At 51.8% G+C, this 51,842-nt stretch overlaps 3 protein-coding genes and 1 pseudogene across 3 annotated transcripts; 2 read left to right on the top strand and 2 right to left on the bottom strand.

Annotated features, from left to right (window-relative positions):
- Positions 1–734: 734 nt before the first annotated feature.
- On the bottom strand, positions 735–9,543 carry LOC103173017 (antigen peptide transporter 2-like). The gene is made up of 5 exons (XM_042345935.1): positions 8,929–9,543; positions 7,681–7,795; positions 4,257–4,387; positions 1,558–1,763; positions 735–1,064 (listed from the first exon to the last, which is right to left on the bottom strand). The coding sequence occupies exons 1-5, from the start codon at positions 9,479–9,481 to the stop codon at positions 813–815; spliced, it is 1,257 nt and encodes a 418-aa protein (XP_042201869.1). The 5' UTR covers positions 9,482–9,543; the 3' UTR covers positions 735–812.
- Positions 9,544–15,843: 6,300 nt separating this feature from the next.
- LOC121851846 lies at positions 15,844–26,570 on the top strand (annotated as a pseudogene).
- Positions 26,571–30,415: 3,845 nt separating this feature from the next.
- LOC103171674 (proteasome subunit beta type-8) lies at positions 30,416–41,845 on the top strand. Its single transcript, XM_042345936.1, has 6 exons — positions 30,416–30,580; positions 33,950–34,094; positions 36,554–36,665; positions 37,000–37,129; positions 40,058–40,262; positions 41,614–41,845. The coding sequence occupies exons 1-6, from the start codon at positions 30,446–30,448 to the stop codon at positions 41,694–41,696; spliced, it is 810 nt and encodes a 269-aa protein (XP_042201870.1). The 5' UTR covers positions 30,416–30,445; the 3' UTR covers positions 41,697–41,845.
- Positions 41,846–46,971: 5,126 nt separating this feature from the next.
- On the bottom strand, positions 46,972–50,932 carry LOC103174266 (proteasome subunit beta type-7-like; the record flags this gene model as incomplete). Its single annotated transcript, XM_042345930.1, is given in 6 exon segments — positions 46,972–47,689; positions 48,775–48,926; positions 49,851–49,909; positions 50,001–50,116; positions 50,504–50,644; positions 50,835–50,932. Coding segments are annotated over 6 exon segments (678 nt in total), but the record flags the coding sequence as incomplete, so codon positions are not given.
- Positions 50,933–51,842: the final 910 nt, after the last annotated feature.

The raw sequence follows: 51,842 nt of genomic DNA, 5'->3' as shown, positions 1-51,842 counted from the left end.
GGCTCAGGAACCGGACTAGAGACCGTCACAGAGGTTGGGCTCGATTCCACATTCCATTGCCAAGTATGTCACTTTGGGGCCAGTTCAGATCCAAGGAGACCCCATTTACCGGCCCCCTTCCACCCGGAGGATGTCACTGTGGAGCTGGACGGATCCCGGCAACATCTTGAGTGTTCAGTGATTCCCATCACAGATCTGTAGCCTCTCATTCCTACAGCCATCAATACAGCACAGAAAGCCGTTCAGCCATCGTGCCTCGAGTGATTCCATTCAGTCACATTTACCTGTCTTTACCTCTGAAATGACTCCTTTAGATATCTATCTACTTCACTCTTCAACGGATTATGGATTACAACAACAACAGCAAAATTACATTTGTAAAGCGCCTTTCACGTCGGGAGGACGTCCCAATTATGCCTTAACCACTACTCCTAGCAGGGCATTCCATATCTAACGGCAAAGTACTCCAGATGTTAGAAATCTGGTATAAACACAGAAGTCGCTGGGAACACACAGATGTCTGGCAGTATCGATGGAAAGAGGAAAATGAGTTAACGTTTCAGGTCAATTAGCTTTTGTCAGAACTGACGTAAGGTTCCCAGCGACTTCTATGTTATCCCATATCTTAAAACTTCTTTTAATCAATGTCAACCAGTCACTAACTGACTAAACTGTGGAAACAATGTCTCACTATCTATTCTATCAAAATCCCTTTGAATTTTAAAAATCTTCATCAGGTCTCACATCAGACTTCTCTATTCCAATGACAACAAGCTCTGTTCCTCCAGTCTCTCCTCATCCCTCATATCATCCTAGTAAACCTCTGCACCCTGAGTGTGACATTGATATTCTACCCAGGAACATACTTTTAGACACAGTAGATAAACGGCCCGGATCAAATCTCTCTTGTTTTTCAGCTTCTGTGTGTCCATGAGCCGATCTTGATACAGACCAAACTCCTCGTCCTCCATCGCAAAGCTCCGTACCGTCCGGATCCCAGAGACGGTCTCGGCAGCAAGCTCGCTGGAATAGGCGATGGAATCCTGCACCTGTGTCAGCAGTTTCTAATGTGGAAACATACACTGCAATGAGCCAGCCCTGAATAATCCCAGCCCTGAAGTCTCATCCCAAAAACATTCCTATACTTGGAATCCCAAACACTTCAGGTGCTGGATTTTATCCCAATCATACCCTGAGTCGAAACCCAAAATATTCATTTCTTTTGCCTCATCCCAAACACTGTCATCCCTGGATTCCCTCCCAAAACACTATCATCCCTGGATTCCCTCCCAAACACTCTCATCTCTAGATTCTCTTCAAAACACTCTCATCACTGGATTCCCATCCCAAACACTATCATCCCTGGATTCCCTCCCAAGCACTCTCATCCCTGGATTCCCATCCCAAATACTCTCATCCCTGGATTCTCATCCAAAACACGGTCATTCCTGAGTTTCCTAGTTGACTTGACTGATGGACTGAGCTATTGGGGTTGATGATGATTGGGAGATGGTTTACACACTGGTTACCTAGCAGTAACTGGGACCTGCTGGTTACCTGGTGATATTGACTGTACAGTTTCTGGATTATGGTTGTCAGTGGTATCTCGATCAAGGTGAGGAGGGTGAGCTGCCAGGACAACGAGAACATGAAGGAAAGAATTCCAATCGTCTTAACTAGGCTCCTCAGGAGGATGTTGATGTTTAAGGTAATGGAGTCGCTCATGAGGGTGGTGTCCATGGAGAGACGAGAGGTTATGTCACCTGATAAACAAGCAAGAGGTGAGGTCACAGTCACAAGTTCACAAGATTAGGTTTTAATGAAAATGTTCCGTGGCCCATGTGATCAGAGGATCAGCTGTTTATTAAGAAGCCCCATGAGTCGGCCTCAACCACCCGTCCATCCTGCCAACCTGTTCATTACTGATAATGTAACGTACAATACATAGGATCCAAGAATAGGAAAATCCTTGTACTTATCCTGAAATTGTCCGTTACAGCTCTAAACCTGTGTCCTCTTGTTCTACTCTCATAACACACATTAAAGTATTGATCTGTGTTGAGATCTGTATTTTCATTCATATTTATACTTTTATCCACATCTGAGTCCCCTTTGACTCGTCTTCTCTCAAGACTGAAGAGACTTTGTCCTTCAATGGGTTTTTCCTATCACTGTGTAGCAGAATTCATCAAGTTTCACCAGATTGTTCACTAACTATCGCTCACTCACAGGGAATGTGATCTGCGTTTAGACCATCATAATACAGGTTATATTTAACCTATTGATGATAGTAATAGTTGTTGTAATAATAATCCAATGTCCTCTTTCACTACTGATCTAGTTGTTGTTCACAGCTCATTCCTCTAACACTGGGGACCAGCCTCTCTGCTCTTACTGTCTCTAGGGCTTGGTCAGCCCCTCTGTCATGGTGACCAGAACTGTTTGCAGTTCAAGGTGTGGTCTGAGCCGACACTGAACAGCCTGGGAATAGCGTCTGAGGATATAAACTGTAACTGATTTAGGAATATAGTCCAGCTTCCTTTTGCCTTGTTTACTGCTCTTCACATAGTTTTTCAGCTTAGGTCTTGGCAAGTTCAGTGCCATTCAGGTACTCCTTGTATTTCCTATTCTTGGATCCTATATAAAGTACCAGCATTTATCAGTATTAAACTTAATTTGCCACTGAGCAGTCCATGTGCTTACTCTATCAAACTCTTTAACAAACCTTTGCTGCCTCCTCTGATTCCACGATTCCCCCAATATTGATGTCATCTGCAAATTTATCTTACATTTGACTGTGTCTGCAAATCCAGGTCATTAACACATCAGACCCCAGAGACGTAGTACCACTAGTTCCCAGGTGCAAAACATAATCAAAAAGGCAATGGCATGTTGGCCTTTATCTCAGAGGCCTGGGATACAAAGGGGAAGAAATGATGCTTCAGCGTATAGAGCGTTAGTCAGACCCCACCTGGAGACTGCATTCAGTATTCGGCACCACACCTCAGGAAAGATATCTTGGCCTCGGAGGGGCTGCAGCTCAGGTTCACCAGAACGTTACCAGGCCAAAAAGGGTTAAGTTACGAGGAAAGGCTGCGTAAACTTGGATTGTATTCCCTCGAGTTTAGAAGATTGAGGGGTGATTGGATAGAGGTTTTTAGGATGATAAAGGGATGTGATAGGGTAGATGCACAAAAGCTATTTCCTATGTTGGGGGAATGCAAAACAAGGGGCATAGTCTTAACATTAGAACCAGACCATCTATGAGTAAAATTAAGAGCATTTTTTCACTCAAAGGGTGGTAGAAATCTGGATCTCTCTCCCCCAAAAGGTCATGGATGCTCCTTCAAGAAAGAGTTTGACAGATGTTCGGTCGGTCGGTCAGTCGGGGATTAATGGATACGGGAGAAAGCGGGAAATTGGATTTGAAATTCTTGTAAAGATATAGATCAGCTGTGATCTGATTAAATGGCGGAACAGGCTCGACAGGCTGAATGGTCTACTCCTGTTCCTATGTTCCTACCACTTAGTACCACTCAAAATTTGACTGAGGTCTCCAAACAGCGACCCACTGCTTCCTTGCCCTGTTTGTTTTAAACATTTTGTACCATTTTACCAAATAAATCAAATCGAGACTCAAACTCAATAACACCAAATACTTTGAGGACTGATTACAGCAGGGAATGGGATCAGTGATCTCAGCAGGGGAAGGGGGCACAGTGAAGTGGACGGGATAGAGAAAAATTGAGGAGGAATGAGCACAATGAGAAGGAATTATCAACAACATCAACAACAAAATTACATTTCCATCGTGCCTTTCCCGTTGGAAGGATGTCGCAAAGCCCTGGACAATCAGAGCAAATAGCTCCAGCGAAGGCACCCCCGGACTTCCCTGCCTCCAACCCTCACCCCCTCTTGCTCATCTTCAGATCACACCTGAAGACTTCCCTCGTGAACTCAGCCTCCAGTCACCTCCCCCCCCCTCCAGCTCAGCGTCAAACTCTGTCACTGCAAAATGCTCCAAGATATTACCTTGTGTGAAGGGTACAAGTTGTTGTTTAAGGTGAATTGTCTCTCCTGCACCTTCGGACATCCCCCTGACATGAAAGGCAGTCAATAAATGTAATGTGTTGTTGCTGTTGTTCCTATGAGGGCCTGAGACACTGAGGCTTATCCTGTGACAGGTACTAAGATGCTTTTCCTCACAGAGCCTGGGTGGTAGTAGGTGACGGAGATACTCTGTGCAGAAGCCTCACCTGTTCGTGTCGATTCGAAGAAGGCGATTTCCTGATGAACGATGGAACCAAAGAGCTGCCCCCGGAGACGCTTGACAAACCTGGACGATGCTAACGTGAAGAGCCCTCCCCGCAGGCCGGCAGCGATGGAACTACAACAGCAACGTCATGTGGATATTCAGTCACTGATTTTAACAGCAACAACAACAACTTACATTTATACAGTGCTCTCCACACTGGGCAGCGTCCCACACACTGCCCCCCCATACACTGCACCCCCACACACTTCCCCCTAACACACACTACCACCTCCACACATAGCCACCCCACACACACAACCACCCCACACACACTGACCCCCACACACAGCCACCATACACACAGCCTTCACACACACTGCCACACCCACACACTGCCCCACCACACACTGCTCCTCACCACACAATACCCCCACCACACACTGCCTCCCCACACATAGCCCCCCGATACCCAATGCCCTCCCCCAACAAACTGCCACGCCCACACACTACCCCCCCACGAACTGCTCCCCACACACTGCCCCCCACACACCACCCTCAGCGCACACACACTGCCCCAGCGACACACTGTCCCTCCATACGCATTGGCCCCCACACAACAACAACAAGATTCCATTTATAGAGCGCCTTTCATGTTGGGAGGACGTCTCAAGGCTCTGTACAGTTGGGTCAGGACCCGAGCAAGGGGGAAATAGTCAGGGGGAGGGGAGGGAGGGAGCGAGGAGGGGGGAAATTGTCAGGGTGAGGGGAGGGAAGGGAGGGAGCGAGGAAGGGGGAAATGGTCAGGGTGAGGGGAGGGAAGGGAGGGAGCGAGGAGGGGGTAGAGAGTCGAGAGGGAACTGAAGGCTTGGTCAAAGAGAAAGGTCTTGAGACCGGCCTTGAAGGAGGAAAGGGAGGAGGCGGCGAAGGCACTGGGGATAGAGTTCCAAAGCCTCGGGGCTGAGAGGCTGAAGGCCCGGCCACCGATGTTAGGGCAGTTGGGGCGGGGGATGTGGAGCAGACCGGAGCCAGAGGAACGGAGTGTACGGGCAGGTAGGTAGGGGGATAGTAGGTCAGAGAGGTAGGAGGGAGCAAGGCCGTGAATGGACTTGTAGGTGAGGATGAGGATCTTGAAATCGATCCTCTGGGGGATGGGGAGCCAGTGGAGGCGAGCGAGGGCGAGGGTGGGAGTGATGTGGTGCGGGACAGTACACGAGCTACAGAGTTCTGAATGACCTGCAGTGTGGAGGGAGGGCCGGGAAGACCGGCGAGGAGAGAGTTCCCATAGTCCGGCCTTGAGGTAATAAAGACGTGGACCAGAGTTTCAGCCGCGTGAGGGGTGAGGTAATGCCGTAGTCTGGTGACATTCCGGAGGTGATGGAAGGCGGTGCCAGTTGTGGCGCAGATATGAGGGAGAAAGGACAACTCAGGGTCGAACAGAACCCCGAGGTTCCTGATGGCTTTGAGAGGTGGAGAGTACGGCCTTGGAGCTGATGCTGGTAGGAGTCGGAGTGTGGGAGGGAGGGGGTGGGGGGTGGGTGAATGTTGGAGGGGAAGTGACCGCGGAGCGAATTCCCCCACCCACTGCCGCTCCACACACCACCCTCCTCCCACACACTGCCACCCCCACACACTGCCCCCCCAGACACTGCCCCCCACAACCCTGCCCCCTCCACACACTGCCCCCTCCACACACTGACCCCCCACACACTGCCCCCCCCACACACTGCCACCCCCACACTGCCCCCCCACACACTGCCCCCACCAAAGCACTGCCCCTCCACACACTAACATCCCCACACACTGCTGCCCCCTACGCACTGCCCCTTCCACTCACTGCTCCCTCACACACTCTCCCCCACACACTGCTCCCCACATACTAAACCCCACACACTGCCTCCCACATACAGCTCTCTCACAAACCGCCCCCCCACACACTAAACCCCATACATTGAGCCCCCCAACACCAGACTCCAAACACACTGCCCCTCCACACACTGGACCCCACATACACTTAGGGTTAGGGTTAACACCCCACAGTTGCAGTGTGTGTGGAGATGCAGTGTGTGTGTGGGGTGGGGGGGGTTCAGTGTGTGAGGGGGAGGCAGTGTGGGGGGTGGGGGGCAGTGTGTGGGGGGACGGTGTGTCGTCCGGGAGCGGTGTGTGTGTGGGGGGGGCGGTATGTGTGTGGGGGCGGTGTATGGAAGCAGTGTGTGGGAGGACAGTGTGTGGCCTTCAGCCTCTCAGCCCCCAGGCTCTGGAACTCCATCCCCCAGTGCCTTCGCCGCTTCCTCCCTTTCCTCCTTCAAGGCCGGTCTCAAAACCTTTCTCTTTGACCGTGCCTTCAGCTCCCCTCTCGACTCTCTTCCCCCTCCTCGCTCCCTCCCTTCCCTCCCCTCACCCTGACCATTTCCCCCTCCTTGCTCCCTCCCTTCCCTCACCCTGACCATTTCCCCCTGCTCGGGTCATGACCCAACTGTACAGCGCCTTGGGACGTCCTCCTGACGTGAAAGGCGCTTTATAAATGGAATCTTGTTGTTGTTGTTGTTGTTGTGGGGGGCAGTGTGTATGGGGGTGCAATGTGTGGGGGGGTAGTGTGAAGGGGAACAGTGTGTGGGAGGGGCAGTGTATGCAGCGGTAGTGTGTGGGGGTAGTGTGTGAGGGCAGTGTGTGAGGTGGGCAGTGTTTGCGGGGGGCAGCATTTGTGGGGGACGACAGTGTGTGAGGGGGCAGCATGTGGGGGCACTTTTTTGGAAGGCAGTGTGTGAGTGGGAGGCAGTGTGGAGGGAGCAGTGTGTGGGGGCAGTGTGTGGGGAGCAGTAAGTTGGGCGGCAGTAAATGGGGGCGCAGTGTGTGAGGAGGAGGAAATATGTATGGGGGAGCATTGTTTGAGGGGGCGCGGTGTGAGGGTGACAGTGTGTGGTGTGGGGGGGGTGAGAGGAGGAAATGATAATAATAATCCTTGCATTTGATATGGCGCCTTATCACGTCTTTGAGACGTCTCAAAGTGCTTCACAAAATATTCTGTAAAGTGTAGTGACTGTATACTTTGTGGATGAAACGCAGCAGCCAATTGCGCATAGCAGCATCTGTCCCACAAACAGTCGTGGATTGAGTAACTAGATTATTATTATTTTTTGTTGAGGGATTATTATCAGGCGTGTGGAGTAAGGAAACTTTCCCAAAGTTTCATTCCTAACCAGGAATCGAAACCAGGTCTCGTTTGTGAGGCGAGTGCTCTAACCACTGAGCTACAGGACACAGAGAGTCACTAGATGGGGGGCGCGGGGGTGGGGGGGGGAGCGGAGATATAGAGAGTCACTGTGGGGGCGGGTGGGGGGGCGCGGACACAGAGAGTCACGGGGTGGTGGGGAGACATACAGAGAGTCACTTGGTGGGGAAACACTGAGAGACACATCCATGATCACCTTCCTATGGATGTCAGGAACATGCAGGAAATCGCCGTCATGAAGATCTGCTGATCATAGTGAGCGGAGAGGACATCGATCACCCGCCCCGTGTAATAGGGCCCAAACATCTCACCTGTAAATACAGAGAGAGATCGTTCACCAGGGTGAGGGGGGGAAACTGAGAGTCACGGGGGGGAGACACAGAGAGTCACCGGGGAGGGGGAGACACGATAGTCACTGGGGGGGAGGGGGCGGGGGGGAAACACAGGGAGTCACTGGGCGGGGAGACAAAGAAACTCACTGGGTGGGGGGTGGGTGGGAAGAGACACTGAGCGTCACTGGGGGGAGAAAGACCAAGAGTCAAGGCGGGGCAAATGCTGGGCGTCAATGGGGGTGGTGACACACTGCTATTCACAGGGGTGAATACACTCACTGAGGGAGAGAAAGAGAGTCAGGGACACAGCCAGTGAGCATGCAAGAGACAGAGACAGTGAGACATGATACCACTTTACAACAACAACAACTTGCACTTATACAGTGTCCTCCACACAGGGCAGATGGTGGAGCCTGACTCCGTGCCGGGGGTGGATGGGGGAGGTGGCCGTAAGCACGGTCGAAGAGGAAGGTTATCAGGTGGGATTTGAAAGAGGGGAGAGAGGGGGCAAGAACGGAGGGATTGAGGGAGAATGTTCCAGAGTTTCAGGGCGCAGTGTCTGAAAGCGATGGTGGGGCAGAGGGTGCGAGGGACAAGCAGGAGCCGGTGTCAGTCAAGTGAAGGCGCTGACCGTGTGGTGGATTGGGGAATGAGGAGGGAGGGAGGTGCTAGAAAGTGAAGGGATTTGAACACGAATGAGAGGATCTTGAAGTCGATCTGTTTGGTGATGAGGAGCAAGTGGAGCCTTGGCCAGACCTGGTGAGATGTGGGGACGGAGTTTGGTTCGGATCAGTGGAGGAGTGGAAGAGTCTGAATAAGCCGGATTTTGTGAATGGTGGAGCTGGGGATACGGGCGAGGAGAGAACTGCAGTAATCCAGGCGGGAGGTGGCAAACGCATTCACGAGGGTTTCGGCTGCATTTGAGGTAAGGTACGGTCGGAGGCGGGCAATGTGGCGAAGGTCACTTTACTCCTACTTAGCACTTTGAGACGTCTCCACAACATGGTGAGACGCTCTATCAAATACCAGCATTATTATTATTATTATTATTTGTCTCATTTGAATTTGATCCATGAACAGGAGACGTTATTGGAAGAGATGAAGCTACTCACCAATAACTGCCAGTGTGAGGAAGATGAACGCTCCACTGAGAGGGATGGCGTCCGGCCGGGAGTAAGAGAGAAGACGGCCGAGGGTGGCTTTGGCCGTGTCCTTGTCCCTGGTCTGTCCGGGAGCCGAGGGCCGTTCAGGGTGGAGCTGCTCGAGATCAGTGGGGAACAGTGTCTCCCCAGCAATAACAGCGAAGGCTGAGAGAGCGTGAAGCAGTGCCCAGCAGCCGGGGATGGAGATCAGAGCCTGTGTGTCTGACAGCAACAGCCGGACACTGCCATAGAGAGGGACGAGGAGACACACACACACAACAAACAGCAGCCGCTGCCAGCCCCGGCCTCTCCCTCCCGAGCTAGACACGAGATCCAGAGACAGCACCAGGCTGCTCAGTAAGGCCAGTCTGAGGAGACCTCCCAGCCAGCAGCCCAGCAAACTGCCCCAACCCAGAGACAGGAACCAGGCCGAGCGCTGCAGCAAAGCTCCTAACACCAGGTCACAGGCTGACACAGGCAGCAGCCACCCACACCAGCTCACAGCCATCCTGCCACAGGTCATAGACAACCACAGAGACACACACAGACACACACACACACACACACACAGACACACACCGAGCCACACACAGACACACAGAGCCACACACAGAGCCACACACAGACACTGGGTTGCGCTGTTTAATTCAAGCTCAGGCTGGTGTCTTGCTCAGGATCTGATCAATCTTCTCACTTCAGATGAAAAACTTCTGAGAAAAGAGGAAAAAAATCAATAAACAAGAGTCTTGTTGACCCCTCCCACCTGTCCCTCTCCTCATGCTTGTCCCAGTGGGTGGGGGGAAGGTGGGGTATGGGTAAGGTGGGGAAGGTGTGTGGTGTGGGGGGAAGGTGGGAAGGGTGTGGCAAGGTTGGGGGGAGGATGGGTTGGGAGGATGGGTGTTGAGGCGGGGATGGGTGAGTGGGGAGGATTGGGGGGGGGTGTGAGGTGGGGGTGGGTGGGGATGGGAGGGTGGAGTGGGTGGGGACGTTGCAGGGAGGTTGTGGGGATGGTTGTGGGAGGTTGGAGGGAGGTTGGGAGGAGGTTGGGAGGAGTTTGGGGGCGGTTGGAAGGAAAGTCTTTCATTTGAACATCTTGGATTTGGATTTTTGGAAAAGCTCATCACACGCTGTCTGACACTTGGGAAACCAGACACCGGGATCATCAGACACCCGACTGGTCACGGTGATGGGTTTCTGTGTGTCAGATACTCAGCTAATCACGGTGACGGGTTTCTGTGTGTGTCAGACACCCGGCTGATCACGGTGATGTGTTTCTGTGTGTCAGACACTCATCTGGTCACCGTGATGGGTTTCTGTGTGTGTCAGACACCCGGCCGGTCACGGTGATGGGTTTCCGTGCGGATCAGACAGCCGGCTGATCACGGTGACCGGTTTCCGTGTGTCAGACACCCGGCTGATCACGGTGACAGATTTCCGTGTACCCGGCTGATCACGGTGACCGGTTTCCGTGTGTCAGACACTCGGCTGATCACGGTGACGGGTTTCCGTGTGTCAGACACCACCCCGGTCCGCAGACCTGATGCCCATTCAGTGTGTGAAGCGCTTTGAGACATCGTCCCGATGTGAAATGCGTTACACAATGTAAATGTAAATTACTGTTATATTTTTTGGGAGTGAGTAGTTAAACCTCTTGTCACTGGAGGGAGTGAGTAGCTCACTATATGCAGTGGTTCAGGTCTTTGGGTGTCAAATACAGGCTGAAGTTAGCAAACTGGGTTTGCAGTTAATAATTACAATAATTACAATAAAACTGAATAATGTGCAGAGATCGCTGAAGGTGGCAACGCAGCAGATACACTGAGAAAAGGTAAACAGAGCCTTTGGTTTGTGAGTGGAGGCTCCTGTATAAAGTGAGGGCAGAAATGAACTGGTGAGAGAGGGCACTGTGTGGGGCTGAGCTGAGAGAGTGAAGGAGACCTGGATCGAGACCTGGCCTGATCGGGTGATTAATTCAGTAGATTATCTCTCTGTGTCACTAGAACTTTATATTTTCACACTGAGTCAGTGAGAATAAAATAATAACCATTATTCGGCTTATGGTCTTTCTGGTCAGGAGGATGTTTCAATTTGTGCACAGAGACATCCCACAAAGTTGAATGAGTGATTTTTATTTTCTGGCACAAACTGAAGTTCATACAGAATCCATCAATTCTTTTAAAGGGAATACAATACAGAATGACACTTACACAGCGCCTCTCACATCGGGGGTAGGAGGGTGGCCAAAGGCTTGGTAAAGCAGGCGAGGGATTGGGGGGGGGGGGGGTGGTGGGGGGGGGGGCAAGGAAATGTGGGATGGAGTTCCAGAGGGTGGGGGCAAAGAGACTGAAGGCCTGACTGACAATGTGGGGGGGAAACGGGGGGCACGAGGCTGTCAAAGGTAAATGTGGGTCTGCTACAGATAGAGACGGGGGGAATTATAGTAGGGGACAAAGACATATCAGAGACATTAAACAAGTACTTTGCTAGTGTCTTCACCTTAGAAGACACTGAAAACCTACCAAGAATAGAGGGGAACCAAGAAGAAAATGTTAGCGAGCAACTTGGAGGAATTAATATTAGTAAAGAAATGGTTTTAGGTAAATTATCAAGGTTGTAAAACTGATAAATCTCCTGGACCTGATGGCCTACATCCTCGGGTTTTAAAAGAGGTGGCTATTGAGATAGTGGACGGCTTGTCTTTGATCTTCCAAAATTCTCTGGATTCTGGAACGGTTCCCATTGATTGGAAGATTGCAAACGTAATTTAAGAAGGATGGGAGAGAAAAGATGGGGAACTATAGACCAGTCAGTCTGACATCAGTGGAAGGGAAAATTCTTGAGTCCTTAATTAAAGATGTTGTTATGGGATTCCTGGAAGACTATAACAAGATTAGGCAGAGCCAACACGGCTTTACAAAAGGGAAGTCATGCTTCACTAATCTTTTGGAGTGTTTTGAAGATGTATTGAGCAGGTTAAATAGGGGGGAACCAATAGATGTAGATTTTAAAAAGGCATTTGACAAAATGCCACACAAAAGGCTATTGCACAAGGTTAAGACCCACGGGATTAACGGGAACATATTAGCATGGATTGAAGAGTGGCTAACGGGTAGACAACAGAGAGTAGGAATAAACGGGTCATTCTCAAATTGGCAGGAGGTGACTAGTGGAGTGCCACAAGGATCAGTGCTGGGCCTCAGCTATTTACAATTTACATCAATGATCTAGACGAGGACATTGAATGTAACATATTTAAATTCGCGGATGACACTAAACTAAACCAGGTGGGAGAGTGAGCTCTGAGGATGATGCAAAAAAATGGCAACAGGATATAGATAGGCTAGGGGAGTGGGCGAGTAGTGGCAGATGGAATTTAATGTGGGGAAGTGTGAAGTTATTCTCCAAGGTGGCAAAAATAGAAAAACAGATTATTTTCTAGAGGGAGAGAGATTAGATAGTGTTAGTGTTCAGAGGGATTTGGGTGTCCTCGTACACCAGTCTCACAAAGTTAGTTTGCAGGTACAGCAGCAACTAAGAAGGCGAATGGCAGTTAGCGTTCATTGCAAAAGGTTTAGAGTACAAGAGTAGGGAAGTCTTGCTGCAACTGTATAGGGCTTTGGTGAGACCGCACCGAGAGTATTGTGTGCAGTTTTGGTCTCCTTATTTAAAAAAGGACATACTTGCCCTCGAGGGGGTGCAGCGTAGATTCACTCGGTTAGTTCCTGGGATGAGGGGACTGACCTATGAGGATAGGCTGAATAAACTGGGGCTGTATTCTCTAGAGTACAGAAGAATTAGGGGAGATCTTATTGAAACAGATAAGATTCTTAAAGGGCTGATAAAGTAGACACTGAGGGACTGTTTCCCCGGTGGGAGAATCTATAACCAGGGGTCACAGTCTTAAAATTAAGGGTCAGCCTTTTAGAACAGAGTTGAGGAAACATTTCTTCACTCAGAGGGCAGTGACTTTATGGAATTCACTCCCCCAGAAGGCTGCAGATGTCAGTCAGTAATTGAACATCTTCAAGGCTGAGACTGATAGATTTTTTAATAGAGGAATTAGGGGATATGGGGATAGGGCAGGTAATCAGAGTTAGGTCTGAAGATCAGCCATGATCTTATCGAATGGCGGGGCACAGACTCGAGGGGCCGAATGGCCGACTCCTGCTCCTAATTCTTATGTTCTTATGTTCTTATGAGTGGGGGATGTAAAGCAGACCAGAGCCCGCTGAGGGGAGGGAGCAGACAGGTTGATATGGGGTCAGTTGATATGGGAATGAGCTGGTGTTTGATGACAAGTGTGTGTGGGGGAGGGGGGAGACTGTGTGTGGGTGGGTAAGGGAAAGAGAGTATGAATGTGTAGGTGGAGGTGTATGTGTGGAATGTGTGTGTGTGTGTGTGTGGAACCTATGTGTGTGTGGGGGGGGAGGGTGTGTGTCTGTGGGTGGAGATGTGTGGGAAGGGTTGTTCATGTGGTGTGTGTAGGGAGGAGTGTGTGTGTTTATGTAGGGTGTATGTGTATTGGTGAGTGTGGTGGGTGGGTGTGTAGGGGTGTTTGTGTGGGGTGGAGTGTGGATATGTGGGGAGTGCATGTGGAGTGTAGGGGGTTGGGATGTGTATTTATGTGGGGTATATGTGTATTGGTGAGTGTGGGAGGGAGGCCGTGTAGGGGTGTGTGGGATGGGATGTTTGTGGAGCACATGTGTGTGTGTATAGGAGTGTAGGGGTTGCGAGTGTGTGTGTAGGATGTGTGTGGGCGTAGGGGATGTGCATAGGGTGTGTGTGTAGGGGGGTGTGTGTGTATATGTCGGGTGTGTGTGTGGGGGGGAGGTTGTGTATGTGGTTTGTGTGTAGGGTGTAGTCTGTGTGTGTATATGTCGGGTGTATGTGTGTGTGGGGGAGGGGGTGTTTGTGTGGGTGTGTGTGTGTGGGAAGACGTGTAGGGGGGGTGGATCCTCTGGCTCAGACTGAAGGGGGAAATCATCTGGTTTCTGTGATAAACTATAACCCTTTGACCCGCTTCAGTTCACACAGAGAGCTGTGGGTTCCCTTTTGACTGAATTAATCACATCAGAATTTCCCTGAATACATTTCCAGGAATTCAATGCTCCCAACAGATCAGTAGCCGTTTAACACAGTCCCACACACACTAACCGACAGAAATACACAGAGACACAAACAGACATATACACACACTGACATACACACAGAGACAGATATATACACAACCAGACAAACACAGACATATACACACACAGACATGTATACACACACACACAGACATACACAGAGAAAGACACACACAGACATATACAAACACACTGACATACACACAGAGACAGATATATACAGTCCTGTAGCTCAGTGGTTAGAGCACTCGCTTTGCAAGAGAGAGACCTGAGTTCAATTCCAGGCAGAGGGCGAAACCTCGGGCAAGTTTCCTTACTCCACACAGAGCCTAATAATATTCCCTCCAAAACAAAACAATAATAAATTGGTCATTTTCAATCCCCGACTGTTTGTGGGACATTGCTGTGCGCAATTGGCTGCCGCGTTCGCCCACAAATATACAGTCAATTTACAGTATGTTCTGTGAAGCGCTTTGGGACGTCTTCCCGACGTGAAAAGCGGTATATCAAATGCAAGGATTATTATTATTATACACACACAGACATATGCACACACAGACATATACACACACGACATACACACAGAGACAGATATATACACACACAGACACAGACATACACACACAGAGAAAGACACACACAGAGAAAGACACACACAGACATATACACACACTGACAGACGCAGAAACACACACAGATATATACACACACACACTGACATATACACACACACTGACATATACACACTCCCTTCCCTGTACTTACCAGTAAAAGCCGCTGCGATCTTAATCCACAGCAGCTCATAAATACAGATCAAGTCTCTCTCTCTCTTTCTCTCTCTCTCCTGTCCCTCTCTCTGTCTCTCACTCTCTCTCTTGTACCTCTCTCTGTCTCTCACTCTCTCTCCTGTCCCTCTCTGTTTCTCACTCTCTCTCCTGTCCCTCTGTCTCTCACTCTCTCTCCTGTACCTCTCTCTGTCTCTCACTCTCTCTCCTGTCCCTCTCTGTTTCTCACTCTCACTCCTGTCCCTCTCTCTGTCTCTCACTCTCACTCCTGTCCCTGTACCTCTCTCTGTCTCTCACTCTCTCTCCTGTCCCTCTCTCTGTCTCTCACTCCTATCCCTCTCTCTGTCTCTCACTCCTGTCCCTCTCTCTGTCTCTCACTCCTATCCCTCTCTGTGTCTCTCACTCCTGTCCCTCTCTCTGTCTCTCACTCTTACTCCTGTCCCTCTCTGTTTCTCACTCTCACTCCTGTCCCTCTCTCTGTCTCTCACTCTCACTCCTGTCCCTGTCCCTCTTTCTGTCTTTCACTCTCTCTCCTGTCCCTCTCTCTGTCTCTCACTCCTGTCCCTCTCTCTGTTTCTCACTCTCACTCCTGTCCCTCTCTCTGTCTCTCACTCTCTTTCCTGTCCCTCTCTCTGTCTCTCACTCTCTCCCTGTCCCTCTCTCTCTCTCACTCTCTCTCCTGTCCCTCTCTCTGTCTCTCACTCTCACTCCTGTCCCTCTCTCTGTCTCTCACTCCTGTCCCTCTCTCTGTCTCTCACTCTCACTCCCGTCCCTCTCTCTGTAGCTCTCTACACTTCGCTCAGTCTCTGAGCATCTCTCGATGTCAGTTTCTCTTTCTCTTTCCGGGCTCTCTCTCTCTCTCTCTCGTTCTCTCGCCAGTAAACGGCGCTGTTGGTCTTTCTCTGTTTCTGTCTCTTTCTCTCTCACTGTTTCTGTGTCTCATTTCGGTTTCGAGTTGAGAGAGTGAGAGGGGGATTTCCAGAGCGGCCGCGTCTGTACCTCCTCAAAGCAACTGTTAAACATCTTCACCAGGGAGTGTACACAGCCTCCTCCACCGTGTACACAGCCTCCTGCACCGTGTACACAGCGTCCTGCTCACTACACAGCCTCCTCCACCGTGTACACAGCCTCCTGCACCGTGTACACAGCCTCCTGCACCGTGTACACAGCCTCCTGCACCGTGTACACAGCTTCCTGCACCGTGTACACAGCCTCCTCCACCGTGTACACAGCCTCCTCCACCGTGTACACAGCCTCCTCCACCGTGTACACAGCTCCTGCTCACTACACAGCCTCCTGCACAGTGTACACAGCTCCTGGATACAGGTAATTAGTAACTGTTATTCTGGTAGTTAGTGGAGTCCTGTAGCTCAGTGGTTGGAGCAGTCACTGGACCTGGGTTTGATTCCGGACCGGCGAAGGTTGGACAAGTTTCCTCACTCCACACACCTCTTTACCACCAGTAACTAGAAACTCAATTGTTAGACAATTGTGAATGGCTTTTCCGAGTCAATAATTCCTTAACAAAAAAGTGGTCACTCAGTCCACGACTGTTTGTGGGACACTGTTTATGTAATTGACTGCCGCGATTTGCCCACAAAAATATACAGTGAATACACTTTACAGTATGATAAGGCGCTATATCAAATGCAAGGATTATTGTATTATTAGTGCTGTTTATGTCAGTAACCATTACTCTGTTAGTTAGAGCTGTTTATCAGTAACTATTACTCTGGTAGTGGGAGGTATTTGTCAGTAACTATTACTCTGGTAGTTAGAGCTGTTTGTCAGTAACTATTACTTTGGTAGTGGGAGGTATTTGTCAGTAACTATTACTCTGGTAGTTAGAGCTGTTTGTCAGTAATCTTTGTTCAGGGTGTGGATTCCCGGAAAGCCAGACTGTCAGTCAGTGACTGGTCACAGCTCTGAGCTGATACCCGGCTCCGCTCCTGACTTCACAGTAACTAATTCTCTTTTACTTCCAATAAATTTATATTTCAGAGATTATCACAGAAGCGCAGCCCCTCCTTATAATTCACCTCCAGTCTGAGATTCAGTTCGACGCTGGAAAGAGTTTCCTTCAGATGAAAAGCCGATTTTAACTCACCCGAATTCTGGGTCAGGAGGTCACGACTGTGAACCCCAGACTCTGAGCCCCAGACAGTGAGCCCCAGACTCTGAGCCCCAGACAGTGAACCCCAGACAGTGAACCCCAGTCTTTGAGCCCCGGACAGTGAACCCCAGACTCTGAGCCCCAGACAGTGAGCCCCAGACTCTGAGCCCCAGACTCTGAGCCCCAGACAGTGAACTCCAGTCTTTGAGCCCCGGACAGTGAACCCCAGACTGTGAGCCCCAGACTGTGAACTCACAGCCCAGGCTGACCCACCCCGCACCCCCACCAGCTACAGGAGACGAGAGGGAGTTACTCCCAGTCTCCCGGCCATCGCTCGATCCCCCCAAAAATACTCCCGACCTGACGCTCCCGCTCGTTCAGAGCTTCCGTGTTTATCTACAAACACAAAGAAATATATAGATATATATACACATAGATAGGGTGTGTGTCTGTGTGTGTATATATGTATGTGTATGTCAATGTACATGAGTGTTTGTGTATATGTGTATATACGTGCGTGTGTGTTTGTGTTTGTGCCTGTGTCGGTGTATATGCGTGTGTGTGTCTGTATATATGTGGCTGTGTATATGTATGTCTGTGTATGCGCTTGTGTCTGTGTGTGTATATATGTGTGCATGTGTATACTATATATATAATAAACATGTGAGATGTTTCTCTGTTAGACGGCTTATGATGATTATTGTGTTTCAGACTGTGATAATAATAATAATGATTATTGTTGTTGTTGTGCTCCAGGCTGTGATATTAATAATAATTGTTGTTGTTGTGTTTCAGGCTGTGGTATTAATAATAATAATAATAATTATTGTTATTGTTGTGTTTCAGACTGATAATAATAATGATTATTGTTGTTGTTGTTGTGCTCTAGGCTGCGGAATGAAGGCCGCCTTTGCTCAGGCTTTGCTGTTGCTGCCGCTGCTGGACTTGGCAGCGAGTTCTCTACTGGACTTGGTACTGAGACAGATCTTCTCCCCATCTCCCTGACCGGCCTGTGGGTGGCCTCCCTGCTCCGCTTCACTGTCCTGTCGGCCGCGGTGCGGGGGGCGCTGGTCCGACTCCCCGGCCGCCCGGCCTGGCTGCGGCTCCAAGACCTGCACCGGTTCACGGGCATCGTGTGTCTGATCATCCCGTTGTACCTGAGCCTTGGCCCCCCGGTTCCCGCCCCGGCCGTGGCTCCTGCCCCAGCCACGGCCCCTGCCACGGCCCCCGCCACTGAACTGCTGTGCGGGAGCGGGAGTTGGCGGCTGCTGGTCCCGGCCCATCTGGTCACGGCTCTGGCCTGTGTGATTTGGCGTCGCTTCTTCCCAGAAGAGGAGGAGGAGGAGGCGGGGGAGGGGGAGGAAGATGGGGAGGGCGGCCCACGGGCTGGAGCCACACTGTCCCGGCTACTGTCCTGTATCAGACCAGACTTCGGCCGCTTCGGGCTCATGTCCGTCTTCCTGGTGCTATCGTCCCTGGGTGAGAATCACAAGCTCCGGGGGTGTGGTGGGGGGGGTTGGCGATGGGGGCTGTGTGTGAGGGCTGTGTGTGAGGGCTGGGGGCGAGGGGGGCTGTGTGTGAGGGCTGGATTTGGGGTGGTGTGGGGTGGGGGGTGAGGGTGGGGGCCGGGGGGTTTCGGACACTCAGTGACTCTGGTCTCCCACAGGAGAGATGGCTGTCCCCTATTACACCGGCCGCATGACTGATTGGCTGAACAACAGGGAGAATCCCTCAGCTTTCACAGCCGCCATCATCACCATGGCTCTGATCTCCATCGGAAGGTACGCAGAGAGTCTGGGGATACAGGGGTTAACGTCAGATTGGGGTGTCACACACACACAGTGCTCACACTCACACAGTGATCACACTCACAAAGTCTGCTCACACTCACACAGACATACACACACAGTGCTCACACACACACAGTGCTCACACTCACACAGTGATCACACTCACAAAGTCTGCTCACACTCACACAGACATACACACACAGTGCTCACTCACACAGTGCTCACACTCACACAGTCTGCTCACATTCACACAGACATACACACACACAGGGACTGTCTCACACACACAGTGCTCACACTCACACATACACACAAGGACTGCTCACACACACTCATACACACACAGGGACTGCTCACACACACATACACAGTGCCTGCTCACACACACATACACAGTGCCTGCTCACACACACATACACACACAGTGACTGCTCACACACACACAGTGACTGCTCACACACGCACACACACAAACAGAGCTCACACACACAGGGATTGCTCTCTCACACACACACAGTGACTGCTCAAACACATACATAGTGACTGCTCACACACACACACTCAGACACACTGACTGCTCACACACACTGATTGCTCACACACACACTGACCGCTCACACTCACACAGTGACTGCTCACACTCTCACACACTCAGTGGCTGCTCATACACACAGTGACTCGTCATACACATACAGTGTCTGCTCACACTCACACACACTGCTCACACTCGTGTGAGTGACAGGTCTCACACACAGTGACTGCTCACACACACAGTGACTGCTCACACACACACTGACTCTCACACACTGTCTCTCTCACACACAGTGACTGCTCACACACATTGATTTTCTCACACACTTTCTCTCTCACACACACAGACTCTCTCACAGTGATTCTGTCTCTCACACTGACTCACACTCTCTCTCACACTCAGTGCGGTGACGGAGTTTCTATGTGACGCTATATACAATGTCACTATGAGCCGGATTCACACTCGTATCCAGAGCAACGTTTCCGCTCCGTTTGCACCAGGACATCGGGTTCTTTGACGCGGTTCATACGGGTAAGTGAACACGGTGGGTGGGGGGGGAGTGGGTCGAGCTGGGGGCGGGGTCAGGTGGGGGAGGGGGCCGGGCTGGGTGGGGGGGTTTTGCGAGCTGGGTGCCCTACTCGCTCTCTCGCTTCTCTCCCTCTTACATATTTTCTTTCTCACGTTCTCTCTGTGATAAGGCCATCTATGGCCTCACCCCCTTTTTCCTCTCTGACCTGCTGACTCCCTACCAACCTGCCCACTCCTCCGTTCACTGGGCTCCGGCTGCTCCATGTCTCCCGCCCGACCCGCCCTACCATCGGTGGCCGAGCTTTCAGCCTCTCTGCCCCCACACTCTGGAACTCCATCCCATGGTCCCCTCCCCTCGCTTCCTCCCTCGCCTCCTTCAAGGCAGGTCTCAAGACCCTTCTCTTGACCGTGCCTTTGGTCTCCCTCCCACCTCTCCGCCTTCCCTCACCCCTACACCAACCCCCACCTCCCCTCTCCCCTACCCCTCCCCTCCCCCATGCTCGGGCTTTGGGACATCCTCCCAATGTGAAAGCGCTCTATAAATGTCATTTTGTTGTTGTTGTTGATAATGAGGAGAAATGGAGCTCTCCCCCTCTTTCTCTCGCTCTCTCTGTCTCACTCTCCCACACTCTCTCTGTCTCTCACACTCACTCTCTCTCCCTCTCACACACACTCTCTCTCTCCAGGAGACATCACCTCTCGGATCACCACAGACACTAACACGATGAGCGAGGCCCTGTCAGACCGGCTCAGTTTGCTGCTCTGGTACCTGATGCGGACTCTGTGTCTGTTTGGGTTTATGCTCAGTCTGTCCGGGCGCCTCTCCCTGTTCACAGCCATCGCATCCCCATCATCCTGCTCATCCCTGACCTCGCAGGCGGCTTCTACCAGGTACACCCCGAGAGAGAGAGAGTGTGAGAGAGGGGGAGAGAGTATGTGAGAGCGAAGGTGTGAGTATGTGAGAGCGAGGGAGTACGAGAGAGAGTGAGAGAGAACGCGTGAGAGAGAGGGAGTGCAAGTGTGTGTGACAGAGTGAGAGAGAGAGGAAATGTGAGAGAGAGTGGGAGTACGAGAGTGAGAGAAAGTGCGAGTGAGTGAGAGAGAGAGAGAGAGAGTGCGACAGAGTGAGTGAGAGAGAAAGACTGAGAGTACGAGAGAGACCGTGTGAGAGCGAGTGAGAGAGAATGAGAGAGACTTCTCACCTCACCAGACACTCACGCTTCACCTCACCTCTCTCTCTGACACTCACATTCACACTCTGTGTCACACTCACTCTCCCTCTCACACTCTCTCTCTGTCTCACTCTCACACACTCTCTCTCTCTCTCTCTCACTCTCTCTGTCTCACTTTCACACTCTGTCTCACACTCTCTCTCTGTCTCACACTCTCTCTCTGTCTCACTCTCACACACTGTCTCTCTCTCTCACTCTCTCTCTCTGTCTCACTCTCACACTCTCTCTCTCTCACTCTCTCTCTGTCTCACTCTCACACTCTCTCTCACACTCTCTCTCTCTCTCACTCTCTCTCTCTGTCTCACTCTCACACTGTCTCACACTCTCTCTCTCTGTCTCTCTCTCACACACTCTCTCGCTCTCTCTCTCTCTCTGTCTCACTCTCACACTCTGTCTCACACTTTCTCTCTCTGTCTCACTCTCACACTCTCTCTCTCACTCTCTCTCTCTGTCTCACTCTCACACTCTGTCTCACACTCTCGCTGTCTCACTCTCACACTCTCTCTCTCACTCTCTCTCTGTCTCACTCTCACACTCTGTCTCACACTCTCTCTCGCTGTCTCACTCTCACACTGTCTCACACTCTCTCTCTCTGTCTCACTCTCACACACTCTCTCTCTCTCGCTCTCTCTCTCACTCTCTCTCTGTCTCACTCTCACACTCTCTCTCTCACTTTCTCTCTCTGTCTCACTCTCACACTGTCTCACACTCTCTCTCGCTGTCTCACTCTCACACTCTCTCTCTCACTCTCTCTCTCTGTCTCAGTCTCACACTCTGTCTCACACTCTCTCTCTCTGTCTCACTCTCACACACTCTCTCACACTCTCTCTCTCTGTCTCTCTCTCACACTCTCTCTCTCTCTCTCTCTCTGTCTCACTCTCACACTCTCTCTCTCACTTTCTCTCTCTGTCTCACTCTCACACTCTGTCTCACACTCTCTCTCGCTGTCTCACTCTCACACTCTCTCTCTCCCAGGCTCTCTCGGCTGAGGTACAGACCTCTCTGGCGGCTGCGAGCCAGGTTGCTATGGAGACCTTCTCTGCGATGCGGACGGTGAAGAGTTTGGCCGGAGAGGAGAGCGAGACCCGGCGATACCGACACCGACTGCAGCTCAGCTTCCAACTCAACCAGAAGGAGGCAGCGGCGTACGCAGGGTTCATGTGCCTGTCCAACGTAGGTCACTCTCCCTCCCTCCCTCCCTCCCTCCCTGTGTGTGTATGTGTCTGTCTGTGTACTCTCTCTCTCCCCCACCAGCCCCCCGTCACACACTCTCTCTCCCCCCCACCCCCCCTCCTCACTCTCACACTCTCTCTCTCTCTCTCTCTCTCCGCAGCTCTCCGGCCTGGCTCTCAAGGTGGCCGTGCTGTGCTATGGGGGCAGCTGGTGGCCTCGGGGGTTGTGACCAGTGGTGACCTCGTCTCCTTCATCCTCTACGAGATGCAGTTCACGTCGGCCGTTGAGGTGGGAGCGCGGTTTGGGGGGGCAGAGTGTGTATGTGATGGGGGGAGGGGTGGGTGGGGGGGAAGCTCTATTACAAGCTGCTGCATTACAGACCCTATATTACAAGCTGCTGTATTACAGGCCCTATATTACAAGCTGCTGTATTACAGGCCCTATATTACAAGCTGCTGTATTACAAGTTACTCTATCAGAAGTTGCTCTGTTGCAGGTGCTGATCTCTGTTTACCCGAACGTACGAAAGGCTGTCGGAGCCTCTGAGAAGGTGTTTAATTACATGGATCGGGAACCAGCGCTGCCCCCACCGGGGACTCTGGCTCCGAAAACCTTACGCGGTCACATTGAGTTCAGGGACGTGACTTTCTGTTACCCACAGAGAGCAGACGCTCCGGTGCTGAAGGTAACGGCGGCTGTGATTCCCGTCTGCTCCGTGTCAGGTCTGAGTTGGAGCAGCGAGTGAACGAATCCCGATCAATTTCTCTCTTACAGAAAGTCTCCTTCGAGCTGCGTCCGGGGAGATCACGGCGCTGGTGGGAGCCTCGGGCAGCGGCAAGACCTCATGTGTGTGTCTCCTCAAGAGGTTTTACCAGCCACAGTCCGGCCAGATCCTGCTGGACGGGAGGCCCATCGAGGAATATGAACATCGCTATTATCACAAGGCGGTAAGAGAGAGCAATGATAATAGAAGTGACTAAAGTGACAGGTCCAGGACAAGGAAACATTTACTGGGGTATGGGGAGAAAGAGCCGGGGAATGCGACTGATCCACGGCTGTTTGGGGGGACATTGTAGTCCGCAATTGCTGCCGTGTTTCCCCCCCAAAATACACAGTCACTACGCTTTACATTATAACATCTGAAGCGCTTTCAGATGTCTCGAAGTTGTGATAAGGCACTATCAAGCGTAAGGATTATTTTTATTATTGTTATTGATAGCGTAGCTCTTCCAAAGAGCCGGCACAGGCTTGATGGGCTGAATGGGCCTCCTTCTGTGCTGCAATACTGTATGTATTGTATGTAATAATTCTTGCAGTTGATACAACATCTTTATCATATTGATGAAACATCTCAAAGATCTTCACTGGACTTTACTGTAATGTAGCGACAGCCAATTTGTGCATATCCCACGCACACAGCCATGAAGTGCAACCAGTGTTATTTGTGGGATTGTTAGCCAGACCCTGTGAGAAACTTTATTTAATTTACCAACAGTGTTATGTAATCTTTAACGTCCTTCTGAACAGGTGAATGGAACCTTATTTAACCTGCCAGCTTCACAAACAATTTCCTTTTTCTTCTAACTACTCCTTAGGCTTCAGCCAGATTTTTAAATTATCCTAAATTATATTAATTCTATTGGTCTAATGAATTCCATTGAATTCTGTCAGTTCTATATTATAATGTACCCTATTATTATACTATAATGTAGCCTGTGTATCCAGTAATTATGTAGCCCATGTATACAGTTATGGGCTCTGTATATCCAGCAATAGACCATGTTTACAGCAATACACTGTGGCTATGTTTCCACTGATGGTGAAGGCCTGTGTGTCAGGGCTGTGTGTACACTGATGGTGAAGGCCTGTGTGTCAGGGCTGTGTATCTGATAATAATAATAATAATAATAATAATAATAATAATCCTTGCATTTGATATTGCGCTTTTCATGTTTTCTCGACGTCTCAAAACATTTCACAGAATAGACTGTAAATTGACAGTATATTTGTGGGCGAAACGCGGCAGCCAATTGTGCACAGCAGCGTCTTTCCCACAAACAGTGGTGGATTGAAAATGACCAATTTATTTTTGTTTTATTTTGGAGGGATTATTATTAGGTGTGTGGAGTAAGGAAACTTGCCCAAGATTTGGCCCGGCCTGGAATTGAACCCAAGTGTCTCGCTTGCAAAGCGAGTGCTCTAACCACTGAGCTACAGGACTCCACTGATGATGGTGACGGCCTGTGTGTCTGGGCTGTGTATCTGTTGATGGTGATGGCCTGTGTGTCTGGGCTGTGTGTTTGATGATGGTGATGGCCTGTGTGTCTGGGCTGTGTATACGCTGATAGTGACGGCCTGTGTTTGGCTGTAGGTGGCTCTGGTCAGTCAGGAGCCCACGCTGTTCGCTCGCTCTGTGCAGAGGAACATCGCCTATGGCCTGCGGGATGCCTCACTGGGAAAGGTCATCAATGCGGCCAAGTGCGCAAATGCTTCCGGCTTCATCTCCGAGCTCAAGGACGGCTACAATACCGGTCAGTAAGAGGATTGGGAATTTAGGGCAATATAGTAAACACAGGGCTGAGGGTGACACAGAGAGGAATGGACATAGGAGGGAAAGAGAGAGAAGTGGACATAGGAGGGCATGAGACAGGCATGTACAGGAGGAGGGTGAGAGACGTGTGTGTGTGGGGGGGGAGGGCTGAGAGGAGGGTGAGAGATGTGTATTGGGGGGGAGAAAGGGGTAGAGATGTGTGTGTGGGGGGGGAGCGGGAGGCGGGTGATAGGGAGATGTGTTCACACGGAGGGTGAGAGAGATGTAGGGAACTGTGACCAACACTGACCTGCTGCCTACTCAGCCACCTGAAGGATTACATTCAGGCTTTACAATGTTAAACGTTGACTGTCATGGGTCTCTCTGCTCACTCACTTAGTCAGTGGGTCAGTGTCAGTCAGTGTCAGTGTCTCACTGTGGTGTATGTGGGATATGTGGTGTATGTGGGTTGTGCGGGGTGTGTGGGTTTTGTGAGTTATATGCTGTATGTTGTGTATGTGGGTTATATAGTTTATATGGTGTATGTGGGTCATGTAGTATATGTCAGTGTTACACTGTGGTGTATGTGGGTTATATGGTGTATGTTGTGCATGTGGGTTATATGGTTTATGTGGGGTATGTCAGTGTCTCTGGTCTCTGACACTTGCTCTCTTCTCGCTGCAGACGCCGGGGAGAAAGGAGCTCAGCTATCGGGGGGACAGAAACAGCGAGTGGCCATCGCCCGAGCCCTTGTCCTTGACCCTCGCGTCCTCATCCTCGACGATGCCACCAGCTCCCTGGATGTGGAGAGTGAGCACATGGTAACTATTGACATCACCTAGTAAATAGTAACTAGTCAGCAAATTACCTGGTAAATAGTAACTAGCCAGACATCTCCTGGTAAACAGTAACTTGCCAGACATCACCTGGCAAATAGTAACTAGTCAGCATATCTCCTGGTGAAAAGTAACTAGTCAGCACATCACCTGGTAAATTGTAACTAGCCAAGATATCACCTGGTAACTATTAGGAAACCAGTACATGATATTGTTATCAGTTGGTTTTTAGCTAAATATCAGTTGTCTTTGTAAATACGGTATCAAATTACAAGGACGTAAACCAACTCATGGTTTATATGGTAAACTTTCACTAAACTGTCAAGTCACCTAATTAACATTAAGCAGCATTGCCTATGGTAATAATTAACAGCATTTCCCCCAGTAAATAATAACCAACCACAGGTCTGCACAGAAAATATTACCTAATCAGCACTTCTTGTGGTAGATATTAACTGATCATTGCTTTGCGTGGTAAGCGTTAACCAGCACCAGTGACCAGTCTCACACTCCTGTCTGTTCAGGTTCAGGGGGCAGTTTTCCAGCGATCTGAGGAGCGAGCGCTGCTGGTCATCGCTCACCGGATGAGCACCGTGGAGAACGCGGACCAGATCCTGGTGCTGGAGAACGGGAGCATCGTGGAGCGAGGTCGGCACCAGGAGCTGCTCCTCCAGGATGGCATTTATCGACGTCTCCGACAGAACCAGCTCCGGGGATTCGGGAAAAACAGAGACACTGTGGCGGCAGGCACAGGCACAGGTACAGGCACTGGTACAGCTGAGGAGCCGTGACATCGACAACAACAACAACAAGTTGCACTTATAAAGTGCCCTCCGCACAGGCCAGTGTCTCAGAGCGCTTAACCTTCACTCTTCAACCAGCGACTCCAAGGAATGATGTGCTGCTGCTCGTCACAGGCTCCTGCTTCACTGTAGACATTAGATTGTAAATAAATGAGATTAATAAAGCGTTTTGTACTAAACACTCAATCTGCCATTTTTATTAAAAGTTGCACCTCTGCAGAATAATAAAACGAGTGGTCACACGGCCTGTGATTGAATTCACATCCAATCTCCACCAAGACTATCTGAGTGAGAGGATAGTGAACCCCTGGCACAGCCTCCCTCAGGGGCAGAGACCATAAAGCAGCAAATGTTCATTCTTTCAAATACGGAGCAGATTATTTTTTTCGAGGAAATAACATGATGGGATAATAAAAGCTTTGCATTTGATATAGCGCTTTTTCACAACTTCTGGGCGTCTCAAAGCGCTTCATAGAATACACTGTAAAGTGAATTGACTGTATTTTGTGGGCGAAAAGCGGCAGCCAATTGCGCACAGCAGTGTCCCACAAACAGTCATGGATAGAAGTGACTCAATTTTTTTTTCTTGAGGGATTATTATCAGGCGTATGGAGCAAAGAAACTTGCCGAAGGTGTCGCCCTGCCGGGAATCAAACCCTGGTCTCTTGCTTGCAAGGTGCGTGCTCTACCCACTGAGCTACAGGACTCCAGTGATGGACCTTGGCCTTCAGATGGACCTTGGGCTTTATTTGTCCAGTATTTTTTATGTTCTTATGGTCTTGTGCACATCGCGGCTCAAGGCTTAGTGAGATCTTCATGTTGGAGAAGATGTAAAAGTCACATCATCGGGTGTCCGGAGCCAGTGAAGCAGTTTCTCGCAATGAGCGTGTTATCTGCCGGCGAGAACACATGTTTATCTTGTGATGGGAGCACACGTGTGCGAGGGGTATGGTTGAGACTTGATTGTGAATTACTCACACTCGGTGTCTCTCGCACTCTGATCTGTAGATGTTTGAGTCCAATTCACACTCGTTGTTCACACTCAACAATGACAAGTCACTCAGTCACTGACTCACATAAACGAGTGAACACGAGGCGTGTTCTTCCGACACACGAGGAGAGCAAAGATGGTCTCAAACAATAAAGTTAAGGTTAGAGTTTGCTCAGGTTTGTGGGGCTCTCGGGCCCTCCAGAAGCCAAGTGATGATTGTGGTCATTCTGCTGCTCTGATGTGCTTCTCTGGCGCCGCCTGGCGGTGTCCGGACTCCAGCGCCGCCTGGCGGTGTCCGGACTCTAGCGCCGCCTGGCGGTGGTCGGGCTCTAGCGCCGCCTGGCGGTGGTCGGGCTCTATCGCCGCCTGGCGGTGTCCGGACTCTGGCGCCGCCTGGCGGTGTCCGGACTCCAGCGCCGCCTGGCGGTGGTCGGGCTCTGGCGCCGCTGATTGAGCTGAAACCTGAGAAGTTTCAATCTGCTCCGCAACTGGTGACGCGATGAACGCAGCATCGCGAGTGGCGGAGTGTCCGACAGCCCCGCCCCCCGCTCACAGCCCCGCCCCCCGCCCACAGCCCCGCCCCCCGCTCACAGCCCCCGCCCCCCGCTCACAGCCCCGCCCCCCCGCCCACAGCCCCGCCCCCGCTCACAGCCCCGCCCCCCGCTCACAGCCCCGCCCCCCGCTCACAGCCCCGCCCCCGCTCACAGCCCCGCCCCCGCTCACAGCCCCGCCCCCCGCTCACAGCCCCGCCCCCCGCTCACAGCCCCCCACCCCCACAGCTCACAGCCCCCCACCCCACAGCCCCCCCCACCCCCACAGCCCCCCACCCCACAGCTCACAGCCCCCCACCCCCACCGCCCCCCCACCCCCACAGCTCACAGCCCCCACCCCACAGCTCACAGCCCCCCCCACAGCTCACAGCCCCCCACCCCCACAGCCCCCCCACCCCCACAGCTCACAGCAGAGACACCATCACAAGCTTCAAACACCAACTAACAGGCAGCGGTTTAACCCCTTGTGCTTGTGTTTAACCCTCTGTTTCTGTGTTTAACCCTCTGTGTGTTTAACCCCCTGTGTCTGTGTTTAACCCTCTGTGTGTTTAACCCCCTGTGTCTGTGTTTAACCCTCTGTGTCTGTTTAACCCTCAGTGTCTGTGTTTAACCCTCTGTGTCTGTGTTTAACTCTCTGTGTCTGTGTTTAACCGTCTGTGTCTGTGTTTAACCATCTGTGTCTGTGTTTAACCCTCTGTGTGTTTAACTCTCTGTGTTTGTGTTTAACCCTCTGTGTCTGTTTAACCCTCTGTGTCTGTGTTTAACCCTCTGTGTCTGTGTTTAACCCTCTGTGTTTGTTTCTGTGTTTAATCCTTTATCCCATGATTCGCTTTGCTTTCCCGCACCTCCGCAACATCGCCCGACTCCGCCACTGCCTCAAGATCCCTCATCCCTCATTCACACATTCATCACATCTACTATAACAACAACTTGAAGTTATATAGCGCCCTCCACCCAGGCAGCGTCTCAGAGTGCTTAACAGTAGGGGAGCTGGACGCCAAGTTGGGGGGAGTGGGCGACGTGACCGTAAGCACAGTCGAAGTGAAGGTTTTCAGGCACGATTTGAAAGAGGGGAGGGGGCACGGCAGAGGGATTGAGGGAGAGTGTTCCAGAGTTTTGAGGTGTAGTAGCTGAAAGCAAAACCTCCAATGGTGGGGCGGAGGGTATGAGGGATGGGCAGGAGGCCGGTGCCACTCGAGTGGAAGCACTGACCAGGGGAGTGAGGAGGTCAGAGAGGTGGGGAGGTGCCAGAGAGTGAAGAGATTTGAACACAAGAGTGAGGATCCTGAAGTCGATCTTTTTGTTGATGGAGAACCAGTGGAGTCTGGGCCAGAGCTGGTGAGATGTTGATACACAGTTTGGTCCGGGTCAGTATGCAGGCGACATCTCGGCTCGACTACGCCAATCCCCTGCTTGTCGGCCTCCCCAACTCTTCCCTCCACAGGCTGCAGATCATCCAGAACTCTGCAGCTTGTGGGCTCTCCCTCACCAGACTCCGTAACCCCATCACCTCACCCTCGCCTGCCCGGCTCCACTGGCTCCCCATACCCCAAAGGATAGGGTTCAAAACCCTTGTCCTCGCCTTCAAGGCCCTCCATGACCTTGTCCCTCTCTACCTCTCAGATCTGCTGACTCCTTAACAACCTGTCCACTCCCTCCGCTCAGCGGGCTCCGGACTGCTCCATGTCCCCCGCCCGCCCCCCCCACACCCCCACCATAGGTGGTCGGGCCTTCAGCCTCTCCGCCCCCACCCTCTGGAACTCCATCCCACATTCCCTTTGCCTCGCTCCCTCCCTTGCCTCTTTTCAAGACTCCTTCAACCGTGCCTTCGGCCATCCTGCTGCCCCCTGTCCTCCACCCTCCCTTACCGCAATACCCCCCACCCCCTCTCTGGCCAAAATCCCTGACTGTCCAGCGCCTTGAGACGTCCTCCCGATGTGAAAGGTGGAGTGTAAATGTCATTCTGTATTGTATTGGATCAGTATTTAACCCTATGTGGGACACACTGTGACACTGACAGACACACACACACACACTCACACACTGACAGACACACTCACTCACACACACAATGACAGATACACATTTACACACACACTGACACACACACACACTAACTCACACACACTGAGACACACACACACACAGAGACTCACACACACTGACAGACACACTCACACAGACTCTCACACACACACACACTAACTCATACACACTGACAGACACACTCACACACACTGACACACACACACACTAACTCACACACACTCACACACATTGATATAAACACTCACACTCACTCACACATACACACACACACACTGACAGACACACTCACACACTCACTCACACACACTGACAGACACACTCACTCACACACACACACACACTGACAAACGCTGAGAGGCGCTGAGTGACCGATGTGAATAGGTTCCACTTTCACTTTCGTCTCTGCTCGTATCCGGATTAAATCTTTCCGCTGTTTCAGGGTAATATGGCGCTGCCGTCTGTGTGCGTGTCCCGAGCCTGGGCTCCGGGGGGTGACCTGTGGGGGGCAGAGGGGTCGGGGGAGGGGACTGGAGGGGCCGCGGCTCTGAGCAGTGGATGGGCAGTACCCGCGGGACTGGATGTGAGTATTTGATCCGCAGCCGCTCAGCTCACATGGACTTCCTGATCCACAGCCGCTTCCCATTGCATTCCCTGTGATGTTCACCTCCGCCAAATGTCTCACTCACCCCGACTGCAGCTCGGGCTGACTGTACCCCGACACCTCCTCTCCGTGAGCCTGAGGGTGAGAGTGAGTGTGAGAGTGAGTGTGAGTGTGACAGTCTGTGAGTGTGAGAGTCTGTGAGTGTGAGAGTCTGTGAGTGTGAGAGTGAGTGTGAGTGTGAGAGCCTGTGAGTGTGAGAGTGAGTGTGAGAGCCTGTGAGTGTGAGAGTGAGTGTGAGAGCCTGAGAGTGAGTGTGAGAGCCTGAGAGTGAGTGTGAGAGCCTGAGGGTGAGAGAGTCTGTGAGTGTGAGAGTGAGTGTTAGTGAGTCTGTGAGTGTGAGAGTCTGTGAGTGTGAGAGTGAGTGTGAGTGTGAGAGCCTGTGAGTGTGAGAGCCTGTGAGTGTGAGAGTGAGAGTGAGTGTGAGAGTCTGTGAGTGTGAGAGTGAGAGTGAGTGTGAGAGAGTCTGTGAGTGTGAGAGAGTCTGTGAGAGTGAGTGTGAGAGTGAGTGTGAGTGAGAGACTGTCAGTGTGAGAGTGAGTGTGAGAGTCTGTGAGTGTGAGAGTGAGTGTGAGAGTCAGTGTGAGTGTGAGAGTGAGTGTGAGAGCCTGTGAGTGTGAGAGTGAGTGTGAGAGCCTGTGAGTGTGAGAGTGAGTGTGAGAGTCTGTGAGTGTGAGAGTGAGAGTGAGTGTGAGAGCCTGAGAGTGTGAGAGCCTGTGAGTGTGAGAGTCTGTGAGTGTGAGAGTGAGTGTGAGAGAGTCTGTGAGTGTGAGAGTGAGTGTGAGTGAGTGTGAGAGTGAGTGTGAGAGTGAGTGTGAGAGTGAGAGTGTGAGTCTGTGAGTGTGAGAGTGAGTGTGAGTGTGAGAAAGAGAGCCGGTGAGAGTGAGTCTGTGAGTGTGAGAGTGAGTGTGAAAGCCTGAGTGTCAGAGTGAGCGTGAGTGTGCGAGTGAGTGTGAGAGCCTGTGAGTGTGAGAGTGACTGTGAGAGCCTGAGTGTGAGAGTGAGTGTGAGAGCCTGAGTGTGAAAGTGAGCATGAGAGCGAGTGTGAGAGTGAGAGTCTGTGAGTGTGAGAGTGAGTGTGAGAGCCTGAGTGTGAGAATGAGTGTGAGACAGTCTTTGAGTGAGTCTGTGAGTGAGTGTGTATGAGCCTGTGAGTGGGAGAGAGTCTGTGAGTGAATGTGTGAGAGTGAATGTGTGAGAATCTGTAAGTGTGTGAGTGAGTCTGTGAGTGTGGGAGAGTGATTATTCGTTATTTGAACCCCTTCAGTCGGGTTTCGGTGCTGCCCATAGCACAGAAACTGCCCTCTGGTCAAGGTCACCACTGACCTCCTGACCATCTGTGACCAGGGCTCCCTCTGTCTCCTCGTCCTCCTCGACCTATCGGCAGCATTCGATACGGTCGACCACGCTATCCTACTCCACCGCTTGTCCTCCCACCTCAACCTTCAAGGCCCTGTCCTTGAGTGGTTTAGGTCGTACCTTTCTCACCGTCTTCACTTTGTCTCAACAAATGGCTTCTCCTCCACCCCCCGTACTGTCTCATGTGGTGTCCCTCAGGGCTCTGTCCTCGGTCCCCTCCTCTTCACCCTCTATATGCTCCCCCTGTGGTGACATCATCCGCAGACATGGGGTTCACTCCCACATGTATGCGGATGACACCCAACTCTACCTTTCCTCCTCTACCCTCAACTCCACGACCCCGATGTCCTGACAGCTGTCTGTCCGACATCGAGTCCTGGACGAGAGACAACTTTCTTCAGCTCAACGTGCGCCAAACTGAGGCCCTCCTGATTGGCTCACGTCAGCGCCTCCGCACCTCAGGCGCTGACAGCATCAGCATCCAAGGCCGCACTCTCCACCTCTCAAAGCCATCAGGAACCTCGGGGTTCTGTTCGACCCTGAGCTGTCCTTTCTCCCTCATATCCGCCCCACAACTGGCACCGCCTTCCATCACCTCCGGAACATCGCCAGACTACGGCACTACCTCACCCCTCACGCGGCTGAAACTCTGGTCCACACCTTTATCACCTCAAGGCTGGACTATGGGAATTCTCTCCACGCCGGCCTTCCCGGCCCTCTCTCCACACTGCCGGTCATTCAGAACTCTGCAGCTCGTGTACTGGCCCGCACCAGGCTTCGTGCCCACATCACTCCCACCCTCGCCCTCGCTCGCCTCCACGGGCTCCCCATCCCCCAGAGGATCGAATTCAAGATCCTCATCCTCACCTACAAGGCCATTCACGGCCTCGCTCATTCCTACCTCTCCGACCTACTATCCCCCTACCTACCTGCCCGTACCCTCCGTTCCTCTGGCTCCGGTCTGCTCCACATCCCCCGCCCCAACCCCCCTACCATCGGTGGCCGGGCCTTCGCCACCTCCTCCCTTTCCTCCTTCAAGGCCGGTCTCAAGACCTTTCTCTTTGACCTTCAGCCTTCAGCTCCCCTCTCGACACTCTAACCCCTCCTCGCTCCCTCCCTTCCCTCCCCTCACCCTGACCATTTCCCCCTTGCTCGGGTCCTGACCCAACTGTACAGTGCCTTGGGACGTAAAAGGCGCTCTAAAAATGGAATCTTGTTGTTGTTGTTGTTGAGGGTGTGAGTGAGTGTGGGAGAGTGAGGGTGTGCGTGAGTTTGTGTGAATGAGTGTATTTGAATGTGTGAGAGTGAGAGTGAATGAGTGTGTGAGATTGTGAGTGGAGATTGCAATGAGAGTTCACACCGTGTGTTAGTTACTGGGCTCTTGGTGACTTTAATGAGAGTGATTTGGGACAGAGGCCCCGCGGGGCGGGTGTCACTCTCAGTCTGAAGACTTTCTGAGTCCAGCTGCGATCAGCGACCAATCTCTGCCCCTCCCTCCCTCCCTCCTTCCCTCCCAGGATCATATGCTCAGTGTGGGCGAGGCTCCCCCTTACCCACTCCCTTTGCCCCCATCCCCTCACCCCTCACTCCCCTCTCCCTCCCCCACTCCCTTCCCTTCCCTCATCCCCACTCCCTCCCTCCACTCACTTCCCTCACCCACTTTGCTCACCCACGACCCCCCCTCCCCCCCACCCACTCCCCTACCCTCCCCCTTTCTCCCACTCGTTTCCCCCATCCCTGATCACCCATCCCCTCCCCCTGCCTTTGCCCAGCCCATTCTCCTGCTCCCTGCTTGCCCTCTGCCCCTCACCTACTTCCCCCCACCCACTCCCCGCCCTCTCACCTGCTTGCCCTCTCCCCATGGCCTCTCTCCCGTTCCTCTGGGTTTGTGCTGACCTTACGGTTTGTGTAAAGTGAGCTGTTATGTTGCAGCCGGTGGAGTTTGTAAAGCCGTACACAGAGGGCGAGTCTGGGGTCCAGATCAGATTACACCATGGGACCACCACCATGGCATTCAAATTCCAACATGGGGTCATCGTGGCCGTGGACTCCAGAGCCTCAGCGGGATCCTATATAGGTCGGTATCTCATAACCCACTGGAGCTTTCTAACCCCATTCACGGCTCTCACTGCATCTTAAAGTCCAAATAATGGCCTTTTCTTTGTTTGCTTTGTATCTTCCAAACACCTCTCTCTCTATTGGGCCGCAGTCCCTTTAGCCCATCCCTTGATGTTGGCTCTTCGGTCTCTCTTAGCAGTTTAATCTCTCTGCAGCTTTTCTCTATTCTTCAATCTTACCTGGAGTTCAGGTTTGGCTCCTGCCCTGTAAATGCTGTATGTTTCTGTCTTCAGGTGCAGATTTGATTGGAGCTGTTTAAACTCTTGCTAATCTGTGTTTTAACCCTCTCGGGAATTGGGTAAACAGGGTGTGCCCCTCCAGGGAGAGTGCACGTTCTGACCCCCATTGGGAAATAACCATATGCAGATGGCAAACATAGGTTTTGCTTTCAGTAATTTGGTTTAGAGACTCTTGAACCAAACACATCCTTCAGTCAATCTGGGCAAATCCATTTGCTTTAATGTCCTATATTTAATCAGGTTGTCCTTGTTCTCAACTCTTGCTTTTCCTTTTCTGTTTCCCCTGATCGAGTTCTGTCATGATCACTTTGTCCCAAACATTCCCATGTGACGGTCACACATGTAAAGGTCACACACGTGAAGTTCACACATGCAAAGGTCACACACGTGAAGGTCACACACGGAAAGGTCCCACATGTGAGGGTTATGTGACCCCTGAGAAGCCAGAACTGATTGTACAGACCTGTCCGTGCAACCTTACACAGCTGAGCTTTACTGTCTGACTGTATCTGTGTATGAGCTTCACTGTCTGACTGTATTTGTGTCTGAGCTTCACTGTCTAACTGTATCTGTGTCTGAGCTTCACTATCTGACTTATCAAGCTACCGGCCCATCTCCAACCTCCCCTTCCTGTCCAAGGTCCTTGAAAGAGTTGTCGCTTCCCAGCTGCGCTCTTTCCTCTCCACCCATGCACTATTCGAACCCTTTCAGTCGGGTTTCCGTGCTGCCCATAGCACAGAAACTGCCCTGGTCAAGGTCACCAATGACATCCTGACCATCTGCGACCAGGGCTCCCTCTGCCTCCTCGTCCTCCTCGACCTATCGGCAACATTCGATACGGTCGACCACGCTATCCTCCTCCACCGCTTGTCCTCCCACCTCAACCTTCAAGGCCCTGTCCTTGAATGGTTTAGGTCATACCTCTCCCACTGTCTTCATTTTGTTTTCACAAACGGCTTTCCCTCCACCCCCCGCACTGTCTCGTGCGGTGTCCCTCAGGGCTCTGTCCTCGGTCCCCTCCTCTTCACCCTCTATATGCTCCCCCTGTGGTGACACCATCCGCAGACATGGGGTTCACTCCCACATGTATGCGGATGACACCCAACTCTACATTTCCTCCTCTACCGTCAACTCCACGACCCCCAATGCCCTGACAGCTGCCTGTCCGACATCGAGTCCTGGACGAGAGACAACTTTCTTCAGCTCAACGTGCGCCAAACTGAGGCCCTCCTGATTGGCTCACGTCAGCGCCTCCGCACCTCAGGCGCTGACAGCATCAGCATCCAAGGCCGCACTCTCCATCTCTCAAAGCCAGTCAGGTACCTCGGGGTTCTGTTCGACCCTGAGCTGTCCTTTCTTCCTCATATCCGCGCCATAACTGGCACCGCCTTCCACCACCTCCGAAACATCGCCAGACTACGGCACTACCTCACCCCTCACGCGGCTGAAACTCTGGTCCACGCCTTTATCACCTCAAGGCTGGACTATGGGAACTCTCTCCTCGCCGGCCTTCCCGGCCCTCCCACCACAAGCTGCAGGTCATTCAGAACTCTGCAGCTCATGTACTGTCCCCCACCACATCACTCCCACCCTCACCCTCACCCTCATCCTCGCTCGCCTCCACTGGCTCCCCATCCCCCAGAGGATCGAATTCAAGATCCTCATCCTCGCCTACAAGGCCATTCACGGCCTCGCTCCCTCCTACCTCTCTGACCTACTATCCCCCTACTTACCTGCCCGTACCCTCCGTTCCTCTGGCTCCGGTCTGCTCCACATCCCCTGCCTCAACCGCCCTACCAGCGGTGGCCGGACCTTCAGCCTCTCAGCCCCGAGGCTCTGGAACTAATTCCCCCAGTGCCTTCGCCGCTTCCTCCCTTTCCTCCTTCAAGGCCGGTCTCAAGACTTTTCTCTTTGACTGTGCCTTCAGCTTCCCTCTCAACTCTCTATCCCCTCCTCGCTCCTTCCCTCCCCTTGACCATTTCCCCCCTGCTCAGGTCCTGACCCAACTGTCCAGCGCCTTGGGACGTCCTCCCGACGTGAAAGGCGCTCTATAAATGGAATGTTGTTGTTGACTGTGTCTGTGTCTGAGCTTCACTGTCTGACTGTATCTGTGTCTGAGCTTCACTGTCTGACTGTATCTTTGTCTAAGCTTCACTGTCTGACTGTTCTCTGTGTTTAGATACCCAGACTTTCAATAAGGTGATCGAAATTAACCCCTATTTACTGGGCACCATGTCAGGCAGTGCAGCGGACTGTGTGTACTGGGAACGCAAGTTAGCCATGCATTGCAGGTACGTGTGAACAGTGAGTGTGAGTGTGCACTGCACATGCGTGTGAGCAGTGAGTGCGAGCAGTGGGCAAGTGTGATCAGTGAGTGAGCAAGCACACATACAGGCAGGTACATGTGAGCAGTGAATGTGAGCTGTGAGTGTGAGCAGTGAATGTGAGCAGTGAGTGTGAGCAGTTAGTGTGAGCAGTGAGTGTGAGCAGTGAGTGTGAAAGCACTGCAGATACATGTGAGCAGTGAGTGTGAGCAGTGAGTGTGAGCAGTGAGTGTGATGAAGTGCCCATGCTGTGAGAGGTGAGGTCTCTGATGCCTGCTCTAACCTCACGCTTGTGGTTCAGGATTTACCGGCTGCGGAACAAGCAGCGAATCTCGGTTTGTGCAGCCTCCAAACTGCTGGCCAACATGGTGTCTGAGTACAGAGGAATGGGCCTCTCCATGGGCACCATGGTCTGTGGCTGGGACAAGAAGGTAAGTACATCTCCGCGATACATAGCACTGTGTGTTTACACCCACCCAACCCAGTACATAGCACTATGTGTACACACCCCACCCCACCCCGGTACACACCAGCCTGACACCAGTACACAGTACTGTGTGTGTACACACCACCCCACCCCGGTACACAACACTGTGTGTGTACACACCACCCCAATATACAGCAATGTGTACACACACCACCCTGACCCTGGTACATAGCAATGTGTGTGTATACCTTACTCCAGTATACAGCACTGTGTACAAAACCACCCTGATACCAGTACACAGCTCTGTGTATGTACACATCAACCTAACCCCAGTTCACAGCAGTGTGTGTACACACACCATCCTGATCCAGGTACACAGCACTGTGTTTGTGCACACAACAGCCTAACCAGGTACACAGAGTGTTGTATGTACATACACCACCTTGACCCAGCACCGGATACACATTACCCACAGCCTATGTGTGTTTTTGTGATTCTCATTAATCTGCCCCACATTCCTGACTAGTGCCTGACAGGACAGATCCCAGCACTCTCCGTGCCAATTCCCTTCACCTTCTGCAGCACCTCCATCACACTCAGCCTCTCAGCAACTATAACACATTCCAACTTCTCAACTCTCTTCATAACTCACACACCCTCCGCGCGACATCCCAGTGGATCTGCCTTTTCCACGCAATCCTCCAACTGAGATCTAACCTCACTCTGTCCACAGTTCCCTACCTGTTCAAAACAGCGGTTGTCATCCCCTCCTCAAAAATCTTCCCTCAGGCCATCCCTGTTCTTGCGTACCGTCTCATTCCAACCCGCCTTTTCTCTCCAAGGTACTGAAATGAGTCATAGTTTCCCAGCTTCGCTCTTTCCTCTGCCTGGATGAACCCTCTAATCTGGCTTCCACACTGTCCACAGCACCAAGACTGTCCTGGTCACCAATGATATTCTGTGACCAGGGCTCTCTCTGCCTCCTTGTCCTTCTTGATCTCTCTACCGCCCTCGACCATCTCTCTGCCGCCTTTGACCTTCTCCACCAACTCCCTCAGGGCTCTATCCTCTCCTCTTTAATATCTACAAGCTCCCATTTGGCTATGTCGTCTGCAGGCATGGGGTCAACTTCCACATTTATACGGATGAAACCCAATATCTCTCTGCTTCCACCCAACTCCAGGACCACTGCTGTCCTGGAGGATTGTCTGACAGATATCAAGTCCTGGGTGACATCCCACCTTCTCCAGTTGAGCCAATACCTCTCCCCAAAAGCTGCTGAAACCCTGGTCCATGCCTTTGTCACCTCTCGGCTGGACTACTCCAATCCCTGCTCACCAGTCTGCCATCCACTACCATCCATAAAATCCAAATCATTCAAAACTCTGCCGCCCGCATTGTCACCCGCACCAAACTCCGCTTCCCAATCACCCCAGTCCTGGCCAGACTGCACTGGCTGCGTGTCCCAGAGTGGATCGATTTCAAGATCCTCACCCTTGTATTCAAGTCCCTGCACTCCTCTGCACCCCCCGACCTCTCTGACCTCCTCTCTCCTCAAAACAGTACCCGTTGCTTTCGTTCCTCCGGGTCTGGCCTCCTCCTCATCCCCCGATTCCTCCGCTCCATCCTTGGCAGCCGTGCCTTCAGCCACTATTTCCCGAGGCTTTGGAACTGCCTTCCTCATTCCCTTCGTCTCACTCCCTCCCTTCCCATTTTCAGGTCTCTGCTGAAGACCTTTCTTTTCAACCACGCCTTTGGTCACCTTCCCCCCCTCCCCTGGCTTGGTCCCCGGATCCGTTACTGTAAAGTGCTCTGAGTGTCCAGTGTGGAGGGCGCTGTATAAATCCAAGTTGTTGTTGTTGTTGAGCATTGACAAGACCAAGGCCCTCCTGATTGGCTTTAGTCAGCATCTCCACACCTCAGGTGCTGGCATCATCACCAGCCATGGATGCTCACTCCACCTCACTGAGCCAATGCAGAACCTCTGTGTCTCTTTCAACTCTCAACTGTTCTTCAAATCTCACATTCAAACTCTGACCCATTCAGCTTTCCCCCACCTCTGCAACATTGCCCACCTCTGCCACTGCCTCTCCCCTTCAGCCACTGAGACCAGTATCCATGAATTAATCATGTCCAGGCTAGCCTAGCACTCTGCCAATTTGCTCTACATCCCAATTCTTCCCTCCACAAGTTGGCTACAGACCACCCAAACTCTAATTCTAAGAAACAGCGCTCGTCAAAATCAGAAATAGCATCCTCTCTCTCTGGGAAGTAGCATTCTCTCCCGCACCAAGCTCCGTAAAGCAATTACACCCATCCTCATCTGGCTCTCCATGCCCCAGAGCATTGAGTTCAAGATCATCATCCTCACCTTTAATGTCCTCTATGGTCTTGCCCCACCGTGAGCTCTGTGACCATCTTAAATCCTACCAACCCACCCGTTCCCTCCACTCAGCTTCCACTGGCCTGTTTCACATCCCCGACCTGCCCACTCCAAAATCAGCGGTCAGGCTTTCAATCTGTCTGCTCCCACCCTATGGAACTCAATCTTGGAGTCCCTCCACCTCTTCCTTTGCTTCTGTCAAGGTCTGTCTCTTTGATTGCACCTTTGGGTAGCTTACCCCTCCCCCAGCCCCACCCCTCCCAAATCCAACCCCCAGTTCAGGTGCAAATGCTCGACTATCCAGTACCTTGGGGGTACCTCCCAAAATGACAGGTGCAATCTAAATGCAGTTTGTTGTTATAACCAGAGTGTAATGTTCACTGTTCCCTCCCTGTATCTGGACCTCTGCAGTTTGTCCTGTTTTAATGTTTTAACAATAGCAACCCGCACTTACATATCACCCTCCACACAGGGTAGTGTCTCAGAGCACTTATTACACAATCTGTAGAAGGTTATCAGACAAAGAATGAGATTTATTTAACATTTTAGGGCCCTCAACTGTACTACGTGGGTGATTCAGGTATGAGACTCTCTGGGGAAAGGTTCTGCACAGGGTCGGGCAGCACCTACGCCTATGGTGTTCTGGACAGTGGACACAGACAGGACATGGAGGTGGAGGAGGCCTATCAGTTGGCACAGAGAGCGATCTACCATGCCACGCACCGCGATGCCTACTCTGGGGGCAAAGTGAACAGTGAGTAACTGTGAGCTATAAGGTAGAACTCCAATATCTGCCGAACATTTCTTATATTCAGGACAGAATCAGCAGGAGGTCACTCAGCCCATCAAGTCTGTTCTGGTAATTTATTGGTTCGTAGCAGACTCTGTGTGAACAAGTGTGTTCTGGTCTCACCATCCAAGCTCTAATTCTAAGAGACAGCGCTCATCAAAATCAGAAATGGCATCCTCTCCCTCTGGGACCAGGGCTCCCTCTGCATCCTTGTCGTCCTGGATCTCTCTGCCGCATTCACAGTATATCATACCATCCATCTCCACCGCCTGTCTTCCCTCATCCATCTTAGTGAGACTACACTTCCTTGGTTTGAGCCCTACTTAACCAACAGCCACTTCATCTCCATAAATGCTTTCTCCTCCTGCCCTCACCTCTCTCGCAGTGAGAGACTGTCTGGTGTCTGTGTTTACAGTGTATTACAGTGAGAGACTGGCTGGTGTCTGCGTCTGTGTTGACAGTGTATCACAGGGAGAGACTGGTGACTGTGTTTACTGTGTATCACAGTGAGAGACTGGCTGGTGACTGTGTTTAATAATAATAATAATAATCCTTGCATTTGATATAGCGCTTTTCACGTCAGGAGGACGTCCCAAAGCGCTTCACAGAACACACTGTAAAGTGAATTGACTGTATATTTGTGGGCGAACGCGGCAGCCAATTGCACACAGCAATGTCCCACAAACAGTCGTAGATTGAAAATGACCAATTTATTATTGTTTTGGGTTTTGGAGGGATTATTATTAGGCTCTGTGTGGAGTAAGGAAACTTGCCCAACGTTTCGCCCTCTGCCTGGAATTGAACTCAGGTGTCTCACTTGCAAAGCGAGTGCTCTAACTACTGAGCTACAGGACTCCACACAAAGTTTACAGTGTATCACAGTGAGAGAGTGTCTGGTGACTGTGTCTGTGTTTACAGTGTATCACAGAGAGAGACTGTCTGGTGTCTGTGTTTACAGTGTATCACAGAGAGAGACTGTCTGGTGTCTGTGTTTACAGTGTATCACAGAGAGAGACTGTCTGGTGACTGTGTTTACAGTGTATCACAGTGCGAGACTGGGTCTGTGTTTACAGTGTGTCACAGTGCGAGACTGTCTGGTGACTGTGTTTACAGTGTATCACAGTGAGAGACTGTCTGGTGACTGTGTTTACAGTGTATCACAGTGCGAGACTGTCTGGTGACTGTGTTTGCGGTGTATCACAGTGCGAGACTGGTGACTGTGTTTGCAGTGTATCACAGTGAGAGACTGTCTGGTGACTGTGTTTACAGTGTGTCACAGTGCGAGACTGTCTGGTGACTGTGTCTGTGTTTACAGTGTATCACATGCGAGAGGACGGCTGGATTAAAGTTTCGCAGGAGGATGTGGGTGATCTTCACTACAAGTACGCAGCGGAGTGAGAGAAGGAGCCGGGGGTCACTCAGTCAGACCCCCTCCAGTGGGGCTCTGTGAGGTTGAAGTATCATCACTGACCCACTGATTTGCAATGAAGTGGACCTGGTTATGGCGTCCGCCTGTCTCAACTGATTAAAGCTTTGTTTCAAACACATTCCACAGCCTCCCAGTGAAGATTGTTTACATCACGTAAACACCATCACATCATCACATCATCACAGCCTGAAACTCAGAAATACACTGAACATACAGTAAACATAGAGTAAATATACAGTAAACATAACACCATCACATTATCACAGCCTGAAACTCAGAAATACTGTAAACATAGTAAACATACAGTCAATATACTACAAACAAACAATAAATATACAGTAAACATACAATAAATCCATGTATGCAGATGACACTCAACTCTACTTTTCCACCTCCAGCTGCGACCCCCAGTCCCCTGATTATTATGTCAGCTTGTCTGTCGGACATCAGGAGCTGGATGAGTGCAAATGTCCTGCAGTTAAACGTCAACAAGACGGAAGCCATACTCTTTGGCTCCCACCGACATCTTCTGTCCCACGGTTCCAACTTCCTCAACCTACCTGACCTGTCCTTAAAGTTCTCCGAACCCATGCACAACTTAGGCATCAGGTTCGATCCCCAGTTATCCTTCCTCCCCCATATCCGGTCCCTGACCAGCACCGCTTTCTTCTGCCTCCACCACATTGCCCACCTCCGACAATACCTCACCCCAAAAGCTGCCGAAACCCTTGTCCGTGCCTTTGTCACCTCTCAGCTGGACAGCTCTAACACCTTCCTCGCCGGTCACTCCTCCTCCACTATTCACAAATCCAGTGCATTCAAAACTCCGCCGCCTGCATTCTCTCCCTCACTGACCTCCGTATCCCGATTACTCCAGTCCTGGCCAAATCCCACTGGCTCCCAGTCACAGAGTGGATCCACTTCAAGATCCTCACTCTGGTGCTTATATCCCTCTATTCCTTGCCCCACCAATCTCTCTAACCTCCTCTCTCCCACAGCAGAGCGCTGCCTCCACTCTACTGGGTCCAGTCATCCTCCGCTCCACCATCGGCAGCCGTGCCTTCAGCCACCATGCCCCAAAACTTTGGAAATCCCTCCCTCAACCCCTTGCTTTCTCCCCTTCCTTCCCCATCGTCAGGTCACCTCTGCAGACCTTCCTTTCCCACTGTGCCTATGGTCACCTTCCCCCTTGGCTTTGGGTTCCACCATTGTTAAACTCTGAGATGCCGCCCGGCATGGAGGGCACTATATAAGTGCAAATTGTTGTTGTTGAGTAACGGTGGGGCAGCGTGTGTAACAGGCAGTAAGGCAATGCGTGTGTGTGTGTAACAGGCAGTGGGGCACTGTGTGTGTGTGTAACAGGCAGTGGGGCAGTGTGTGTGTGGGTGTAACAGGCGGTGGGGCAGTGTATGTGTGTGTGTTACAGGCAGTGGGGCAGTGTGTGTGTGTGTAACAGGCGGTGGGGCAGTGTGTGTGTGTGCCTACAGGCGGTGGGGCAGTGTGTGTGTGTATGTGTGTAACAGGCAGTGGGGCAGTGTGTGTGTGTGTAACAGGCAGTGGGGCAGTGTGTGTGTGTATATGTGTGTAACAGGCAGTGGGGCAGTGTAGGTGTGTGTAACAGGTGGTGGGACAGTGTGTGTGTGTGTGTGTTACAGGCAGTGGGACAGTGTGTGTGTGTGTATATGTGTGTAACAGGCAGTGGGGCAGTGTAGGTGTGTGTAACAGGCGGTGGGGCAGTGTATGTGTGTGTGTTACAGGCAGTGGGGCAGTGTAGGTGTGTGTAACAGGCGGTGGGACAGTGTGTGTGTGTGTATGTGTGTAACAGGCAGTGGGGCAGTGTAGGTGTGTGTAACAGGCGGTGGGACAGTGTGTGTGTGTGTATGTGTGTAACAGGCAGTGGGGCAGTGTAGGTGTGTGTAACAGGCGGTGGGGCAGTGTGTGTGTGTGTGTTGCAGGCAGTGGGGCAGTGTGTACTGTAGGTGTCAGTAACACACGGCACTGACAGGCCAGGTTGGTTTTGTGAGCTGTGCGAGGCCGGGCTGCCTGGTGACTGGTGACGAGGAGAGCAGCCGTCTGCCCTCAGCCACAGCCACAGCTTCCCCTGTGAAGACTGTTTGCTCTGAGCAGCGACAGGAAGCCACTCCCTCAGGAGGGGATTCCCACGGTTTGTTTGCTGCCAAACTGGATTTTCTTTGGAAAGTCCCGAGTGCAGGAGGAAGGCAAGAGCGAGCGGGGTGGTGGTGGGGTGGGGGGGGGCAGAGGTACAGCTACTGGGCAAACAACAACAATAATAATAATAATCCTTGCATTTGATATAGTGCTTTTCGCGTCGGGAGGACGTCCCAAAGCGCTTCACAGAACACACTGTAAAGTGAATTGACTGTATATTTGTGGGCGAACGCGGCAGCCAATTGCGCACAGCAGTGTCCCACAAACAGTCGTGGATTGAAGATGACCGATTTATTATTGTTTTTGGTTTTGGAGGGATTATTATTAGGCTCTGTGTGGAGTAAGGAAACTTGCCCAAGGTTTCGCCCTCTGCCTGGAACTGAACTCAGGTCTCAGGTCTCTCGCTTGCAAGGTGAAGGCTCTAACCACTGAGCTACAGGACTCCACAACTTGCATTTACACAGTGCCCCTCGCACAGGATAGTGTCCCAGAGCATGACTCCAAGCCGGGGGGAGGGGGAGGTGACCGTAGGCATGGTGGAATAGGAAGGTCTTCAGGCGCTACCCGAAAATGGGAAAGGAAGGGCAAGGCAGAGGGATAGGGGAAGAGTGTTCCAAAGTTTCGGGGCTTAGTGGCTGAAAGCACCGCCACCAATGGTGGAACGGGGGACATGCAAAAGCCCGGAGCCAGTTGAGCAGAGGCAGTGGGTTGTGTGTTGGGTGGTAAGCAGATTGGAGAGGTGCCTGGGTATGAAGGGATTTGAAAGCTAGTGTGAGGATCTTGAAATTGACCCATTCAGTAATGGGGAGTCAGTGGATCTTGGTTAGAACTGGTGTGATGGGTATGGAGTTTTGTGGGAGTGAGTTTGCGGGCGGCAGTTTTGGATCAGTTGGATCCTGTGCATGGTGGAGCTGGGGAGATTGGCAAAGAGGGCATTTGAGAAGTCCAGTCGGGAGGTGATGAGTGTTTCTGCTGCATCTGGGATAAGGTAGGTTCAGAGGTGGACAATGTGACAGAGGTGGAGGAAGGCGGTCCTGATCAGGGACCGAATGTTGGGCTGGAAGAAAAATGGAAATGGGTTGGTAATTTGTGAGGTTGGAGGGAACAAGCTGGGTATTTGAGGAGGGGAATGATGACAGCTGTTTTAAGGGGGAGAGGACCAGAACCTGAGGAGAGTGACTGGTTGATTGTGTTGGCCAGCAGTGGGGAGAGGAGGGGGAGTTGAGTGACCAGCAGCTGGGTGGACAGGGGAGTCGAGGCAGCAGGCAGTGGCCTTCATCTGGGACAGGACGGTTGAGAGGGAGGTGGGAATAATTGGGGCAAAGGAGTGTTGGGAGGGCCATGGTGGAAGATGGGTGTAGTGTTGATGGTCCAGGGGCGTGTGGAAGGGGATCTGGGGGAAGAGGATGCACCCAAGCAGATGTTTTGAGAGGCGGTAGTTGTGGAGACGCTCGAACCACAGCTGATAACAACAACAACAACAAGATTCCATTTATAGAGCGCCTTTCACGTCGAGAGGACGTCCCAAGGCGCTGTACAGTTCGGTCAGGACCCGAGCAAGGGGGAAATGGTCAGGGTGAGGGGAGGGAATGGAGGGAGTGAGGAGGGGTTAGAGAGTCGAGAGGGGAGCTGAAGGCACAGTCAAAGAGAAAGGTCTTGAGACCGGCCTTGAAGCAGGAAAGGGAGGAGGCGGCGAAGGCACTGGGGGATAGAGTTCCAGAGCCTCGGGGCTGAGAGGCTGAAGGCCCGGCCATCGATGGTAGGGAGGTTAGGGCGGGGGATGTGAAGCAGACTGGAGCCAGAGGAACGGAGGGTGCGGGGAGGCAGGTAGGGGGATAGTAGGTCGGAGAGGTAGGAGGGAGCGAGGCCGTGAATGGCCTTGTAGGTGAGGATGAGGATCTTGAAATCGATCCTCTGGGGGATGGGGAGCCAGTGGAGGCGAGCGAGGGTGGGATCTCAATCCAAGATGGTGGATTGTGAGACAGGATTAATGCCATCTGCGCTCGAGTGTCTGGGTTTTAGTTTTAGGGATCAAAGGTGTCTGTTGAACCAGGTGAATTTGGAAACAATCCTGGATTTCAGGGGAGCCAGGGACTTGAAGGATGTGGAGAGACAGTCATTCAGCAGCTTGATCTCAGGATCTCCGCGGGTGCAGGGCCAGAGGGAGAGGAGGTCCGAGGAAGAGAAGGCATTTATGAAGGACTCGGGGAAGCTTTCTCCAGGGGCGTAAAAAGATGGTGAAGGGCTTGGAAGAGGGGAGAGTGATATGGGAGGAGAGGGAGATGAGGATGTAGTCGGAGATGGCCTTGACCGTGATGGACAGGTCGGAAAAGTCAAGGCCATAAGTGATGAAGAGGTCGAGGGGGTGGCCATGATTGTGGGTCGGTGAGTTGATGTAGAGGGTGAGGTTTCGGGAGGAGAGGAGGGCAGTGAAGTTGGAAGAGGTGGGGCAAGGGGAGTTTAGTGGAGGTTGAAATCACCCATTATGAGCAGGTGTTCAGTGCAGAGGGATAGGGAGAAAGGAGGAGATATCAGTGAGGAAGGAGCCAGGAGTTTTGAGATTGGGGGGGTGGGGGGAGCAATAAACTAGGAGGATTTTGAGGGAAAGGGAGGGAGGATGGTAAAAGGTGAAGTGCTCAAAGGAGAATTTTCTCTTTGACCGTGCCTTCAGCTCCCCTCTCGACTCTCGCTCCCTCCCTTCCCTCCCCTCATCCTGACCATTTCCCCCCAATGCTCGGGTCCTGACCCAACTGTACAGTGCCTTGGGACGCACTCCCGACGTGAAAGGCGCTCTATAAATGGAATCTTGTTGTTGTTGTTGTTGTTGTTGAGGAGAAACAGCCAGAGGAATAGGGGGGATAGACCAAGGGAAGCTTGGGAAATGACGGACAGCTTTATTGGAGAGGGAGCGGACATTTTGAAGGGAAATGCAGATAGGGGAGAGGGGATGGGCATCAGGGTTTAGGTTCCAGAGACAGGGAGGGAATGAAATAATGGACAGGAAGGGAAAGGAGGGACAATGTGTATGTTACAGAATGAACGCCAAATGGAATAGATACTATAACGTACACCAAATGACAATATTATCTGCATCCTTTATTAAGCATTGGAAATACAACTAAAGGCGGTTTTCATTTCAGAAAAAATATTTTAATGTAATCTGAAAATTAATTGTAAAGTTCTACACTCTACAGTACAGCCTGTGTTACACAGTGCATAGTACAGGCTATGTTACACAGTGCACATTACAGGCTGTGTTACACAGTACATGCTGTGTTAAACAGTACACAATGCAGGCTGTGTTCCACAGTACACAGTGTAGGCTGTGTTACACAGTAGAGTACAGACTGTGTTACACAGTGCACAGTACAGGTTGTATTACACAGTGCAGAGTACAGGCTGTGTTACACAGTACACACTACAGGCTGTGTTACACAGTACACACTACAGGCTGTGGTACACAGTACAGTCTGTGTTACACAGTGCAGGCTGTGTTACACAGTGCACAGTACAGGGTGTATTAAACAGTACACAATGCAGGCTGTGTTCCACAGTACACAGTGTAGGCTGTGTCACACAGTGCAGAGTACAGGCTGTGTTACACAGTGCACAGTACAGGCTGTGTTACACAGTACACAGTACAGGCTGTGTTACACAGTGCTGTACAGGTTGATGGTCGCTCTATGAGATCTGCATTTCCTGCACCTCCTCGTGTATCAGCTGGAAGCTGAGGGGAGTGACATCTTTACTCAGCACCGCTGTACAGCCTCTCGGATACCGGTACCTCCCCAGTCTGCAACAGAACCACATCGTCAAGGCAACCACAACCCGGACCCTCACCCCCTCACCCTCTCCATCCTCCCCATCCTCCCTCTCACCCTCCCCATCCTCCCTCACATCCTCTCCATCTTCCCTCACCCCCTCAATCTCTCCATCCTCCCCTCACCCCCCTCAACCTCTCACCCTCTCCATCCTCCCCTCACCCCTCATCCTCTCCATCCTCCCCTCACCCCTTCCATCCTCCCCTCACCCCCTCACCCTCTCTATCCTCCCCTCACCCCTCCTCCTCCCCATCCTGCTTCTTATCTCTCACTCTCCCCTCCACTCCTCAATCCTCCTTCTCAACCCCACAATCCTCCGCACCCTCTCCATTATCCTTCTTATCCCCCACACCCATTTAGCCCCTTACCCTCTTCGTCCTGCTTCTCAACCCCTCCCCCACAAATCGCCCTCACCCCCTCCATCCACCCACCTTCACACCTTCGATCCTCTCCATCCTCCCACCTCATACTCGCTCCATCCTCCACCCTCACACTCTCTCCATTTTCCCCCTCCCCGCTCTCCATCCTCCCACTTCACACTCTCTCGATCTTCCCCCTCATACACGTGTGGCAAGGTGGGGGAGATAGGAGTGGGTGGGTGGGCGGAGGTAGTGGGAGGTGGGATGTGGGGGTAGATGGGGGATGTTGGGGAGGTGGAAGGAGGTGAGGAGATGGGGGAGGGGAGGTAGTGGGAAATGGGGGATGTGGGATGTAGATTGGGGGAGATGGGGAGGTTGGGTATGGGGGAGTTGGGGGTAGGTGGAGATGTGGGGGTAGTGGGGTAGGTTGGGGGAGGTGGAGGAGATGGGGGGAGGTGGGGGAAGTGGAGGAAGTGGGGGAGTTGGGTAAAGTGGGGAGGTGGGGAGTTGGGGGAGATGGGGTAGGTGGGGCAGTTGTGGGAAGTGGGATAAATGGAGGGAGGTTGGGGGGGTGGAGGAGATGGGGGAGGTGAGAAAAGTGGGCAGAGGTGGGGGTAGGTGTGGGAGTTGGGGGAGTTGTGGGAAGTGGGGGGTCAATGTTGAAGGATTGATTTCCCTGTGAAAGAGGTGTGACTGACCGCTGTCCCTTGTAATTGGAGATGTTGTACGGACGGATAAAGTCCACCTTGTGCTGGGTGATCACACACAGGTCAATGTTGCTGCCGGAGCCCAAGTCGTTCATGATCCCAGCATTAATGGCGTCTCTGACCAACATCTTAGCCTCTTCCTCCTGACAATCAGGGACAGTCATTAACACAAACCCCTCTCACTCTCAATCATTCAATCACTCAAACCCATCCACCCACCACCAACTCACTCTCAATCACTCACTGCTCAACCTCGCTCACCCACTCATTCATTCGCTCACCCACTCACTCGCTCACTCACTCAACCACTCAACCTCACCCACCCACTCACTCTCCCACTTATCCATATACATATACATTTACTCACTCACCCACTCTCACTGGTGCTCTCCACTCTAATCCCATTCCCTGCTCTGGCCCCACATGTATGCTTTGACATCACTTCCTGCATCCTGTGCATGTCCCTTAGTACTGTAAACTGCACACCATTCACTACGCTTTGCAGTATATCCTGTGAAGCGCTTTGAGACATGAATTTGTGGACTAAAAACATGAAGTTTAAAGGGACTCGAACCAGCCGAGTGCGATCCATCGAGTGTAGTGGATGAGAGAGGAGAGTCGGTGGAGAAGGGTGGCATGGTTGACTGTGTCAAATGCAGTGGAGAGATCCTGAAGGAGAAGGAGGCCCTGGTCACAGAGAGAGACAATGTCATTTGTGACTTTGAAGCGTGCTGTCTCTGTGCTGTGGGCAGGGAAATCAGACTGGGGGGCTCGAGGAGCGAGTGAGAGAGACTGGTTGACTATGTCGGTCAGCAGGGGGCAGAAGAGGGAGAGCTGGGTGGTCAGAAGCTGGGTGGGGAGGGGGTCAAGGTAGCAGGTGGTGGGCTTCATACCGGTGACATTGGTTGTGAGGAAGGGCAGGGAGTTGGGGACAAAGGAGTGCAGGAAGGGGCTGGTGCTGGTCTGGCTGTAGCATTGTGAACTTATGTGCATTTATTGATCGGAATCCGTTATTAAACACAAGAGGTGTAAAGTGGAATTACTTTGTGATGACATTAGTGACTCACATTCATGTCCGGCCTATACCTGTCCTCAAAGACTCCCATTGCAGCAAGATTGCCCGAACCTGTGGCATGTGGAGAAGAGACATCAGCTCATCACAGTAACAAAGTGACACCTGTGATCCGCTCCCTATGTCCCAGCACCAGGAAACTTACCCATGGAACTGAAGGGCAGCTTCTGCACTGACCCATGAGGAGTAACCTCATAAATGTGTGGCCCCGAACAGTCAACTCCGCCCAGGAGCAGCATCGCACTGATGTGGCCACGATACCTGAGCACAGGGGTTTAGGGTTAAGTGAAAGATCTTAGTTTGTACAATTATACCAGTAAGTAATAAAGCAAAGCTCCCACTACACTGTCCACACGTCCACACTCTCAGATCAGGGTTAGAGACAGTAAAGCCCCTCTACACTGTGTGTCCACACTCCCAGGTCAGGGTTACAGACACAGTAAAGCTCTACACTGGGTGTCCACACTCCCAGGTCAGAGTTAGACATAGGGAAAGTTTACTGTGGTTTCAGGTTACTATATGTGTCCCTCTGATACATGGTTGTGGGCATGATGTGTTACTGTATGTGTAGCGTGTTGTAGGATGACATATTACTATGCATGTCCCATGTTATGGCATGATATGTTACTGTATGTGTCAGTCTGTTACCTGAAAAGCGTGTCCTGTAAGAAGCGACTGGCCATGACAAGCCGTGGCTGCCGGCCAGTGGCCAGAGCATGAAGCTCTATTTTTGAGGCCAGCATCTCCGTTGTCTTCTCTGTGTCGGCCGCAGTCCCAGCACCGCAGCAGCTGCAACACGCCAAGCACACGCATCATGTAACCATCACACCCCTCCAAACATGCCAAACATATGCATCTTGTAACCATCCCACCCCTACAAACATGCCAAACACATTGTGTACCCATCACACCCCTCCAAACATGCCAAGCAGACATCGGGTAACCATCGCACCATGTAACACAAGGTTTGTTCACTTACTAAATGTTCGAGCTGATGCGGTGAATTTTAGAACAGTTTTTGTCGACAACAACTTCACCAGACGTGGCTCTTGTATCAGCCCCGAGGACAACTCCACCCTGAGACAGGAACCACAGTCACGATCACACACAGTCACACACCACACACAGTCACAAACCACACGGTCACTGTCACACACGCAGTCACACACCACATACAGTCCCTGTCACATACAGTCACTGTCACACACAGTCACACACAACACAGTCACATACCACACACAGTCACTTTCACACCACATACAGTTACACACCACATACAGTCACATACCATATACAGTCACACACCACATACAGGCACACCACACACAGTCAAACACCAACACACAGTCACCCAACACATACAGCCACACACCACATACAGTCACACACTACATACAATCACACACCACATACAGTGACACACCACACACAGTCATACATAACAACAACAACAAAATTATATTTGTAAAGAGCCTTTCATTCTAAAAGATAGAGGGATTAAGGGCTATGGGGATAAGGAGGGCAGATGGAGTTAGGTTACAAGATCAGTCATGATCTTATTGAATGGCGGGGCAGGCTCGAGGGGCCGAATGGCCTACTCCTGCTTCTGATTCCTATGTTCCTGTGTTCATATTGGGAGGACGTCCCAAGGTGCTGAACAATCACGGATCAGGACCCGAGCATGGGGGTGGGGTGGAGGGGGGCCAGGATGAGAGAGGGCAGAGGGGGGAGGAGGGCGGCTGACGATACGGTCAAAAAGGAGTGTCTTGAGTCATGACTTGAAGGCAGCAAGGAAGGGAGCGAGGCAAAGGGATTGCGGGATGGAGCTCAGAAGATTTTGGGCAGAGACGCTGAAAGCCCAACTGCTGATGGGAGGGTGGGTTGGGTGTGTGACTGGAGCAGGCCAGAGCCTACTGAGCGGATGGGAGCGGACAGGCTGATAGGGGGTCAGCAGGTTGGAGAGGTAGGAGGAAGCAAGGTTGTGGAG

Source organism: Callorhinchus milii, unplaced genomic scaffold, assembly GCF_018977255.1.
Source record: "Callorhinchus milii isolate IMCB2004 unplaced genomic scaffold, IMCB_Cmil_1.0 Scaffold164, whole genome shotgun sequence".
In the NCBI taxonomy this organism is placed as follows: Eukaryota; Metazoa; Chordata; class Chondrichthyes; order Chimaeriformes; family Callorhinchidae; genus Callorhinchus; species Callorhinchus milii.
The sequence above is the reverse complement of the archived record's forward strand: the minus strand, read 5'-3'. Positions and strand labels throughout refer to the sequence as shown.

Excerpts from the sequence above, each read along its gene's own strand:
- LOC103173017 (XM_042345935.1), bottom strand. The coding sequence starts at position 9,481 with ATGACCTGTGGCAGGATGGCTGTGAGCTGGTGTGGGTGGCTGCTGCCT. Across the intron at positions 7,796-8,928 it reads CCTCACACTGGCAGTTATTG|GTGAGATGTTTGGGCCCTAT; the intron begins GTGAGTAGCTTC and ends CTGTATTTACAG. Across the intron at positions 1,764-4,256 it reads CTTCGAATCGACACGAACAG|GTGACATAACCTCTCGTCTC; the intron begins GTGAGGCTTCTG and ends CTTGTTTATCAG.
- LOC103171674 (XM_042345936.1), top strand. The coding sequence starts at position 30,446 with ATGGCGCTGCCGTCTGTGTGCGTGTCCCGAGCCTGGGCTCCGGGGGGT. Across the intron at positions 34,095-36,553 it reads CTCAGCGGGATCCTATATAG|ATACCCAGACTTTCAATAAG; the intron begins GTCGGTATCTCA and ends CTCTGTGTTTAG. Across the intron at positions 36,666-36,999 it reads AAGTTAGCCATGCATTGCAG|GATTTACCGGCTGCGGAACA; the intron begins GTACGTGTGAAC and ends CTTGTGGTTCAG.